Source organism: Hibiscus syriacus, unplaced genomic scaffold, assembly GCF_006381635.1.
Source record: "Hibiscus syriacus cultivar Baekdansim isolate YM2019G1 unplaced genomic scaffold, ASM638163v2 tig00110597_pilon, whole genome shotgun sequence".
In the NCBI taxonomy this organism is placed as follows: Eukaryota; Viridiplantae; Streptophyta; class Magnoliopsida; order Malvales; family Malvaceae; genus Hibiscus; species Hibiscus syriacus.
In genome coordinates this window covers 8,091,497-8,151,980 of record NW_024062795.1, presented here as the reverse complement: position 1 = coordinate 8,151,980, position 60,484 = coordinate 8,091,497, and the positions used below count along the sequence as shown (strand labels likewise).

Genomic DNA, 60,484 nt, shown 5'->3' with positions numbered 1-60,484 from the left:
ATGGTTTTTAGAATCGGACTGGTTAGCGAACCGGTCATGTTACCGGTTAACGAACCGGTTATGCTACCGGTTCATTGGTTCAACCGATCGAACCGGTCCGATCGGTCGAAAGAACCGGACGACGTCATAATTATTTAAAAAATTAAATAAAAATACCAAAAATATTTAATAAAAAATAATTTTTTATATCACAAGTCATATTCAAAGCAAGTCATAACATATATAAGTTAAAAACTATAAAATCAAGTGAAACAAAATGATTCAAATTAACTACAACATAATATTTAAGGTAAAAAATATTAAATAATAAATATAATTATATAAATATAATTAAAAAATAAATTTGGGGTTAAAAAATTATAACAAAATGATATTGTTTGGTTTAATTTTTTTAAAAACAATCACATATGGCTAAGAAACATAGAAGAGCATCTCAAAAGTCTAAAGAATAAAAATATGAGAACAAAACAATCTCACATTGCTAAGAAACATAGAAGCGCATCACAACTAACTTCTATAAATAATAGAGGTAATTTGGCATTCAAAATCATGGAGCCTTTTGGTGAGCATTGAGTTAACTATTCTTTCACTTCAATCAAGCTCGAATTTTATGTTTCAATCGAGCTTCTAATTTTTTTTTGAGTTCAAGTTTCAATATTATATTTCGAGTTTGAGTTGAACTTGATAATTTTTAGCTTGTGAATTTGAGTTGAGTTAAGCTTACTTTTAAAGTTTTCAAGTTCGAGTCGAGCTCAGCAATACTCGAGTTCGACTTGGCTCGTTTAACAAACGACGTTGTTTGGTTTCATTTTTTTTAAAAAAAAACAAAATCCTAATTTTTCTCGGTTTTTAGCCGGTCCGGTTCGAACGGTTCAACAGTTCTGACCGGTTCACTAATAACGGTTCAACCGATTTAAATTAAACCGGACTAAACAACGATTTCCGGTTAAACCGATTGAACCGACCGATCCGGTCCGATTTTCAAAACAGAGCTAAAAGCTTCTAGACACAAAAATAATATGTAGAAGATCTTTGATGGATGTACAACAAAAATAAATAAAATTCTATTAATTAATAACCGATACATCATATGTTTATGGATAATGTCTATACATTATGTTAAAATATTATTTAATCATGATTTTTAAAAATTATAAAATAATAACTAAATTAATTAAGATAATAGTTATTGAGATATTATAATAAATGTAATCATTTTATAATAATTTAATAATATTTTTTAATTTTTAAAAATTATTTTATAATGATTTACATTTTGGCATGTCACGCTGTCACGTGATATTTACATCTGTGAACCTGTCAAACGCCACCAAATCCAATAGGCCCACGGTTCTTGAGTATCTGACCTGTCTTCGATTTCTCCAAAAAGAAAAATATAATTAATTACAAATTAATTGTCTTATTTTTGCGACTTTTACCACAATATCACTCTCACACTCATTAATTACTTGTAAGACACTATCTCTCCTAATATTATCGATTTAGTATATTTTCTGATAAAAAATAAATCACCATCCACTTCTTCGTGGGGTTCTATATGAGCTGACGCTACATAAGAGAAGGTACAGATCGTCATCCGCGTCTTCACTGAACCTCTGACATATACGGAAAGCGCGGATCATGAAGCGCGCATTCCATGAGAAATATTGACATAACACCACGTGAGAATGCGCGTTTAAATGGACATGCCTTTCAAGGTCCACATCATACCTCAAAACATTTAAAAAAAAAATATGTGCTTTAAACAATTAAAAAAATAAAACTATAGGAACTAACATCGTAATTTAATACATATTAGTTTCATGTGTTGAAGACCTTAATGTGGTTAGTTTATATAGACAAGTTATGTTTCTTAACAATGTGACATAAAGTTAAAATATTTATTCATTGACTTTTTTATCTTTATAAACCTTAATAATAAATATTATAAAATAATGTGGTTATTTATAATATTATAAATATTATAAAATAGTGTGACGCAATTATTTATTTATGTGGCGCGCTTATTTATTATATAATAAATACGCATATAATTAACATAACATAAACACTATAATATGTCTATATAAACTAATCCATTAAGGTTTTCAACTCATATAACTAATATGCATTAAATTACGATGTTAGTTCTTATAATTTTATTTTTAAAAAAATTTAAATCATATTTTTTTTTAAAATGCTTTGGGGGATTATGTAGACCTGGAAGACATGTCTTTTTAAACACGTCTTCTCACATGATGTCATGTCAATATTTTTTTATGTCAATATTTTTCATGGAACGTATGTCCTTTTAAATCCACCTTCAGTATATGTCAAAGGTTCAGTGAAGGTACGGATGACGATTCATACCTTCTCTTACGTGGCATCAGCTAGGACAGAATCTCGTGAAGACACGAATGATGATCCATGTCTTATCTTATGTGGCGTCAGTTTAGACAAAAAGAGTGATCCACACTTTATCATAAAGAGTGTTAGATCAATAATATTATGAGAGAGTATGTATGACAGATAATTAATGGGTTTGAGGATTATATATTGGTAAAAACGCCTTATTTTGCGTAATTTTTTTTTAAAAAACGGGGTAATTCAGATATTATTAACAAATATTCACTACTGCAAGCGAAGCACGGTGAAGCTGAGCTCACTATCTCTGTATTTATACTGAGCTTTGTTTTTGCTCTCCACTAAAAGCTCTTCATATCTAACCTTTGTCGGCGATTCTTCGGAGCTTAAAGTCTCTTCTTGCTTTCTCTTGTTTTCTCTTTGCTGTCTTTTTAGTCTTGAATTTATTGTCTGTTTGTTTACCGAGAAAAAATGGAGTAAATAAACTGAATCTGTTTTGTTTATTTCAGTGTTTGAATAGTGTTCTTCTTTGGTATTTGTTTGCTTCGGATTTTCTCTTGTCGTGTCTTTTGATTGTTAGATCTCTAGTTAGTTGGTGAGGAAATGAGAAAAAATGAAGTAAATATTGTTGCTCCTACTTTATAATGCTTTGTTTATTGCTCTTAAATTCGAGATTTTTTTTTCTTCAGTAAGTTTTACTGTCTTCTAGGAAAACAAAACAGTAATTATTATCTTTGATTTTTTGAATCTGATATTGTCGCTTACTTGTTATTTCCAGATATATGTTTAGTACTACTATTTTTTCACACTTGTTGGAACTTTTACTGTAATTTTATGGTCAATGCATTGTCTGTTCTATGTGATTATTAGATTATTGTGCTGATGGTTCTGTTTGTCCATGGAAAGAAATGTGCCTGTTCGGCTTTGAAAGGCAAAAATAATAAAACACGGGAAGATCTGAGGTCTTAAGCTAATTGGATTAATAAGAATACTCTAAATCTATTATTTTATCATGGGAAGCTAATTTGTTACATTTAGAAGTCTGAAATTCCTGAAATGTAAATGGTGTATGCCTCGTTTTGCATTTACTTAAATTTTATCGTCATTGTTGCAGAGGAAGAGGCCTTTTTTCACTTCCACAATGTCGGATCTTCAAGCACCCCTTCGCCCTAAAAGGAAGAAGGGCTTGGTCGATTTCCTAGTCCAGTTCCGCTGGATTCTTGTTATTTTTGTTGTCCTTCCTTTTTCCACACTGTATTACTTTCTCATATACGTTGGAGATGTCAGATCTGAGAGGAAGTCCTACAAGCAGCGTCAGAAGGAACATGACGAAAACGTTAAGGAAATAGTGAAGCGTCTCAAGCAGAGGGATCCAAAAAAGGATGGTCTTGTGTGTACAGCCCGTAAACCATGGGTTGCTGTTGGAATGCGGAATGTAGACTACAAGAGAGCTCGCCATTATGAAGTTGATTTGTCTGCCTTCCGTAACATCCTTGAAATCGATAAGGAGAGAATGATTGCAAGAGTCGAACCACTTGTAAACATGGGGCAGATCACTCGAGTCACTGTTCCAATGAATCTTTCCCTTGCTGTGGTTGCTGAGCTTGATGATCTTACAGTTGGTGGTCTCATCAATGGCTACGGGATTGAAGGAAGCTCCCACATTTATGGCCTGTTTTCTGATACAGTTGTAGCTTATGAGATAGTTTTGGCTGATGGCCGTGTTGTTAGAGCTACCAAGGACAATGAATATTCTGATCTCTTCTATGCTATCCCGTGGTCTCAAGGAACCCTCGGTTTTCTTGTTGCTGCTGAGATCAAACTTATACCCGTTAAAGAATACATGAAGGTGACCTACACTCCCGTAGTGGGGAATTTGAAAGAGCTTGCACAGGGTTATATGGACTCCTTTGCACCCAGAGATGGTGATCAGGATAATCCCGTGAAAGTTCCCGATTTTGTAGAAGGCATGGTCTACACACCAACTGAAGGTGTGTTCATGACCGGGAGATATGCCTCAAAAGAAGAGGCGAAGAAGAAGGGGAATAAGATTAACAACATAGGTTGGTGGTTTAAAACCTGGTTCTACCAACACGCACAGACGGCATTAAAGAAGGGAGAGTTTGTAGAGTACATTCCGACAAGGGAGTATTACCACAGGCACACAAGATGTTTGTATTGGGAGGGGAAACTCATCCTTCCATTCGGAGATCAATTTTGGTTTAGGTTTCTTTTGGGATGGTTGATGCCACCCAAGGTTTCCTTGCTCAAGGCTACTCAAGGCGAAGCTATAAGAAATTATTACCATGAGATGCATGTCATTCAAGACATGCTTGTTCCTCTTTACAAGGTTGGGGATGCCCTTGAGTGGGTCGACCGAGAGATGGAGGTAAATTCTATGTTCTTTCACTCGTTTTTCCATTTAGTACCTCACCATTGTTTTATGTTGCTATCATCCATCTCACTCTTAAAGGTTAATATATTTCTTAAGAGGGAATGATATATAAATTGTTGGTTCTCCAGATCTATCCCATTTGGCTCTGCCCACACCGACTTTTCAAGCTTCCAGTCAAGACAATGGTGTATCCTGAACCAGGCTTCGAGCATCATCACAGACAGGGCGATACACAATATGCTCAGATGTACACAGATGTGGGGGTCTACTATGCACCGGGCCCTGTGCTGAGGGGTGAAGTGTTTGATGGTGCAGAGGCAGTTCGCAAGATGGAGAAATGGATGATTGAAAACCACAGTTTCCAGCCGCAGTATGCTGTCTCCGAGCTGAACGAGAAGGATTTCTGGAAGATGTTCAATGCCGATCTCTACGAGCATGTCCGTAAGAAGTACGGAGCAGTAGGAACATTCATGAGCGTGTACTACAAATGCAAGAAAGGAAGGAAGACCGAAAAGGAAGTGCAAGAAGCCGAACAAGCCCACCTTGAAACCGGGTATGCCGAAGCTGATTAGTCAACTATTTAGGTAATGATCTTCGGTAGAATATATCGCATTCAGTGATGAATCCTTGCATCGCCTTTTTGTCTATTTGTTTTAGTATTTCTCTCATCGAATTTAGTGTGTCGGCATCGGATATGTTTAAAGCATCGATGGATTAGGTTAATGTTATTGAACGGTTTATGGTTATGGTTGGTTATCTTTGGGTATGCAGCGGGTGCTATGACACCAAAATACCTTTCAACAATTAGATTTCTAGAGCAGACTCTCTTCTTAGTTTAGTGTGTTGATTGTTGCACCAGCATGGAGATGCATGCCTTTGAAATAAAGCAAAATTTTCGGTTCCTTAAAAAAAATTAGACCTGTGCAAGTTTTGTCCTAAACCACATTTTGAGTTTGTTAGAACTTTGGTTTTTAATTCATCTGGTTACATTAATCGATTTAATCAGTGTTTTTATAGAGATGGTAACGGCTTTATTATTCTTATTATTTTTGCTTTAACCATTGATATTTGATCTTTTGATCAGATAATTTAAAATGAATATTGTTCTTTGAACTCTTGATCTTGTTTAAGGAATTAATTTTATAATCTTTTATGTTTTTTTTTTATATATTATTCAATTTTATTGTTATAAATGAAAACAAATTATCTTATAACGAGTCTATATAATATTATATTAGAACTAATCAATTAATAAATCAGAAATGATCAATGATAATGAAAAAAAAATATGATTATTATAATTTAATCTGGGCAATGTACTGAATCCATTACAACTATTACCATCTTTTAAGTGAATTTAAAATGAGATGATACTAAATTAGAAAATTAAATTAATTCTTATAATCTACCTTAAAAATGTATATTTAAAAGTTTAGAATTGGAATCTTAACATATAGAATAAGAAAAAAAATCACTTTGTTTCTTAGGTGAATTGCGAAGGCTAGGAAATAAAATATGGGCAGCCAAAGAAGGTGAGAATAATTGAGGACAAAGATTCTTCTAGGTCTCCTTGAGATGAAAGTGCTACATTTCTTGTTGAAATCTTTGAACGGGTCTTAATAATAGTAGAAGTAAAGCTTTTTTTTTGGATAATTATGATTTTATTACCCAACTCAAGGTTTAATTACAACCAATCCACCAATCTACAACGAAAGAATCAAATAAACAGCCTACAAAATGATTGGTTAGACTATACCCCAAACCTTACAAAGCCTTAAGTTCGTATTATCAAGTCTATTAATATTAGTTCTCCTGAGGCGGATTCCGACAACGTCTTTAACATCTTTGAGCAAGCATTCGATCGTTCTACGTCGTCCTTGAAATATTCTCTTATTTCTTTCCTGCCACAAAGAGTAGATAAAAGCAGTCCAAGAGAGTTTAAGAATGGTAGTAAGAAGAGACCTCCCTTTCCATGATGAACATGCCTTCGAAACCATATCTTCCCATGATAAATAAGTAGTCTTCATCCCATTAAGGTTCAAAATTGAGTTCCAGAGATCTGTTGCTAGTGAACAGTGCGAAAAGAGATGGTCCCTTGTCTCGTTTGAGTTGCTGCAATTAACACAAATACCGTCAGTATTAATTCCCATTCGAAGAAGCCTGTCTCTAGTTGGCAATTTGTTCAGTAAAGCCATCCAAGCTATCAAACTAAACTTCGGAATATGCAATGGGAACCAAATTATTTTATGCCATGAAATATTTTGCCCTTTAGATCGAATCAAGTCCCAAATTTCCTTTACTTGCGGAGAACCGACTGAAAGAATTGAAAGAGCTTCAGCCCTTGATTTTAATATTATGCCGATACTCCAACTTACATTTGCAGCAGCTCGGAATTGCCAAAAGTCATGCTCCTTAAAAACGTATGCCTTTAACCATGCAACCCACAGTGATCCATCTCCCGCTAATATTTTCTGAATTAGACTAATGAGACAAGCTCTATTCCAAGATTTAATGTTCTTCAGTCCGAGGCCACCTTCCGATTTGGATAGACAAATAATTTCCCAGCTCACACGAGCACCAGCAGCAGATTTATCTGCTCTTTTCCAGAAGTACCTTGAGCAAAGCTGTTCCACTTTTTTAAGGATTGAAGCTGGCAAAACAAGTTGTCTACACCAGTAGTTTTTGACGTTGAATAAGACTGATCTAATGAGCTCTAATCTGCCTGTATAACTGAGATTTCTCCCAGTCCAATGATGAAGCTTGAGCTTGATGTTATCAATTAAAGCTTGCCAATCCTTTTCGGTAAGCTTACGGGTGACAAGAGGAATACCAAGATAACGGACAGGAAGAATTCCAATATGAAACCCAGTAATCAGTTTTAATTCCTCAATAGTTCTTAATGTAATCCCCGCAGCAAAAATCTCACATTTGGAAGGATTCAGTTTAAGCCCAGATATTTCATAGAAATGATCAAGAATAGTGAGTACGCCAACAACAGATTCAATGTTACCCTTGCAAAAGATCATTAGATCATCATCAAACGATAGATGAGTTAGGCCAATTTTCTTGCATTTAGGATGGAAACCAAACATTCCTCTTTCGCAGATAAATTAAGCATCCGAGATAAAATATTCATTGCTAGAACAAAAAGATAAGGGGATAGAGGGTCTCCCTACCTTAGACCTCTTGCACCTTTAAAGTAACCTGTAACACCCCCAACCCGTATCCTACCCTGATACGAGTCCGAAGTGTCACATTGACTTTTCAAACCTTGACTCTTAAGAAAAATCCCGGGAAATTTAAAACTTTATTTAAAACAAAATACAGACTTTATCAGAGTGCTCGTACTTAATGACTTATTACATGCCAACACTTTATACATAACCAAAAACATACTTTATCAAATATTTCTGATCTGATCTTTTGGTAAGGAAAACTGACCTGTCTTGCTCCGCATCACTCCTTACTCTTCTCGAAACCTACGTGTGAAACAATCACACGCTAAGTCGAAGACTTAGTGAGGCATAACCACTTATAATGCACTTTAAAACATATATTGATACATGCATGTTCTGTTCTATCATGTTATAGCAATTCCAGGCATTTTTCATATCGTATAGAATCATATCAGATTAATCGCAGTAAATTCATACATACACATAATTCATCATTCACATGTTATCATATAATCACATACTTTTTCAATCAAACACTATACACACAACATCATATAATTTCTATAGCATTTATCATACCACTAACTTATATTTGTTCATATCTCTGGATTAGCCCATGTATATATGTGAGAACTATCGATATGTGAGTCTATAGAGGTTGTGCACTATGCTGTCACCACAGCTCGTATAAATGCACCGAAGTGCCCCGTAGAATTGCACCGAAGTGCCCGTAGAATTGCACCGTAGTGCCCGTAGAATGATGTCCATAAGGACCACGTAGAATTCCTTAAGAATCATATACATATACTATGGATCAAGTATGTGTCTTTCAAGACTTCACACAGGTTCCAAAGGATATACATATGCCCTAAAGAACCGAATAAACCCTCGACTCTTGGCATGCCAACTATACCCCTAGCTCTCATGACACATAACATGGGCGTTATCATTTATTTCATTTCAAATATACACATAAACTTGTAATTCACTTTCACATATCACGTATCACATAGCTTCTTTTCATATGATCACATAGTCACGTAGTTCACTTACCCGTAGATCATTTCCATATAATTCACATGTCACATATGTCATGTTTTCATATAATTTTTATCATTTCTCACCCAATCACCTTTATTCATATAAACATACTTATCATATCTTGTTCACATAAGATCATATACTTCATATATATATCGAAACACCTAGAACACTTTCACGTAGCTTATAGTCATCAGTTTTGTCTCGTATCATATACTTGTTTTCACATATATTTCCTATCAATTCTTATACCATCACATAATTCCTTTAACATACATAACATATCATGTAACATTATAATAGAAATACTTATAAGTCATATCACTTAAAGCATATATACTTATAGTCACATTGCTTATATCTTAATCGTATGCCTTCTCTTAAACATATATATTCACATGTTCAGGTAATTCACCATTTCATCACATAATTGGGTATTCATATAACTCATTTCATTTCATTTCATATCTATCTATATATATATATCCTCAAGATTATCCTAATATAAATCATATAGCACTCTTATATTTCGTATTCATCTAGGGCAGACTTATAAACATATCTCACTTCTATTATTTCTATATATAATCTAATCTGTTACTTAATTAAATTTCTTATAGCTCTTATAATCTTCTCATATAACTTCACAAATTTCTATCATTCAACCCATGTGTTATAGTTTTATTTAAACCTATGAATCTTTCCCATCTAGCTTATCTTATACGTTCATCTTATCATTTATGTTCAAATCCCCTAGTTGGTGTACTATTTCACTTCATCCTATAGATCAATATTATCCAGTTTATTTCACTTATCATATAAAAATATAATTATATTTTACTATGATCACATAGTTTATATCTCATACTTTGCTTTCTCATGTTCACCTATATCATGTCATATGGCTCATATCTTTCTCATGCAGTCACATAGTTCAGTTTCACATATGTATATATATATACCTTATATAGCACATACTTCTCATAACATTACATTCAAAAGAATGTCAACACATATATTCATGCATACATACAATTCATGTCATTCATATACGTATAATCATATATTCATGCATTCTAACATAGGAAATAGACTTGTCGCAAGTCTTGTTTCCATTTAGCACCATAAACTAACTAATATGCACTCACCTGGCCTCACTAGCCAAATCCAATCTCTTATCTTTCCCTTGATCGATCTTACTTGCTAAACGTTCCGGAATTGCTTTATGCGTAGAATCTACATAAATGTACATTTCGAGACCATCATTAGATACCTACACCTTGTAATTGGATACTATCAATTTAAACGAACTTATTAAATCTATATCCCCAATTTTCCTTTAGGGGGAATCGGTTCCCCCCCATGGGGGTATCGGTTCCCCTATGACATACTGGAAATTCTTGTTCGTTTGAAGGGGTATCGGTTCCCCTTGAATGGGTACTGATTCCCCTTGCCCAGAAATCATATTTTCAACCCGAAAATTACTTCATTTCCTCTCAAACACTTCATATATCATCCCCTTTTCATCCTTAACTCTAGTACACATACTTAAACCAATCTATATTCATTTATTTCATCTTAAACCTCAAAATTCTATCTTCCATATAAGATTCAAAAATCATACCAAATTTCCAATGTGTTCTAATTCCAATTCTAACACTTCCTACCTCTTAATTTAATCCTTGACAAGTCAAATTCAACTTCACAATCTATTAACTCATTCCATATCAAAAATTCACTTAAAAACTCATTTTTCTTAATTTCTCATAACTTGTTAATCTTTGAGGTTTAAGCCCCCTAAAGCTTTCCTTAATCTTTCTTAATATCCCAAGAATCAAAACAAGCTTTAAAACGAAAGAATTAACCAACTAAAGACTCACTTACCTTATACCAAGCTTCACGGTGGAGAGGAGGAAGAAGAAGACTGAAGAATGCTCTGGACTCTTCTTCATACGTGCTTATTACCCTTAAAAAAAATTATAAAAAAATCTTTCTGGTCAAATGACCATAATACCCTTAATTTCCTTTAATTACCAAATAACCTTCAATATATATTCAAATAATCATTGAATTCTTTCATTCTTCTACTTTAGTCACCAAATTCTGAAACTTTACAATTTGGTCACTAACCCGGTATTGCGGATGTTACAAATCTCCCCTCCTTTAAAAAAAAATTCGTCCTCGAATTTTTCACTAAACAACTTAGTAAGAACATATTTTCTAATGTTCTTATGTTACTTCTTTTACTTAATCCTTCTTTCTCTTAGTTCTTCAACTACCTTTTTCCTTTATACATCCTTATCATGTTACTTATCATATAACCAATAGCATCAGTTCTTATCACTCAAAATCCTTAATCAATCAAATTCTTTATCAATCTTTAATTACCTTATAACCATACCAAACTTGTATTTCGTCATCATTTGACCAAAACTCAACTTTAAATCTTCTTCAATGTGATTAAACATATACTTTAAGGAGTCAAACAATATTTTCACATCACCTTGCACACTGGTCTTATTTCCATATCAAAAATTGTCCTCTGTACTTCCATATTTATCGTATATGATCCTTTAAATCAATCCCTTTCATTTCTTTATTCCTTATTCCTTATACATTAATCATATATTTCCTTTCATGTTCACATACTCTTGTCTTATTACTTATACTCATCTTTATGTACCAATCTTCATTGCATCCTCATTACTTTAATATCCCATTTCTTATACATAACTTCATTCTTTATCATTCTTATACTTGTATTTTTCTTCCTGAAGATTCCATGCAAACACTTATCTCAGTTTCTACATCATAGCTATCTGCTCAGAATATACAACCATATTCAAATTCACATCATAATCAATTAACTCAACTTTATCTTTTCCTTCAATCCTATTATTCTATCCCTTTTACTCTGACAGCTAGTCAATAATATATGTTCAATCTAGGGTACAAACCCTAATCAACCAAACACATACATCCTGTCAAATCGAAATTATCTTAAAAATTCACTTACTCAACTTATCAATTTCACCTCTATTCTCATACATCCTGAAATTTCTTTTGCTCAAACTCAACATTCTGACTTCCTGTGTCTTATAATCTGATCATCGATATACACATTCTCAAACTCTTCTTATCAATTCTCAGCTTTATTTAAAGATACCAATTCTTACTTCCTTTTCCTTTACTATACCTCATTATTATGATCCAAATATGCAACTGTATCCAGATCCATTGCAGATCTAGTTATCATATCCTGACAATATTTTATATCTTATAATTCCAGTACATTTCCATCGCATATTCTTGTTAGCTAACGCTAACTTTTCCGTCTTAACTGCAAATCCTTATCATATAAACGCTCTGGCTTATACACAATGTTATTCCTTCATTTCGAACTCATAAGCTCTGACATATACATCTTATACACTTGTCACTGATGCACTTATCCTTGAGTTCTTCTATACGTAATCATCACGTCATTAGATCTTTTTAACATTCTTATGGTGACACCCGTTCACCATATTCTATCTTATTCACATAATAGCAAAACTACTCTACATCGTTTTTCCGATTCCAAACGATGAAAATTTCTATCATTATTCAGATATGATTTCAGCTTTCTGAAATCAACTTTTGATCTTACTAGGCATTTCCTGAGGTGTCCGCTCTTCATCCTGCCTGGCCAGGGCAAGTGAATAGCTATCACAATCAGGAATATCACCTTTCACTTACTTCGAAATTATCACGATCGGATTTCTACTGTGTTAAACTATTCTTATTTTATTAGCAAGACAACGTATTCCTTACACTATCAGATCAGAAATTTTTCAATCTATGTTGGCATGTACACCTTTTATGACCTTTTGGACTTCGGTTTATGCCGAGAATCGGCTAAACCATAGCTCTGATACCATTAAATGTAACACCCCCAACCCGTATCCGACCCTGATACGAGTCCGAAGTGTCACATTGACTTTTCAAACCTTGACTCTTAAGAAAAATCCCGGGAAATTTAAAACTTTATTTAAAACAAAATACAGACTTTATCAGAGTGCTCGTACTTAATGACTTATTACATGCCAACACTTTATACATAACCAAAAACATACTTTATCAAATATTTCTGATCTGATCTTTTGGTAAGGAAAACTGACCTGTCTTGCTCCGCATCACTCCTTACTCTTCTCGAAACCTACGTGTGAAACAATCACACGCTAAGTCGAAGACTTAGTGAGGCATAACCACTTATAATGCACTTTAAAACATATATTGATACATGCATGTTCTGTTCTATCATGTTATAGCAATTCCAGGCATTTTTCATATCGTATAGAATCATATCAGATTAATCGCAGTAAATTCATACATACACATAATTCATCATTCACATGTTATCATATAATCACATACTTTTTCAATCAAACACTATACACACAACATCATATAATTTCTATAGCATTTATCATACCACTAACTTATATTTGTTCATATCTCTGGATTAGCCCATGTATATATGTGAGAACTATCAATATGTGAGTCTATAGAGGTTGTGCACTATGCTGTCACCACAGCTCGTATAAATGCACCGAAGTGCCCCGTAGAATTGCACCGAAGTGCCCGTAGAATTGCACCGTAGTGCCCGTAGAATGATGTCCATAAGGACCACGTAGAATTCCTTAAGAATCATATACATATACTATGGATCAAGTATGTGTCTTTCAAGACTTCACACAGGTTCCAAAGGATATACATATGTCCTAAAGAACCGAATAAACCCTCGACTCTTGGCATGCCAACTATACCCCTAGCTCTCATGACACATAACATGGGCGTTATCATTTATTTCATTTCAAATATACACATAAACTTGTAATTCACTTTCACATATCACGTATCACATAGCTTCTTTTCATATGATCACATAGTCACGTAGTTCACTTACCCGTAGATCATTTCCATATAATTCACATGTCACATATGTCATGTTTTCATATAATTTTTATCATTTCTCACCCAATCACCTTTTTCATATAAACATACTTATCATATCTTGTTCACATAAGATCATATACTTCATATAATATATCGAAACACCTAGAACACTTTCACGTAGCTTATAGTCATCAGTTTTGTCTCGTATCATATACTTGTTTTCACATATATTTCCTATCAATTCTTATACCATCACATAATTCCTTTAACATACATAACATATCATGTAACATTATAATAGAAATACTTATAAGTCATATCACTTAAAGCATATACTTATAGTCACATTGCTTATATCTTAATCGTATGCCTTCTCTTAAACATATATATTCACATGTTCAGGTAATTCACCATTTCATCACATAATTGGGTATTCATATAACTCATTTCATTTCATTTCATATCTATCTATATATATATCCTCAAGATTATCCTAATATAAATCATATAGCACTCTTATATTTCGTATTCATCTAGGGCAGACTTATAAACATATCTCACTTCTATTATTTCTATATATAATCTAATCTGTTACTTAATTAAATTTCTTATAGCTCTTATAATCTTCTCATATAACTTCACAAATTTCTATCATTCAACCCATGTGTTATAGTTTTATTTAAACCTATGAATCTTTCCCATCTAGCTTATCTTATACGTTCATCTTATCATTTATGTTCAAATCCCCTAGTTGGTGTACTATTTTCACTTCATCCTATAGATCAATATTATCCAGTTTATTTCACTTATCATATAAAAATATAATTATATTTTACTATGATCACATAGTTTATATCTCATACTTTGCTTTCTCATGTTCACCTATATCATGTCATATGGCTCATATCTTTCTCATGCAGTCACATAGTTCAGTTTCACATATGTATATATATACCTTATATAGCACATACTTCTCATAACATTACATTCAAAAGCATGTCAACACATATATTCATGCATACATACAATTCATGTCATTCATATACGTATAATCATATATTCATGCATTCTAACATAGGAAATAGACTTGTCGCAAGTCTTGTTTCCATTTAGCACCATAAACTAACTAATATGCACTCACCTGGCCTCACTAGCCAAATCCAATCTCTTATCTTTCCCTTGATCGATCTTACTTGCTAAACGTTCCGGAATTGCTTTATGCGTAGAATCTACATAAATGTACATTTCGAGACCATCATTAGATACCTACACCTTGTAATTGGATACTATCAATTTAAACGAACTTATTAAATCTATATCCCCAATTTTCCTTTAGGGGGAATCGGTTCCCCCCCATGGGGGTATCGGTTCCCCTTTGACATACTGGAAATTCTTGTTCGTTTGAAGGGGTATCGGTTCCCCTTGAATGGGTACCGATTCCCCTTGCCCAGAAATCATATTTTCAACCCGAAAATTACTTCATTTCCTCTCAAACACTTCATATATCATCCCCTTTTCATCCTTAACTCTAGTACACATACTTAAACCAATCTATATTCATTTATTTCATCTTAAACCTCAAAATTCTATCTTCCATATAAGATTCAAAAATCATACCAAATTTCCAATGTGTTCTAATTCCAATTCTAACACTTCCTACCTCTTAATTTAATCCTTGACAAGTCAAATTCAACTTCACAATCTATTAACTCCTTCCATATCAAAAATTCACTTAAAAACTCATTTTTCTTAATTTCTCATAACTTGTTAATCTTTGAGGTTTAAGCCCCCTAAAGCTTTCCTTAATCTTTCTTAATATCCCAAGAATCAAAACAAGCTTTAAAACGAAAGAATTAACCAACTAAAGACTCACTTACCTTATACCAAGCTTCACGGTGGAGAGGAGGAAGAAGAAGACTGAAGAATGCTCTGGACTCTTCTTCATACGTGCTTATTACCCTTAAAAAAAATTATAAAAAAATCTTTCTGGTCAAATGACCATAATACCCTTAATTTCCTTTAATAATTACCAAATAACCTTCAATATATATTCAAATAATCATTGAATTCTTTCATTCTTCTACTTTAGTCACCAAATTCTGAAACTTTACAATTTGGTCACTAACCCGGTATTGCGGATGTTACATAACCAATTAAGGTCCCATTAAAAGAAATGGAGAACCTAGCTCCTGTGAAACAAGCTTCGATCCAAGCAATGAAAGCCTGAGGAAGTTGGAGAGCTTTAAGAATTTGTGAGATGAATCCCCAATTAATGGAGTCAAAAGCTTTTTGAATATCGATTTTCAAAGCGCATCTTGGGGAGATAGAGTTTCTGCCATAACCTTTAACCAACTCTTGAGCAAGAAGGGTATTATCAATAATGCTCATTCCTTTGATAAATGTCGTTTGATTGAAAGTGATAATCTCATGAAGGAAATCAACTAATCTTCTAACAATGATTTTAGTAAGAGAAAATAACCTCAGTGAAAAAAAATGCCTTATAATATACGATTTTAACCAACTTTTTTTGGATTTGCCAAAATGACCAACTAAATCGTAATGTGATCGATAATTCGCAACGCGATCTCCAGAATCGCAAATCAGTTCCCAGAATCGCAATGCGATAGTACAAATTTGCATTGCGATTTTCCAGAATCGCAACGCGAATATGAAAATCGCAACGCAAACATATAAATCGCAATGCGATTCTGACTATCGCAACGAGTATCCGTAAAATCGCAACGCGTATCTGTAAATCGCAACGACAATACGTAAAATCGCAATGCGTATCCGTAAATTGCAACGAGAATACGTAAATCGCAACGCGTATCTGTAAATCGCAACGAGAATACGTAAATCGTAATGCGTATCCGTAAATCGCAATGACAATACCTAAAATCGCAACGCGTATCCGTAAATCGCAACGCGATTTTTAAAGCGCCATTAGAATCGCTACGCATATTTTATTTTCAAATTCCAAACACGAATATTAATTATCGGAACACTGAACCGTCCACAGTATATCCCGTAATCGCAACTCATAACCTAAAACCTAAAATCACAACTCAGTCCTATCTCCATCTCTCACTCTCTACGGCGAAATCTGTCCCCATCTCCGAAGATTTCCGTCCCCGTCTCCGGCGAAATCCCTCACAACCATTCACGGTCAGAAATCCCTTACAATCATTCACAAATGGAAAATTAACCTCCGAGGGTTAGTTTTTTTAATTATTTTTATTTTGAAATTTTTGCATTGTTTTAGATTTTTCATATTGAAATTGATGATAAGTTTACTGGTAATTTCAATAATAGATTAACCATTTCACTTAGATTTCTTATTAAATTCATTCGATTGCTGCCAATACTGCTAAACTGTTTAGTCTTTAACCATGTGAAGTTAGTATTTGTCTTTGTTTTATCTTTTGGTTGAAGTAATGCAATCCATTAAAGTTTCAATTTGAAGAAGAAGAATAGTTTCTAAACTTAAAATCGCAACATGAAAATGAAAATCGCAACATGAAAATGACTATCGCAACGAGAGAAATGAAAATCGCAACGCGAAATGAAAATTGCAACGAGATAATCGCAACGTGAAACCAAAATCGCATTGCGATTTTCATTTCGCGTTGCGATTTTAATTTCTCGTTGCGATAGTCATTTCCGCGTTGTGATAGTCATTCTCTCGTTGCGATTTTCATTTCAACCAAAAGACAAAACAGTGTTGCAAATTTTAGTTTCAAGAATAAACTATTACTCTTTATGTTTATTGTTTTTGGTATATCTTCACATTGTAGTTTTTGGTATATCTAACTTGGTATGTTTATTGTTTTTGTAGAAATTTTTTTCGGCTTCATTGACATTAAGGAATAAAGTTAGCCTAGCCATTACAATTGCTTTGAAGTTTTCACCTGCACAAAGAAAATTGTTTGAGGAAACCTGCTTCGGGCCATGGCTGAGAGTACATCATCCGGGTGGAGATACTAATTTGACCCATTTGTGGCTTCAGACCATGACTAGCGATCTACCCGACAGTATAAAATGTGGTGAGGAAGAGATATGGTTTCATTTTCCACCGGTGTATACTTGTTTTGGGTGGAAGGAGTTCTGCTTAATCACTGGTCTACGATTCGGACACGATGATGTAGGCCGGTACACTCGTCATATCACCCGCCCATCATGGTTATCCCGAGTTTTTCCTGATGAGTCAATAGAGAAGCCGAACTTACACGCCGACGACCTGAAGAAATTTGTAACATCCTCAATACCGGGTTAGTGATCAAATTGTAAAGTTTCAGAATTTGATGACTAAAGTAGAAGAATGAAATAATTCAATGATTATTTGAATATATATTGAAGGTTATTTAGTAATTATTAAAGGAAATTAAGGGTTAAATGGTCATTTGATCATTCAAGGAATTATATACACGTGAAAAGGGGAGAGAACTCTCCAGAGTGCTCTTCTCCTTTCTTCTTCTTCATACGTGGGAGAGCAAGCCAAAGGTAAGTTTCTTTGTTTGTAAATGAATTGTTGATTTTAAGGTTGGGTTTTGATTATTAGATGATAACTAAGCTTAAGGAAAGCTTAAATCATCTTAAAAAACAAAGGATGGAGGGGTTAAGAGAGATTAAAGATTTGGAGTTTTTATATGAAATTTTGGAAAGGAATTGATAAGTAGAATTTGAAGTTAAATTTGACTTGTCAATAGTTAAATTAAGAGATTTGGAGTGATATAATTGGATTTAGAATATATAGAAAATTTGGTATGATTTTTGAATCTCATATGGAAGATGGGATTTTGAGGTTTAAGATGAAATAAATGAATATAGATTGGTTTAAGTATGTGTACTAGAGTTAAGAATGAAAAAGGGGATGATATATGAAGTGTTTGAGAGAAAATGAAGTAATTTTCGGGTTGAAATATGATTTCTGGGCAAGGGGAATCGGTACCCATTCAAGGGGAACCGATACCCCTTCAAACGACAGAATTCCAGAATGCCAGAGGGGAACCGATTCCCCCCTAAAGGAAAATGTTAATATTGGCTTAATAAGTTCATTTAAGTTGCTAGTATCCAATTAAAAGGTGTAGGTATCTAATAATTGTCTTAAAATGTATAACTATGTAGATTCAGAGCCTAAACGAGTTCCGGAATCATTGACAAGTAAGATCGATAAAAAGGGAAGATAAGAGATTGAAATGGACTAGTGAGGCCAGGTGAGTGCATATTAATTCATTTATGGTGCTAAATGGAAACAAGACTTGTGACAAGTCTATTTCCTATGTTTAATGCATGAATATATGATTATATGTATATGCATGACATAAATTGTATGTATGCATGATTATATGTGTTAACATGCTTTTGAATGAATGATATGAAAAGTGAGATAAACAAAGTATGGTTGATATAGGGTAATATAAGAATAGCTCATAAGGTTATATGCATAGGTAATATAAGTTATAAGATGAGAATATATAGGAATATCAAATAAGTTATGAGATAAGTTATGTGACATGATCTATATATATGAGTTTATGTGATATAAAAGTGTATAAGTGAAATAACATGATAGGTGATAAAACCGTAAGCCTATATGATTATGTGTTATATGTTACATGATATGACATGCAAGTTACATGAACAAATAAGAAATGGTATAAGTCATATGAAACGATCTACGTGAATACATGCACTTGTGATATATGTGATATGAAATATATATGTGAAAACAAGTATATGTTATGAGATAAGACCCATGACTATAAGCTACGTGAAAGTGTTCTAGGTGTTTTTATATGTTATATGAAGTATATGATTTTAGGTGAATAAGATATGATAAGTATGTTTACCTGAATAAATATGATTGGGTGAGAAATGATAGAAATTATCTGAAAACATGATATATGTGACATGTGAATTATATGGAAATGATCTACGTGTAAGTGAACTATGTGACTATGTGATGATATGAAAAGAAGCTATGCGATACGTGATATGTGAAAGTGAATTACAAGTTTATGTGAATATTTGAAATGAAATTAATGATAACGCCCATGTTATGTGTCATGAGAGCTAGGGGTATAGTTGGCATGCCAAGAGTCGAGGGTTTACCTATGTCTTTCGAGACATATGGAAAGTTTACCTAGGTTCTTCGGGACCTATGGACAGTTACCGAGGATCTTTATGACCTCTGGACAGTTACCGAGGATCTTTATGACCTCTGGACAGTTACCGAGGATCTTTATGACCTCTGGACAGTTACTGAGGATCTTTATGACCTCTGGACAGTTACCGAGGATCTTTATGACCTCTGGACAGTTACCGGGGTCTTTGTGACCTCTGGATAGGTCCTTCGGGACATTTATATGAGCTGTGGTGACAGCATAGTGGTGCACAACCTCAATAGACTCACATATCTACAGTTCTCACAGGTGCACATGGGCCAATAAGAGATAACATGGAATGTACTGTATATGATATATGTGTGTTAGTGATTATTGTATATGCTATAAGATATATGATATGAGCTTAATTGATTATATGAACAAGAGAATAGAAATATGAAAGGTGATAATATGATAATGATAGGAAAGAAGATAATTATATGTATGCGTGGATATGTATATATATATATATATATATATATATATATATATATATATGAAAGGTGCATAGTAGGAATCATTACATGTATATGTGGGTATGATGCTTGTATGTGATATGTTAGTAGAAATTGTTCAAGCATGATTACGAGTTAGAGTTTTATTATATGTTTTATGCCTCACTAAGTCAACGACTTAGCGTGTGATTGTTTCACACGTAGGTTGCAGAAGTGAGAAGAGTAAAGAGCTAAGAGGAGCAAGACAGGTCAGTTCTCCTTACCCAATTGTCAGATCAGAAAATATATGTACTGTATATAGAGTGTAGTTGGCATGTAGTCTAAAGACATAAATTGTATGAACTCTGATATATATTTTGTAAACGTTTTGAATAAGTTAAATGTTATCAAAGTTTTTAAATTACTCACTATTTTATACGAATAAATGTTTGAAAAGTCAATGTGACACTTCGGACTCGTATCCGGATCGGATACGGGTTGGGGGTGTTACAAAATTGTTTAATCAGAAAGATGGTTTTACTCGGATGAATGACGTCGATGTTGTCCGAGTATGCCTTCTAGTACTTTTGTATGCCGGCTTTTTTGGCAGAGAGGCCAGACAACCTATTCCTCATGAGCTAATATTATTGGTAGAGGACCTAAATGCATGGAATCTGTTTCCGTGGGGTTCGTATATATGGAAAGCTACCTGGACTAAGTTGTCGTCTGCCTTTGATGACCGCAAAAGTTTGCGTGGCGATGGGTCGAAATACACTTTGTCAGGCTTTGTTTGGGCCTTTAAGGTAAGAATTTCTATATAATGTTTTCAAAATTATAATTAATTATTTAACAATTACTAATGTTTGTTATTATATTGTTTGTAGATTTGGATATTCGAGGTTTTCCCCAGCATGCGGACATATGCATTAAAAACTTCAAATGATATTCCTAGGGCTATTTCCTAGAAGAGAAAACGTATGTTGGATTGGGAAGACTTAATACCATATGCGACAATAAATAATGTAAGTTAAGACAAATACTATCATATATAAACAAGTTATTAATAGTATACGTTTAACTTTGTTTGAGTTTTTATATTTTTAGGAGGCCAACACTCCATTACAGAGACTGACACCCACGGAGGCTGAGCTTGCCACTGATTGGTGGCAAGCTAGTCAGCATTTTTTTGATGGCACGAATGATGAGCAGCCTCCACTTCCTCCACTTCGAGAGCCATCACCTCACCGAGAGCCATCACCTGATCGACCCGACTATACACCTCTACAACGAGAGCCATCACCTATCCCGTCACATCATCGAGCCTCTTCTCCACCATCACCTCATGATAGGCGACCGACAAAGATGCCACGACTTCTATCTCCCTGTTCTCCACCTCCACGGGATGAGTCAAGGGAGTTACATGATGAGGTCAATGTCTTGCGTGAGGAGATCGGTACTCTACGCGATAACGATGGTGCATGTCGTGTGGAGGTCTACTTTACGTGGTGAGGTTGTCGCTCTACGTGAAATGGTAGTATCATTGTAGAATGAGGTTCATACTCTACACAATGAGGTAAGTTTAAGATTTTCCATATTTAACTTGATGATAAATTTACTCGTAATTTCACTTAGATTAACCATTTCACTTAGATTGCTTAGTAAATTTATTCGGTTGCTGCCAATACTGCTAAACTGTTTATTCTTTAACACTGTGAAGTTAGTATTTGTCTTTTGTTTTGTCTTTTGGTTGCTGCCAATTCTGCTAAACTGTGTATTCTTTAACACTGTGAAGTTAGTATTTGTCTTTGTTTTGTCTTTTGGTTGAAAGTAAATTTGTTCGGTTGCTGCCAATTCTGCTAAACTATGTATTCACGTTGCGATTTTAAGTTCCAGAAACTATTCTTCTTCTGCAAATTGAAACTTGAATGAATTGCATTACTTCAACCAATAGACAAAGACAAATACTAACTTGACAGTTTTGCAAGTTTGAAACATATTTGTCTTTGTTATCTGATGCATTTTGTGAACTATGATAGAATAATGACTTGGGTGAATACAATGCAAGTTTGAAACATATTTGTCTTTGTTTTCACTGTTTAAATATCATGTCTGTTTATTTACTGATTTTTGTATTTAATTATTTAGCGTCCCGATAAGGTGGATGCTTTACGTTGGGTTTTTCTTGCATGACAGAGTTTACGCATCAGACGGCGTGCACGTGCTATTAAGTCTCCGTACACCTCAATAGTACGAAGACACCGCAAGAAGAAGCCCGACTCGCCTGTCATCCCTCAAGAGTCCACTCCTATCGTTGAAGAGGCCCCTATCATTCCTCGAGAGTCCCCTCCCACCATTCAAGAGGCCACTGTCATCGTTGAAGAGGTCCCTCCCACCATTCAAGAGCCCGATTCACATGGCGTCATATGTAAGATTCTTGAAAAACCCTCTGATGTGCCAGACATGATGGATGAGAGTTGGCTCTCGTATGAGTTACCGGCCAGTACCATTCTGGTATCTGAAGTGGAGAGGAGACAACTACCGGACACAATTCTGGATAACACCCTTTGGGCTAAGATCGCAGTTGATTTTTATCTACATGAGCAGAGCCAGGGGTGTTTCACTGACATATGCAAGCTCAACGATGATATCTATTTGTTGCTTGATCAGTCTTGGTGGGGCGTATTATTAGGGGTCGAAGATAATGGCTATTTCGATGGAGGGGTAAGTCTTATATTTTTCTTATATTTCAATTTGATTATTTTTTTTAAATTTATGTAAGTCACTAATATATGTCTTTTTTTTGTAAAATAGCATATCGATGCGTGGGTGTCACGTCTTCTAATAATTAGGAAACTTAAGAAAAATAAAAGAAATACACGATATACAATTATGCCGACGTCTTTTAACGCCGTTCACTTGAAAAATCAACGAGATGAATCATTTGCGTTGGGCAATGGACAAGCTAAACTTTATCCTGCATGGTGGGAGGTCGATAAGGTTAGTATTTATTTTAGATTTAGTTTAAAGGTATTCATAAATAAGTGCACAAATGAATGAATTATTACTTATGATTGCAGGGTTTATCCCTGTTTTGGAACGTAAACATTGGCTTCTCGTCGAGCTTCAGCTCCCATCCCTTAAGGCAATAGTATATGACAGCATGATAAATTACATATCATTGGCTGATTTAAGAGATATTATTAAGGGATGGAGCTCTCATTTAGCTAAATTCTTGGTTGGGATAAATTATTGGACTCGTTCTGGAAACAATAAGCCAAAGAAGCTCAATATTACAGTTAGCAGAGACGAGACCGCACCACAACAAACGGAAGGAGCCAGAGGGGATTGTGCTCCTCTCGTATACTTGGCGTTGGAGCGTTTGATCACAGGAAGTATAAAGTATCTACCTCCCACCGATAGAGATAGAGCTGCAGTAGGCTTGTGGTTTCGGCATTATATGGCTAGATCGATATATACGAGACGCTGCCTACCTGCATCCGCGTTATAAAAACGTCCATAAATAATTGGTAAGTTTATAGGCTTTTGGTTTGAAAATGTTTGGTTAAGTACCTAGAATTCAATAATTTGTTGTTTGTAGGTTTTAGATGTGTAGAAAGTGTTGTTTGAGCAAATGTTTGGTTTCTGCAGGTTAATCTCAGAAGTGAGCTGCGTGAAAATGATGTATGACTGCAAAAGTTGATTCAATAGTAGATGAGGAAATAAGAATTATTGCTTATTTTTTTATTGTTTAATTGATTTGTAAAAGATGATTTGTAAAAGTTGATTTGTTTAATTGATGTGAACATAATTCTTATTTGTGATTGTTTAATTGATTGAAATGTAATGGTTGATTTTGTTGATTTCAATCTGCATTATGTTGAAGGCAAAAATGACTATCGCAATGCAAAATGAAAATCGCAACGCGAAACTAAAATCGCAACACGAAACTAAATTCGCGTTGCGATTTTCATTTTACTTTGTGATTCCCTCGTTGCGATTTTCATTTCGCATTGCGATTCTCTCGTTGCGATTTTCATTTCGCATTGCGATAGTCATTTCTGCGTTGCGATATTCATATTCGCGTTGCGATTTTCACGTTGCGATTTTCATTTCGCATTGCGATTCTCTCGTTGCGATAGTAATTTCCGCGTTGCAATAGACATTAAGATGATTGCGAACGTCATAGCAATTTTCAAACTCAAGTTACTAATACATGTCTAACTGAAAATGTTAAAAGTTCACACATAAAATCCACATAATACTACGTTTGCATTTAAAAATCACCTAAGTTAACAGTCCCAAAAGGTGAAGCCGGTTGTGATTGGGATTTTAAAGATGATTGCGATTTTGATTGCCTTTTGCTTGACACCATATGAGCTTTGGATTTTGATGAGGATCCATATTTTGGTAGAGGAAAAGATGATCGTGATGGCACTGGTGATCCACATGTCAACCTTGTATGACCACTTTCCTTGCACCGACTACATGTCGATCTCTTCTTCTCTTCACCCTTAGACGATATACGATCGTGACTTTTTGGTTGGCCAGGTAGCCTTCTGTCCATGGCTGGTGGCAAAACTGTTTGTAAGTCATCTGGTATGTCACACTCAGAAGGATGTAGAATAGGGTAGACAATCTCGCCATAAGTCTGTCGAAATACTTCTGTAGTGTAGCAATCCATAGCGTATGCGCTTGAATCATCTTGGTTTAGATGAAGAGAAACGTTTATAACATGGTCACACGGATAACCAGATGTTTGTCATTTCATACAACTACACGTCTTTTCATTTAGATCGACAAGCCCATTTAAGTTATTATCCAGTACTTCAAACAAAGTGTTTGAACATGGTTTAACTCTCCATGACGTTGACTTCACAACACGTTTCGTTATCTTTTTTTCTGTCTATGGTGTAACATGATGTTCCAATGTTCCTATAAATTTAAACAAATAATACTTAGTAAAATATATGATAAGTTACGAATTTAAAGAAATAATACATGCATGGTTTCTTTTCTTGTAGTACCACTGTTGAATAGAGGCTCGAAAAAACTCCATTAACATAGTAATGGGTAATTTCCGGGAATGACGACTTAGAGCGTTGATTGATTCTGCACTATTAGACGTCATGAAACCATATCTTGCTCCAAGTTGATGTACTCTTGACCATCTTTCAAACCCAACATCTTCTAGTGTTTGAGCACACTGAGGCAAAACACGTCTTAAACAGTTTATATGCTTATTAAAATCCACTTCTCGATAAGCTTTTACAGCCTTCCAGTATGTCCATTTGTGATTTTTTATACCAACAGACCTTGATTTTAGATTTCTATACAAATGAACACCACAAAGTCCATGAAAAGCATCTGTAAAACACCTTCTAACAGCGTTGTCAATTGAGTTTGCCCTATCGGATATGATTGTCAGATTGCTAATAGGACCTATGCAATCCCTAAGATGCCCCATAAACCATGTCCATGAATCAGAGGTTTCAGATTTGCCAACCCCGTAAGCTATTGGCAGTATCCCATTGTTAGCATCCATGGCTACTGCTAATAAGTTTACTCCAAGGTATCGACCTTTTAAATGTGCTCCGTCAACTATAATAATTGGGCGCATGCAATTAATAAACGAACGAATCTGCAAAAATCATATACACAAGAAATATAATCATTTAAATGTGAAATGCGTGTAACTAACAAAAATGAGTCAACAAAATTATATTGATTTACTAACCGCAGCACCAATGGTGATAAACAACAACTCAAAGTGTCCATCTCTATCTGTTTTGGTATGAGTTACCGACCCAGGATTTTTTCAGCTTTAAATTGTGACAATAAGCCGGCAGTTGGGCAAACGATGCTTCTGGCGACCCCCTCAACAATTCCAATGCATAACATTTGGCTCTCCAAGCTTGAGAATATGAGATACTAATCTTGAACCGAGCATTCATGTCAGTCATAATTTCATGTCCCCGATATACCCTACCATACAAAAACATTAACTCAGCCAGAAAACCACCCAACACATTTTTGTTTGCATGTCTATGGTGAGGAAAAACTTGGGTTCTTGAACATGTATGTTTATCAATAAAAGTCCTAACTTGAAACATTTCGCAATCTTTTATCCTCTTTGCAATCATACACCACATACAGTTTTTGTCAATCATACACCTTGTTTCGAAACGATCTTTGCTTGATTTGTTAACTTTTAGTTGATAGCCATCTTCCACACATTTCGTATACAAAGCTATATTCAAGTCTTCATTTGTATCAAAACAATCATCTTTCTTGATACGAATAATATTTGTGTAACAATCAACTGCTATCTTTACCAACTCTTCTTCCGGTATCTGAAGTAATTCTGGCATATTCCAGTTATACTCCCGTGGCATTTTCTTCGGGGACTTTTCTTTGGGGATTTCTTCTTCTTCTTTTTCTTCTTTAGTGTTAAATGAATTACAGAATGGATGTTCAACATGTTCATTTACAGTCGTAACTTCCTCCTCATTATCATCAACAACATCTTCCTCGGCAACAGCTGTTTCATCATCAAAATTCGGGTATTGACCAATATCAAAATCATTACACGCAGGGTCTGTTTCTTCTTCTGAAAAATTATCAAAATCCGAGTATTGACCAAGATCAAAGTCCGGGTATTGACCAAGATCAAATTTTGAATACTGACTAGTACTCACAATTTTTTTTATTGGCTCATCATCGTCTAACTGGTCAATACGAAAACCGAAATTTGGTGCTGAAAGTTGATTGGGATTTGGATTAGGGAAAGGTTATGGGTTTTGAGATTGTGTTTGGTATTGGAAATGTGGTGAGACAATATTTGCTCGGTGATGAAATTTTGGTGGAACCATTAAATTTTAAGCACCATAAACTGGGGTTGAAAAACTTAGTTGATTACTACCCGCTACTGACCCAACTTCACTACTTCTAGGTTTAACAACATACAATGTAACATCATCACTTGAAACACTAATGTAAGCAATGAATCGTTCAACATCTTCATTGTCGGTTAACAAATAAACTTTACCATTTCTCTGATAAGATAGCCTAAATCCACTTAGGGGCTCTAAATTCAATTTATTTGCAACACGTAACATTAGAGTTTCATAAGTTAACTTTTTTAATGACAGTTTTAGTTGAAGATTCATGGGTAAAGGCATATATTGTAAAACACCATGAACATTATCCCATGACCCTCAAAAACACAAATCTATCCAAACATGATCAACATTAGATGATTTCATTATTGTAAATTAATTTACTAAACAAACGAGCTGCGAAACTAAAACCTGTTACCGGATAGGGAAAGATTTCGTTGGATATAGGAACGGATGTCGTCGGAGAGAGTGATAGATGGAGATGGAATGAGTTGCGATTTAGGGATTTAGGTTATGAGTTGCTGCTGCTGCGTAGTTATATACCCAAAACATTTGTGTTACGAAATTAAAACCTGTTGTGAATTCAGAAATCGAGTTACGAAATTGAAATTCAGTATTGCGATAGTCAGAATCTCGTTGCGATTTACTAAATCGCAACGCAAATTTGGGAAATCGCAATGCGATAGTCAGAATCGCGTTGTGAATCTGGAAACTGATTTGCGATACCGGAGATCGCGTTGCGAATTATCGATCGCATTACGATTTAGTTGGTCATTTTGGCAAATCCAAAAAAAGTTGGTTAAAATCGTATATTATAAGGCATTTTTGGTCACTGAGGTTATTTTCTCTTTTAGTAATGATCTTGTAGATTACAGAACAACAGGAGATCGGCCGAAATTCTTTTACAACACTCGGATTTGGTTTTTTAGGAACAAGAGCAATAATAGTTGAATTAAATGCAGGATGAATTGAAGCATTAAGAAAGAAAAATTTGACTACAGTAACAACATCCTCACCCACTATATTCTATGATTTCTTGAAGAAATAGGGAGTGAATCTGTCGGGACCCGGAGCTTTATCATTGTCTTGACAAAAAATAACTTTTTTGAATTTGGAGCCAGGATTGACTTACTTCATTCAAGAAACAAGGATGAGCAGTCCAAAAATTGAAGAATTTAAATGGCTTTGGTCTGTTAGCTGGAGCTTCGTTGGAAAGCCAAGTAAGTGACATGCAATGATCCGAGACTCCTGGAGCAATAAACTCAACAAAAGAATTCTGAAAGATCAAAGCCCAGTTAGAATTTATCATGACCCTGTCTAGTTTCCTTGCAAGAAAAAATTCTTTTTGCTTGTTACTCCAAGTGAAAGTAGGACCAAAATAAGGATGGTCTTGGAGTTGAAGCTCATAAGTGAGATCCTTGAAATCTTTCATTTCAGAAGTGAGATAGTGGCCATGACTTCGTGGTCGGAACTTTCATGGGAATGCATGATAATATTAAAGTCCCCTCCTAGGACCCAAGGTGAGTTGTTAACAGTAGAATCAACTTCTCTTAAGCTATTCCAAAGCTGCCTTTGAGCAATCCCATCATTACTACCATAAATTGCCGAGATAAACAAAGGAAACCCAAGGTGAGTTCCTCTAACAGTAATGCATTGATCGGTAATGTGAATGATATAGAGATTAATACCCTTCCTCCAAAGAACCCAAATTCTACCGTTGTAAGCAAAATCATAGTTGGAACAATAATTACAGTTCTGGAATTTATAATTGAAAATAGCTTCTGTTTTATCCACCTTAACTCTAGTCTCCAAAAGGCAGAGAACGTCGACATTATTCTGAGTGGCTCGATGTACCACTTTATTCTGCTTTAGAGGACTGTTAAGTCCTCTAATATTCCAGAAGCTAACTTTCATTGGGAAGGTGATCCCAAAGAACCCCCTTGACCTCCAGCTTTAAGACCTTTAGCACTATCAAGATGTTCCTTCTTTTTTGATTTAAGTTCTTTCACCAAGTTTGCAACACCCAATGATGCAGCTCTCGGTTTCCTTTGCAAGGTTTCTGAACAGTTAGGAGTCTCTTTAGCAGAATTGAGTATATCAAATCTGTAAGTTGAACATGATAATTGAGATTTAACATTTTTAGGTCTGCCTCGAAACTTTTTAAGCGCAGTATGTTGAGGTTTTTCAATTTCAGTAGCCTCTAGCATAATTAGGTCACTTGCAGCAACATCAACTTGGTGTGAATCTGCATCTGTACCGTCAACTTTCTGCTTACTAGCAACATCATTAGAAGAATTCAGCTTCTCTATTCTTACTGGAAGATTAATTTCGCTGCTATCTCCAGTAATAGAGGTAGCTTGAATATCTGGATTTTCATGTTCTTGTAAGTCAACATTTGATTCATCAACTTGCTGCTTCTTAGCAGCATCTTTAGAAGAATTTAGCTTCTCCATTCTGATCGGGGAATTAACATCGCATCCAACAACATTTTTTTCTCTAGCTGTAGTAAATGAGTCAGTGATTTTCTGGTTGTTAGTTTCAGTAGAAGGAGTTGCATGATTCTCTGGTTTTTCGTGTTCTTGTAAAGCTTCTATCCCACCAACATGAATGACTGTAGTATTGGGAATTAATTCTCCCTTCTTCTTCCAAACTTGTGAAGCAATAGGATTTGTGTTGACTTTAAGCAAGCATCCTGTTTCATTGTGACCAAATACGTTACAGCTCCTGCAAGATTGGGGTAGCCAAGGAACCTCTACTCTGATAGAGGTTGTTTGCCCATCTTTCAGAGCTACCTCAATGTGGTTAGGAATTGTGTCTTTAACACCTATTTCTACGCAGACTTTTGCAAACTCGAGTCTGGATTTTGTAGCAGTAATGGAGTCGATAGAGATTGGAACTCCAATTGCAATTGCTATATAGCTTAAGCCTGCTCTAGAGAATAGTTCAAGGGGAACGTTGTACAATTGTACCCAAACAGAAAGTTTAGACAAGTTGAAGCTAAGGCTTTTCAGGTTAGGTTCCCATTTCCTAAGGATTAAGGGCTTATTATGCACATGCCATGGACCTTGTTCAAGTACCCAATCTCTAGCAGATTCATTACTGAAAGAGAAAATGAAAATGTTATTTCCAGCAATACTAACCTGGATTCGAGATCCCAGCTGCGCTTTACTCCATAATTTTTCAATTGTCCTATGAATAGAAGTGAAACTTGGAGCAACCCCCAGAAATTGGCCCACTAATGAAAGTTTTAACTCGGAAATTCCATCATCGAGGATCTCCGAAGGAGGGAGGACAGTCGGGATTCCATCGCGAAATTTGGGAGGGAAGTATTCTAGGTTCTGGTTTGCCGAGCCTCCAAACAATTTTCGCCAATCCATCTTTCTAGTAAATAGCCGCAATGAATCGCAAGAACCACAACGAACGAGAAGTAACAGTAGAGATGATCTGGGAGGGAATCGGAAATAAACGCCGGCGAATCAACGAAAGACTCAGGTTCTATTAGACCTGCTAATGTGCACCCAGGGAGTTCTGTTATCGTGCGCCATTTAAGCTTTTAGTGTTGTAGAAGTAAAGCTTCCTCGATAATCATTATTAGATTTTGAAATGTAATAGAATATGGTATGGGCATTTTTCTAAGTATAATTTTAATATTTTTTTTGGAGTATCGTACTCCATATTCTTGTGTGGATATGTGTTTGAAGCTTGTTGAAGAAATGAAGGAGTGGCGTGTTACATAAATGGTCATCGATGAACATCATAAAAAGATACGTCCCTTACAGCTTCAAGTATTAAATGCAGCACACAGGAATCAGAACACCTCAAACAAAGGAATCAGAACACACAATCTATGAGAAAGATTTAAAATACGAAAACAAGAATTTCAAAATGACTGGCAAAACAAATAAGCATGTATATGAAGTATCACAATGGACGGGAAAAGAATCATACCCGAGATAGCCGAGAAAGAAGAAAGGTCTCGACGGCAGCATAAGCCCACTTCCCGGCTTATATACTGATCGGATAGCAAAGCCAGGGAGCTATCGCTTCGCTGGCTGGTGCCTGGTGGTTGTTAGCGGAGGAGGAAGGGTGGTTTGATATGGGCTGGATTGGGGATGGCATAGTTTTTTTATATGCTACTTTTTAACGTAATCTATACAATTTTTTTAAATATAATATAATATAATTAAGATTACGTTAATAAAACAAATAGGGTAAACTACACATTTAGTCATCCAATTATCACTTTGGTTATGTTTTAATCATCAAACTGGTTTTTTTAAAATCTTCACTAACATTACATTTTGGTCACTCACAGTAAAAACATAAAAATTGTCATATTAATTATTTTGTTTTCTAAACGATAGGTGATCAAAACGTAACGTTAATAATGATTTTGAATAAAAAATAATTAGATTGTCAAAGTGATAATTGAGTGATTAAATACGGAACTTACCTAAAAATATATAGTAGTGATTTTAACTTTACATGAAATTTTTATAAAAAAATGGTAATTTTCTTGCTACCGCCTACCAGTGCTCTTTATAAATAATTATTATAAAGAAATTTTTTAAAATATAAATTTTAAATTAATCTTATAATATTAAATATTTTTTTTATAAATTCTGAATTAAACTGATATCTGATTAATTTATAATAACAATTTAATCAAAGATTTTATTTTAGATATAGATTAAAACTTGTAAAACTATAGAGTGGCCCAAATATTTTAGGAACATTTAGAAGGTGATTATGGAGTTTGTAGTGTAATTTAATAATCCTGAATCTTGACAAGTGTAACCATTTTCTCTCATCAATGTGCCTTGAACAAAATATGACAATCTTCCAATGTTACATGACCATCGAAATACTGGAGTCAGTATGTAATGATAACTGATGAGCAATGCGAAGAAGGGAGCAATATTCTCTGTTAATTGGTCTTATTCATATCTATTTTTATTAAAATTTCAATTTATTAATTACACAAATGAAACAATATTCTCTGTTATGAAATAGAGAGATTCAAACAAAATGTATGACAAGCAATTGCAAAGTAATCACATCCACCCCCCATTTTGTAGATTCCTAGCCTGTTATAGCCATCAAAATGACGGTGGTCAATCCTGTCCATGCCCACCAAAACTTTGTTCCTGCCACCAACAATGAATCTCCTCCATTCTGTACGTCAGAAATGATAAAATTAAACTTGTATGAATGTTGTGTTCATCCTCAAACCATCCATTAATTTTATTTATAGATAGAAATAGAATGCATTACCAAATTGAGACTCGGTGATGGTGCTGGTGTTGTGTCATCTGTAGTTGGCACTGTAGGAGGTGCCGGGGGACTTGGAACTGTGGGTGCTGGAGCTGGTGCATGGTGCCTCCTGTGTCTGCGTCTGTGCCTGTGCTTGTGCTTGTGGGGAACCGGTGCAGGAGCCGGTGGCAGAATAAGTGCAGGTACTGGTGCTGGTGGCAACTTTGCTGGTGCAGGAGCCGGTGGTGTTTGGGCTGGTGCAGGAGATGATACTGATGGGGGTGGCGAGACTACCGGTGGTTGAGCTGGAGCTGTGGTTGGAGGAGCCTGTGGCGGTTGTGGGGGTGGAGTTTGAGGAGGTGGGACAATTGGACTTGTAGCTGGTGCAACTTTTGGAGGGGGGTTGGTTACAGGTGGCTGCGCTGGTGCGATTGGAGTGGTGGTAGGCGGAGGCGTCGCTGTTGAAGGTGCGATTGGAGTGGTGGTAGGTGGAGGCGTTGCTGTTGAAGGTGCGATTGGAGTGGTGGTAGGCGGAGGCGTTGCTGTTGAAGGAGGAGGTGCTGAAGTTGAAGGTGGGGGTAAGGTGGTTATGGTTGGCGAGGCAGCCGGTGATTGTGCATTTGTAATGGCTAATTGGAAGGCGAGAATAGTTACGATGAGAGCCCAAAACCTAAAAGCCATTTTTGTTTGAGATGAGAAATGCATTTGCAGGGGAGAATATATACAAACAATAAACAAAGAAATATTGGGAGTGTTTTGGAAGTAAGATGAAAAATAAATGTTTGGTAAAGTGTCGGAGGAAGAGGGTGATGTTCATTCCAACGTAACGTCCCTTCTACGAATAGTGTGGCTTTAGGTAAATAATAATAATATGATGGAAAGCCATGGTAATTTAAAATGAAAGGGAAAGTCCCACCAAAAAGAAGAAATGACAGGTATAAAGGCCAATCTCAAGAAACCTACGCTACACCCACCAATGGAGGACTGGGAACCTAAACTCTGCTGAGTAGTCCCCATCAAGTTTTGGTTTGCATGCAACCACATCTTTCAAATATTTCTCTATTTCAATCCCCCACTTTGTTTCCTCTTTCAGACCCTACGTTGTTGTTGTAATTAAATAGTACGGTCGATATATGCCTTTAAACTACTTTTTAAAACTATTTTTTCTTCATCGTGATCGCCTCCACTTCCCTCTGAACTCAAATGGCTGAGGTAAGTCTTGCCTCCTCATTTGTAACTGAGCTGCTGCCACAGAAGGACGCCTAAACCGATCTGCAGCGAAACGTGAATGAGCCCCCTGGCCGATAGTTGAACTGCCGAGCTCGTGAAAGCACAAACAACTTCCTTGAATGCTTGCATTGCTGTACTGCTACCGGAACTGTTCAAATGCCTGAGAGATCTGTATTTTTCCGGTGGCCAGATATGTAACTCTACATATGTGGACATGATCGAAACGTAGATTGTACTGAATACACCCGAAAAAAGGAAGGTGATGAAGTGCCGATGATTCGCTGCACCGACACAGTTATCTGCATGCAACAAAAGGAAAAGGAAATCAATCCCGATTTCGAAACATAATATCAATAGTTCCAGCGACATTCTTATTTACAGGACGTCTTGCAACAACGATTTAGAACATAGCTTAATACTTACAAAAGGACAGTGATGACCCATGTCCAAAACAAATGATCCGCAGGAACTGCAATGATGTGTTCTTGGTGGTTTCGGCTTTGAACAATAGTGGCAAAAGGTATAGTTTTCGAGGTTTTCCTAAGACTGAGTAGGTACCCCACACTATGCTTGGAGGTGTGCCGGCACATCGAAATGCTGATAAACACAAGGTCGGAACAGTAGTTGCAGCCAAGATCAATGTTAAGACGGAATGAACAATACCAAGTGTATAGCTGATAGAGAAAACAACAGGATACACCGCCCATACACCCCCACCTGCATTTTCATGTCAACATATGATTAGAAATATTAAAATTCCTAACACATAATACCAGGGATTCAAATAGCGGTCACAGCCGCATTTTCGGTTGTATTGCGTTTATCGCGGTCGCGAACTTAACGGATGCTATCGCAGTCACTGCGTGTATCGCGGACGTGATTTTTTTTAAATTCGTACAACTTTTTATAAAATATAGTAATTATAATTATAGAAAATTATTTTTAATGATTTTTAGAGTATTTTGTAACACTTATAAACTTTAATTGAAAATCACTTTTTTTAATCATAATTATGTTGTTTTACTTTACACATGCTTGGACCAATCCAATCCCTATTTGCATTTAATTGAGCTTGGAGATTGCCCGTCGTTCCTGGACTGTGCTCCTTTTCTGATGACTTTGATGGAGGGGTCTCCTCAGAGGAATTTTTAGAAGGCTCCAGATCCGAATCATAAACCACAGCCCTGGTAACCCGTCCAGAGGATTAAATGAATTATCCGAGAATCCCTACTCCGTTACTCCAACTTCGAAACTAATATCCCCTACCAAGACCCGACCACCTCATTGATCTTTCCCCTTAGTGAGTTCAAGACCAGAATAGAAATTTTTTTACACTGACTCTAATTCAAGTTTTCGCCATACGCCTCAAAACTTCACCATAGCTCTGCAAGATTCTTCAATGTAACATCATTACAACACTGTAACGCAACCCAGAGAACTCTAGCCATGTTGATCTTTGCATCTGACTCAAAGTTTCTGACCAATGAGTTACCTCCACAAAGATCTCTTTAAGATACAACCACTGCAACTCTTCAAGAGTCAGATACAGATCCTCGTTTGCAATAGTTAGTAAGAATGTCTTCCCTCCCATTCTTTGAATCTTTATATATGAATTGTTATTTTTTTTTGAAGCAACTGTGTTATTGGTGATGTTTGGTGTTGTAACGAGAATTAACGGAAAAAACGGTCCGTTATAGCCGCGATCGATCGTTACCCGTTAAATTGCGGCCGTTATCGGCCATTATGGGTGTGATTCCGTTTCACACCGAGATTTCGGCTGATATCAGTCTCGGGGGCCGCCGATACCGCGATATAACGGCCGTTATACCGTTATACGGCCGTTTTTTGAAACCTTACATAGTACAGCAACAGTAAGCGAACCAAATACGCTGCGATATGTAATACAAGATTTCTTAAACATCTGAGATCTAGCTACGCAAATGCAGAGCTTCAGGGTATGAAGTGTAATTTCCTAAATACTACTTCCAACTTCAAGTTCCACTGAAGATGCATTTTTAAGTGAAGGAGAGTTTCAACTCTAGTATAAACCACAAGGGGACCCAGAGAGAGCATACATATCACAAAGAGAATAAACATGAAGAGAATAGTAACAAAGCACCGATCTCGCAAGTGCCTCCCCCAAAGCCACTTGCTTTTGGGTATTTTTTCATTTTGATTCGTAATGGCTCCTCACCAGCCGCACTTGAAAACAGGTGCATAAGATGGAAGGAGGAGGCGCAATCCACAACCCCAGCATGTAATATCATGATCCTCATTGACAGTTCTTACAAAATAATCCTACAAGTGAAAACAGTTCAAACCACAAACAGTGTTCAGTTTGCTTCAGTCAGACATTAAGGAACTCCTTTTTCATTATACAACTGCTCAATCGTCATGAAAAACAAGATCATACAGGTTATCAAAGTGATATTTACATTTCATGTTGCGTTTCAATCATTCACCTAGTCTTCTTCGTTGAAACTTCACACTTTCTTCCCTAATCGAATTCTGACTTCTTATATCTTTACATCTTTTAGTTATTTACTTCCTTCAAGCATTTTACTCTGTTCATTACTTTTAGTTTATGTCTGATAAAACAATTCAACAGAAGGGACTTGTTTGATGTTCTTCAAATAAGTGAAAAATGTACCAGCAAGAGCAAGACTATAGTTCTCTACTTAGAACAACATCGAACATTCGATAAAACCCTTCATTTCGGAATGTCAGACAAAGTCCTAGAGATTACCTACCTAGAATGCAGATAAATTTAAACTGTCGAAGAGGAATTAGAACATAAAAATACCATAGCATCAAGAGGGAAGGGTGATAATTTTGTTTTCCTTTAATTAAAATGGATTCATTAACGATTCTTAGCTCTCTTGGTAGAAATCCAGTAGTCGTTTATGCTAAAGGTTATGCAGTTGAACCACGAGCTTTGAATTTCTACGAATAATATCTACCCTCTTTTTTTCAATTTTTCTCATTTTTTTGATCAGATTGGATTGTTTGTTCCTTGTAGATTGCAATAAACACACAATCTGCATTCTACAATTCAAACTTAATTTTAGTAACCAAGTTTTTTTTCCAAAAAATTAATTTGAGTAACTCAATAATTAAATTAGCTTTCTAACAAATTTTCCTGGAAAATTACTACGCCAGAAAATCAATAGCCGACAACTAACGAAATATGCTGAAGAACAATTAACCATAACTAAAATTCCTTCATCAAAAAAGACAAAAGAAAACATTCCATATATCCCTTATTTACCTAAACGCAAAATCAATTCTAATAATGAAAAAGGTGTTATGAACCGAGCAAGAAGTAATAAGAAAAAGAAGAATAGTTGAGTTGAATTAATTATTTAATTTCCGAACCAACCTAGGAACATTACAACAATAAAAAGGTAAAGGAAAAGAAATAGATTCACAGAGTTTAAGCTCCTCACTTTAACTTAACCACCATGTCCGCCGGAGTTCTAGTGTCGGAGGTGGTGCATTACCATTCAAAAGGGGCGGGTACCAACTATCAGAGCAGTAAGAACGAACAACGAAATCTTCGTTGGACGAATGATGTCATTAACGAGCAGAACACTCGAATCCTACTAGGGCTGTAAATGAGACAGACAGATCGTGAACTACTCGAGATCGACTCGATCAAGGCTTGATAAATACTCGGATCGAATGGACTCGACTCGAGTTCTTAACGAGCCAAAACAAGTTACTTGATATTCGACTCGAAAATCTCGTGAACATTTCGAGCCTTTTCGAGCTGCTCACGAGCTTCAGTTCAGGATTTCGAGTTCGAGTCGAGCTTGAAAATTCTAAACTCGCGAGTTTTCGAGTCGAGCTCAGAAATCCTCGAGCTCGACTAGTTTACACCCCTAAATCCCACAACTCTAAAGGCTGTCTGTGTCCTGACCAAAGCTACCGGTGACGAAGGCAGCAGAATGAGATAAGAGATGATGCAATGACGGTCTTGAAAAAGAAAACGTTATAATTACAATTAAAACATTTGTCTTGCAACGACCGAAATATATATCAAACAAGTATAATAAACCAATATTTCGAAACAAGAAAATAAAAGATCCCGTTGCTTCGATTTCAATTCTTATTTAATTCAAAATAGATGAGCAAAATTCTACAGATTTAATTCAATTATGATCCAAACTATCTCTATACAATCACTATATGGTATACCTATCTACCGAGAAGAAATTCAGAGGTCAAATACCACATCGAGGACATAATATAAAAAGAAAAAGAGTAAATTACATTATTCCTCACTAAACTATATCCTCTTTTCTCCTATTTTACTCACTGTACTTTTAATTTTTCTAGTTTACTCACAAAACTTTCGAATTGGTCCTATTTTGATCACTTTGAATTATTTTATTATTATTTTTGTATGATGTGACATTTATTATTATTATTTAATTTAAAATAATTGAAAAATATAAAATAAAAATAGAAGGTGGCCAGACGCCACGCCGGCCACCGTCGACCGCCTTAGATGGTGGCCATTCAGTCCCAAATTTCATGAGTCTTGTTTGTTCGACACCCTGAGTCCGAAAAATGGCATTGGATGCAGCCCCAGAAAACAATCACCCGAGTCCCAGAATATAATTCAAGACTGAACCCGATAAGTCCCATTTTACACTCCAGTTGCTGGGAACCGTTTGCTGAAGTTATGTAACCCAGTAAACAAGTTCAAGAAAGAATGAACACAACAGTCTGAGGGTAGCAATCAAATAATGTCAAACGTGACTGATGGGAAATGCTGATATTTTAGCTTTTCTTCGTAAAAATAATGAGAAGCATAAGCGTATTTGTACGCCTGTCACTGTGAATTTGTCCAAGGAATTCACTGGTGGCATCAACCATTCTAATAGATATACGAAGCCCTTCCGATGCTCATCATTAACCAAATCATCATCAATAACATAGCAAAGACAACTTAGATGCATATTCTATACTAAGAAATAAAGCAACCGCATGTGTAATGATGGTCAACAAATTAGTGACATTGAAAGACAAATCGGAACCTGTAGCTTGTACGAGAATCCTGTGAGTCACAAAAGACTGCAACAAGCAGAAAGAATAATCAAGTAAAAATCCTACAGCTAGTCATATTTAAGAAGCCTCTGAAGTCAATTTAACAAACAAAAGATGGTGACTCCATTATGTCTTAATGCATTTTACAGATATCACAAGATGCAATGCCTCAGGATGATCTATAAAAGAGATACAACTAAGTGATGTTGTTTCTCTGCTCAAGAAGCACGAGTTGGACGAACATGATCCTAATATTTCCATAATTTCTAAAACATCAGACAAGGAGGATGCAACTTGTAAACAAATGCACAGTTAACATCCTATAATAATCCTTCTACATAGGGAAAATTTTAGATAATTGTATAATTTCAATGTTTAACCACAGGGAATAATCTTGAATCATATACTTTTAAAATGTTTAGGTAATCTAGAGTTCATAAATTTTGAAATGACGTAAATGAAAGAACAGGAACTACTAGCAAACTTGAATTGCCAAACAACAGTCAAGCTTATAACAAGATTCTTGCACGTGTCCTCAAAAATATTCCCATGAAACATAAAACAACCTAGTCATACGGCATTACCTGCCATACAGAAGGCATATTCTCACGATATGGAAGTTGCCGATCACTACTTGTTACATTTCTTGAATATGGGTTATCCACTACATTCCATTTTCCGTAATTCCTGACAAAAAGATTAATCATTACCTTTAAAGTTTACTAGGAATAAGACTTCCATAGGAGAAAAGAAATAATAATATATGCATTAACATTATAGGTTCTGGAATGCACCTTTCTATTCACTACAGTGACTACATTTTCTTAACAAAGATATTTGCTCTTAATAAAAATGGGAACATGAAAAGGACACACCGTACCATAAAAAGGGTAAATAAAATGAAACGGGAACTAAAATCCAAATAGACATCATAAATACTCAGAATTATAAAGCATCCCATCTTTATAATGTAAACCTGTAGAGCCATTCAACCCTATAGGGAAAATGTCATTAGTTGAAGTAATTTGCAGTAGCTGAAGTACGTATAAAGAACACTATAATTGCATGATATTCTGCCAGAAGCTAGACAGTAATGTGAAGATACCAACTGCATAAACTCCGTTTCTACAAGTATAATGGAACCTACCTTGTTAACTCATTCGTTGAATACTTGTTGCCTAAGACAACTGCTTTTGTAGCCATCACAAGCATGGGATGCAATGATAGGAGCCTTCTAATCTCCTGAACCACTGCTTCAGACACATTTTGGATATTCCAGCTTTTCCTACATGTCAACCAAAAATTTCCTTATTGCATATTTACAACTCATGGGAGGATATGATTAAAGTTGACCAGAGAGAGTTTCAAAAGATTGCTAGAGATCTGTCCAACAGATATTGAAATTGTACCTGTTTTCACCCTTTAGTGAAAAAGATGCTGAGCCACGATCTAGCCAATGAAATGCTCCAATGCTGGTGACGATTCATACATGTCAGATGCTATGAAATTAGGTAATCCTATCTGTTATTAATTCGCAAGGATTTTACAATGGATACTTTCCATATACCTCTCAAAACTAACTCAGATTTCTGTCCATTAGCTTTGTTAAATTTTGGTATTTACACCAACATTTCAATGGACTTCAGGTACCCTTGATCACATATCACATTGGTTATTCTTTTCAGGGAACGCTATTGAGTATAATTCTTCAACGACAAGCTGATAGTATAAAAATCTAGATATGCTTGAGCTTTTATGGGAAAGGGTTTTTCCCCCTTTCCGTTTCAAAAAACTATTAGCCAAAGTATTTTAGTTCATTCTTTCTAATGAGATATTTTTCACTCAAATATATGGATAAATATTACAACTGAATGTTCTCCCCTGAAACCATCCCCGATGAGTTCAACATCTATAACAATCCATAAACAAACTATATGCTTTAACCAAAATGTTCCAACTGTTATATCAATAATATAAAGCGATTCAAAGAAAATAAAAGGTAACCAGCATAAAGGATTGAATTCGAGGGCTCAAAGCCAAACCTATCAATCAACAGCAAATTAACATTAAGACCATGCGTGTCTCTTTCCTTTTGAAGACGATAGTGTAATGTCTGTCATCCAGAAAAATATTACACTAATGTCAAAAGAAATCGTTGCATTGCTTAAGTTCCATTAAGGCAAACCTTTGTCCCTCACCTTGAGAGTGGCAAGAAACTCAGAACTATCATAACAACGGATGTACAAAAATCGTTTCATGCATAATGCAAACAATTCCTCGTTGTAATGTTTCATTCTTGCAAATTGAGCTCCAGAGTCCATTTTTTTACAATCTACATTACAGCTTGATCCTAAACAGAGATGACCACAAGCTTCATTAAAAAAAACAAAACATGGGCCATGAAACATCTAACAATTTTCATCAAAAAAGAAGGAATTACGGTTACCTGCTTCCATGATTCTATGGTTTAGCAATTCCGAGAAACGTAAAATATCAAAACGACAATCCAAGTCAATGAACATTGCCGACTGCCCCAATCCGCCGTAGATGACCCCATTCCACTCTTTGGGGAGTATACAAGTGATGGCAGCCTGGATTAGGATGTGGGTTTTGGAAGAAGAAGACGGGCCTAAGAGCTCGACAACGTTACCGACACGTAGAAGAACCCGGTGAAGTGGTGGAAGAAGCAAAAAAGGTCGATCCGATAGGACCCTTTGTAGCATTTCTCTCGCAGTCTCGTCTTCAACGAGCCAAGCTTTGGCATGTGAACCCATTTTCTCGGATAAAAATTGCCGGTTTCTTCGGGAATTACTAAAGCTGTTGTTGTTCTCATGCATAATACTTGTCGACATATAGCTAATGTACACCGTGCTTTTACAGTTTCCAAGCAGGAGAGAAAATGTACAGCTCCTCCAAGCCTCCAAGGGGAGAGTGAGTAAAGTTTAAAACTTATAAGGCTAAACTACATTCCAGGTCAATTCTTATGTAGGTTAGAAATAGGTCATATTCATTAGAAGTTAAAAGAAATAATACTCAAAACATATAAATACTACCAATTTAGTCCTAATTAAAATAATTCAACAAATATAACCATTAATATTTAAAATTGTCAGTTTAGTACTTATTCTTCTCCCAAATTATTTATTTGTTTATCGTTCATCATCATTCTATTTGTTACCCTCAATAAACACTATTGTATTTCATTTAAAATCATTAATCTAATATTGATGTTTATTAATGTAAATGTATATATAGTTATTTTAATGTTATATCTTTGATTACTAACTACAATAGGAGTATAGGACCAATGTCATTTTAGTATATTACATTAAAAAATTGTTGACAACAATCCTAAAACTAAGATTTAACCTATTAAACAACAATGTTTTTCATTAATGAGTTGTGTTCATTTTATAAACCAATAAATATAAACAAATATATGTTCAATTAATATGTTCATAAAATAACATTTTTAATATTCATTTTATAAATCAACAAAATATATATATGTGTGTTCAAAACCAAATTCATTTATTTTAAATATTAATAAAATAAGAATTAAATTAAACACAACATAAACTATAAAATTCAAATTTAGAAGCTTAGAAGTCTAACCAGTTAGATATTCCTACCATTGCTATTTGGTTGGCAAATCAAATTAATAGTAATGTTGCCAAACATTGAACAAATACTAATTAAATGCATTCAAAAACATTAAATAAACAGAATACAAATCTCTTTGAAAACAAATAAACAATTGAACATGAATATAGCATTATTCATTTATATTTGATCCATTTACACCTCTAATATCAATCAACTAATGTCACATTCCCCTTGATTTCTCTTGTTTGTCCCTTTCAGGTTCGATCGGAGGTAAATATGATTTCTCTAATAAAATTATGACCAATGTCTCCTATCGTTTCAATGTTTTCTGAAGACGAAGGAAATTTCTTGCAGAAATCTTACCACCAAGATCCAATTACAACTCTTCTTGTTTAATTCAAATTGAGCAAAAGTACGTTTCAATTTAGATTAAAAAAGAGCAATACCATGTTCGGGTTATAATGTACTTGTTTTGGTCCCGATGTATACAGATTAAATTACATGTTCAACCTCAAGCTGTTGTGATTCAGTAGTCCTATCATGGGGAAACAAAATATTTGTGGCGTTTCCAGGATCAAATGGCACGAAACAAAAGCCAAAAATCAGGATGACCACACATCTCAACATAGCGTCTGAGCCATTATTCCAAGAGGTACTAATCATCCCCCAGAATTGGTAATAGACGCATTTGCTAAATAAACAAAACTTAACAACAAATGTTTTCCAGAAATTAATCAAAGAGTATTAGGGGATTCAAAGCTCAGTGGAAGGAGAAGTCGTTAAAAAGAGAGGGCTCACGGCAGATCTTCCAGAAAGAAAGATCCAAATCCACTGCCCATCAACACTCATGTGTTCTTATCTCATCATAGCGTAAATCAAATCCCCTTTAGTCTCTAAAATACGAAACAAAACCATATTGTTCAAATACAAGATAAGGCCTCAGTGTGTGTAACAATCAGATCATTGATTAGAAAATCTCACTGAAATCCGCTAAGATAATTTTAAATTATCATCATTAGCCTCATATTTGAGAATTAAAAATATATATATATATACATATAAAAACAAGTTTGGTATAAAGAAGATTACTCAGACAGCCAAGGGTTAGTCTTCAATTTCTGGGAGAAGAGCCCAGATCAGAAACTCTAGTCCACAAATATATTGTTCATCACGGCAATCTTCTTTAATTTAAAATTTTCATGAATAAATAAATGAAACAAATTTGAAGTTAGAACTCGAAATTTTTGATTGAATAAACAGCGCCAAATAGAAAGAGAACAGAGTTGAGACTACTGATGAGAAGGGAGGTTCGAGGGAGAGAATATATAGTGTGAATGGGGGCTGAAATTAGGGTTTTTCAAAGTGATCGTTACGTTTGGGCTAGGGTTAAGGGGTTTTGACTGAGTCGAGGCACTGGTTGGCGGTTGAAACCTTGACGGTGAAACCTAACCAGGTTCAAAGTTTTGGATCACAACTATTATTGCTTAATTGGGCTGGATTGAATGCATTGGGCTTCCTTCTGAAACCTGTGTTCAATTTATAGTCGGTTTTAGTCGAGTCTTCAAAATACAAGTTTTCAAAATCTCAGATGAATTTTGATATATTTACGTTTGGATAAAACTTTTTGGCGAAGATTGATTTTGATTTACGATTTTATTTCTGTAAGTTAATCTTCTGTTGTGGTTCATTTGCCAATTAGGTCAGATCTATTTACATTTTTATTTGTTCTAATTTTTTGGATGAATTTTTAACTTTTTCTTTGTATGGATGGTCTTTATATGATCTTAAGTGTCTAGTTATATCAATTATGAACTCAGTTTATTAATGATATGAACTCAAGGAATTAAATTGTATTCCATTGAAGAACAAGAAATTACAGCAAGTAGAGAAGATAGAACGAGAAAAGGGAGGGAAGAATAGAGAGAAAACTAGAAAGGGAGAGAGTAACAGATTATAACAATGTTTCACGCCCTTCCTTCATTGACTCTACTATATTTTATACTTTATAGCTAGTTACCGTAACTAACAAAGCCATGGAATGTTGACCTGTCAATAATTGATAGGATTGCTGATTGGCATAGCTGCTTGGGTCATAACAAAATAATTAATATTTTAATTATGTGTCTAGTTTATTGTAATTATCATTTTAATTTTAATTTTTCTAATAAAACTAACGCTTTTATTTGCATAAAAAATATTAAATGTCAATTTAGATATGATTTAAATTAATTTGTAAATCTATACATGTTTATTATATGAATATAATTAAATTAGCGAATTAAAAAGAGATAGAAATGAACACATTAGATTGCTTTAATGGTAAAAGTAAATGTTATTTTTTAGAGGATAACTGCTCATAACATGTACATTGTCAATAACACAAAAAATTCTGAACATGTAATATCTTATAACCACTTCATACTATTTCAAAAAAAAAGACAAATCATCTTAAATTTTGTTAAGATATATGCTAAAATATAACAAATGTAATGATAACTCCTATCAATTTCTTGTTAAATATTTAATGGTGTTATGATTAAATATTTTTCCTTTAAAAATTATTAAATGACATTAGAAAAAGAGGAAGTAAATTGTATGTCTTCGTTCTAAGTTGATCATATGATAGACAATATAGTTCAGAGTGTTTTGAAGTTTCACAAGTTTTGAATTTAGAGTTGAGTTTTATAAGTTTTAAAGTGATTTAGGAAAAATCTAAACTGATAGAATGGTAGGAGACGATAAAACGAGTTTGTCAATATCTTAAATGGTTAGATAAGATGTGACGTAGCACATGAATTAAACAGTAAAACTTTCATCTTTTAAGAAAGAAAACAAAAAATATATGTGGATGATACATGAATTTTAATTTAACACTTGAATAATCAAAATACAAATAAATAAAAAATTAATCAATAAATTAAAAGAATTTAAACTTTATTAACTAAAATAAAAAAAAAAGTTGTATGATCAAATTTATAATTTCCCACTTATTAAGTAACACTGAGCTCAATTGTTCATAACATCACACTGAAACAACAAACATTCCCATACCCCATTTTGTATTCCAGTTTTGAAGAAACAACAAAGTTCTCCTTCCCCTGTTTTATTCCCTTAACCCCATTCCTCCAAATAAATAAAATCCGAAATTGGTGTTATGAAAGCTTAAAGACGAAATCTTTTATCACTCTACTCGTGATTCGATTAACCAAAAACATTTTTATGGCTTAACTGTTGACAAGTGCGCAATGCTTTCGGATCTCGCCTTCGGTTCCGGTCTTAACATTAATCCTGCCCGTTTTCTCCATAGATCTAGCGAACTGATCAAAGAAGAACTGTGGTGGACTCGAAAGGAGTTGTCGGATAAGAGCCAAGCTAGTTGAATCCGTAATTAAAGCATCATCGGATTGGAAAAGACCCCTTCTCTTGAGTAACAAAGTGTAGTAGCTTAGATCAAAGGTTTTTCTGCTCCCGGGGTCCATCTCAAGTCTTGTAGTGTTATCATTAGGTGTCCTACACTTGTTCGCCTTTAGGTTCTCGGCGTACTCGCTGTCCATCGTCGGGTCGATCCCGCCCGGGCCACTAGAGTTGTACAATCGGCGAGAAACTGTTGGACAATGCGATATGCCGATGGTGTGAGCACCTGAAAAAAGAAACAATTCATCAACCAAATGAATCGAAACCGTAAAATAACGATCGGTTTATCATATCACACCGGAGAGGAGGACCAAGTCGGTTGCGTTGAGTCCTTGGTTAGTGAAATGTGTAAGGAGGGTGGTGAAGTTGTCGAATGGTCCTGGGATATGGTTATTTGCTTCGGTGACATTAGTGATCACAAGAGAGGATATCGGCACAAGACACGACACCGGGGCATTCGGCTTCGAGGAGGCTCTTCACGGTATCGATGAAAGCAAAGCCCCTTAGTGTTCGGTTCGGGATCGCATTCTTCTCCCCGGTTGTTGAGTTTAGAAGGACAGATCCATCACATCCCTGCTTACATATTCATGTCTAAATATTCATTCGAATATAAAATACTTCAAGAAAAATGAAGAGTCCGAGCAAAATAATTACCCGGACAAAGCAATCATGAAAGTGCATTCTCAAGAAAGCAGCAGCGAGAGATGGTGCATTAGGGATATGCTTTTTCACATAGTTTAGCACAATCTGCTCAGCTTTAGGACAGCTCTTGGCATAAAAATCATCTGCAACTGAGCATGAGTTGAGCCGATGAATGCTAAAAGACCAAAGACAACAACAATCCCCAGAAAGCTTGTCGATCGTGTCATCTTCACTTACTGTTCTTTTGAAGACAGCAAAGTTTTATGTTAAGGTTTGGAAAACCAAGGAAGCTTTTTATGGTCGTTGATTTCAACTACTATATGGTTAAAAAAAATACAATAAATAAGATAATGAAGCCTGTTGTCCACGTACCTGTCTTAAAATATACTAAACCATAATGTGATTTGATGAATAGTGTAAATGAGATATAATGTTATTAGGTAATTCAAATTCGGCTATAATAAATCGAATCAATTTAATAAAATAAATAAAAATCAAATTCAAACTACTAAATGAGTAATACCTCTAACTATCTTATTTTCTTATTATAATTACTCGTCATTGCTAACGTGATTATTTTATAATAGTATTTTCTTTTGTAAATCTAATTTAAAAAATTATAGTGATAAATTATAATTATAATTCAAATTTATTTCGGATCGAACATAAAATTACTCAAAATCAAAATAATCTAAATCTAAAATTAACAGAAAATTAATTAGTCCCACTTAAATTAATTAGATCTAAGTACGGATTTGATCGATCAATTGATAAGTCAAATTGATAATAGTATAAAAGTGGCAGCTAAGCTAAGCATGTTAATGAGAGAGATTTGATGGAGTTTGATTCGTGGATTTGATAACGTTCACTAAAAACCAAGTGAGATAAGAACAAGATGATATACTTGAATAAAATCAATTGGTTCACCTGCTCGATGGCTAACATTTATTATATACATATTCTCTTCCTGTTATGATGTATTTATCTACTTTTCAATTTCAATAATTTGGTACCAATGCTCACGTTCCTTTTATAGTCCACAATGGGTAAATTTTAATAAGTATTATTCTTTTTTTTCTTATTTTAATTTTGTAAACATGACATTTGGATTATCTTTAATGGTTGGAATCTGGTATGTGTATTATGGATGTAATTATTTTGATTTTATTTTAAGTTACATTTAAATAAAATAATATTATCAACAATAATAAATACTGAATTTAGTAATAAATTTCAAAATAAATTAAATTCAATTTAGGATAGAACTATTTTTGAAAGGATTTTAATTATTAGATTAACGTTTTAATAAAATAAAATAAATAAATACTCTAAACCATGTGTTTGTCGGAATTGCTCACTCTGGATGGGCCAAATCCATGGAGAGTTTGTTTAATCATTGTTATTACAGAGATGATTAATATAAACAATAATACAAATGTGCTGACAAGTTATATATATAATGAAATAAAGCATATATTCTGCATGAACATTCTTTTAGATCCTCCAATTATTGACCTAAGCAGCATGAGTGTTACGTCCACATGCTGCTAATTATAATATTCCATTCCAACAACGCGACCGAACAGCTGTTAACAAGTTGCTGTTTGCAGTCTGGTTTTAATTTAGGGCTTCCTTTGTAGTATTATTTGTCGAATTATTGAACAATTAATTTCTATGGGTATGGAACACTATACGTAATACCATTGAGGTTGGCTTGTCCTTTCCGGTCCTACTGCTGGTTTCTGTCAGCCATGGCCAACACCAGCCTAACACCAATGAAGTTTCTGTTGAAAATGCATGCACCACCTAAATTGCCAAGCAAGTTGGCAACATTATTTTCAAGAATTAATTCACCGAAAGGTGCATGGAAATTTTTTATTTAAATATTAAATGGGATAAATTTAATTTAGTCATTGTACTTTAGGGTATTTATAAGATTAGACCTTAAAGCTTCAACTATAAATACCCTAGCTCATTTAGCTTCAAAATCATCCCAAAGCATTCTAGCTTTCTTCCAATACTAGAGAGAATTTAGAGAGTTTCTTGAGAGTTGTTTTCTCCTTTTTTATCAAGAGAGAATTATCATTGTTTTCTCCTTGTTAGATCGAGAGAGGTTGTAATTCCTATTTTCTCATAGTGAAATTCTTCTACCGTTGCCCGTGGTTTTTACCCTATATTATTTAGGGGTTTTCCACGTAAATTTTGTGTCTTCTTTATCTTCATTTTTATTTTCTCAAATTATCAGTTGCGATTTTGCTCTATCCGATAGCTGTCTTCCGCAGCAATTGGTATCCGAGCCAGATTTGAGTGTGTAATATTTGTTTATTGTCTTTGTGGTTGCCACCAAAAGGTGGATCCTCCAACATAAGAAAGTAAGAAGTTATTACCCACTCTTTGAAGGTTCCAGAGAACTATTCACGATAGTGAAATAGTGAGAGCTATCTGTAAAAGAAGCTATGGCGACGAAATTTGATATTGAAAAATTAAATGGGAGAAATTTCTCATTGTGGAAATTGAAGATGAAGGCCATCATGAGGAAAGACGGTTGTCTAGCAGCAATCAATGAAAGGCAGGTAGATTTCACAGATGACAACACAAATGGAACGAGATGGACGAGAATGCTATGGCAAACTTTCATCTAGCATTAGCAGATGAAGTATTGTCAAGCATCGAGGAGAAGAAGACAGCTAAGGAGATATGGGATTATCTCACCAAATTGTACGAGGCCACATCGTTGCACAATAAAATTTTTCTTAAGAGGAAATTGTATACTCTCCGGATATCAGAATCTACTTCAGTGACGGAGCACTTAAATACACTGAACACTTTATTTTCTTAGCTTACATCCTTAAGCTGTAAAATAGGAGAACAATAGCGTGCTGATAAACAGTAATGTCACCAGTCTAGTCTTCGATGACGTTGCAGCTGCTGTTCTACAAGAAGAAAATCGGCGCAAGAACAAGGAAGACAGACAAGTAAATCTGCAACAAGCAGAAGCATTGACAACGATGAGAGGGAGATCAACAGAACGTGGCCAAAGCAGCAATCACAAACATAGTAGATCGAAGTCGAGGAGCAAGAAGAATTTAAAGTGTTACAACTGTGGAAAGAAGGGTCACTTGAAGAAGGATTGTTGGAGTCTAAATAAAAAATCCAATCCACAAGGCAATACCGCAAACACTTTAGATGATAGAGATGCTCTATGATGTGAAGCGTCAACCACCGTGGAAGGTAGAAAGAGATATGCAGACATATGGCTCATTGATTCGGGAGCAACATATCACATGACCTCAAGAAGAGAATGGTTCCATCATTATGAACCTGTCTCAGGAGGATCTGTGTATAGTTGCAATAATCATGCCTTAGAGATCATCGGCGTGAGAACCATCAAATTGAAGATGTATAATGGAACGATTAAAGTTGTTCGAGATGTGCGGCACGTGAAAGGCCTGAAGAAAAATTTATTATCCTACGGATTGTTGGATAATAATGCAAGCAAGATTGAAACACGAAAAAGAATCATGAAGGTGTTCTGTGGAGCGCTTGTTGTGCTGAAAGGCGAAAAGATAACAACAAACTTGTACACGCTGAAGGGAGAGACTTTGTTACAAGCAGAAGCCTCTGTTGCCTCATGTAGTTCAGATTCTGCAATGTTATGACATCAAAAACTTGGACACATGTCAGAACAAGGAATGGAAGTTCTTGTGGAACAAAAGTTACTTACACGCTTAACAAAGGTATCACTTCCTTTGTGTGAGCATTGCATAACAAGTAAGCAACACCGGTTGAAATTCAACACATCAAATTCTAGAGGCAAAAGTGTTCTAGAATTAGTTCACTTTGACGTATGGCAAGCACCAGTTATATCTCTAGGCGGAGTAAAATACTTTGTCTCATTTATTGATGACTACTCCAGGAGATATTAGGTGTACCCTATTAAGAAGAAGTCAGATGTGTTTTCAACTTTTAAAAACTTCAAAGTATGGGTGGAACTTGATTCTGGAAATAAGATCAAGTGTTTCAGAACAGATAATGGAGGAGAATACACAAGCGAAGAATTTGATGACTTTTGCAGGAAAGAAGGCATCAAAAGACAGTTCACAGTGGCGAACACTCCTCAACAAAATGGAGTGGCAGAGCGGATGAACAGAACCTTGTTAGAAAGAACAAGAGCAATGTTGAGGGATGCATGCCTAGAAAAATCATTCTGGGCAGAAGCAGTCAATACCGCCTGTTATTTGGTGAATCGAGCTCCATCATCTGCAATAGAGCTGAAGACACCAATGGAGATGTGGACTGGTAAACCAACTGATTATTCAAACCACCATGTATTTGGAAGTACTGTGTACGTGATGTACAACTCCCAATAAATTTCAAAGCTGGATCCAAAATCCAGGAAATGCAAATTCTTGGGGTATGCTGATGGAGTCAAGGAGTATCGCTTGTGGGATCCCACTGCCCGCAAAGTGATCATCAGCAGGGATGTTATCTTTGTAGAAGATAAGCTACAAAGAAAAGAAGATGATGATAGTGCTGAAAAGTTAGAGACTACTCAGATACATGTGGAAAAGGAGGTTGAACAAGGAGATTCTTCTGAAGCAGAACCAGCACATGATGAACAAGAACCAGAGAGTTCTGATGCTCCAACAACTCGTCAATCAGATCGTGTGAGAAGACGTCCCAATTGGCACTCAGATTATGTTATAGAAGGAAATGTTGCATACTGCCTTTTAACAGAGGACATTGAGCCATCAACATACCAGGAGGCAATAAACAGCTCATATGTTTCACTATGGATGATGGCGATGCAAGAAGAAATTGAAGCCCTTCATAAAAATAATAGATGGGACCTTGTGCCACTACCACAAGGAAGGAAGCCAATTGGTAACAAATGGGTCTTCAAAATCAAGCGAAATGGTGACGATCAAGTTGAGAGGTTTCGTGCAAGACTGGTGGTCAAAGGTATGCTCAAAAGAAGGTATGATTTCAATGAAATATTTTTCTTGTGGTTCGACTAACAACAGTTCGAGTAGTTTTGGCAATGTGTGCTACATTGAACTTACATCTAGAGCAGAGATGTTAAAACATCTTTTCTTCATGGAAATCTTGAAGAAGAGATTTACATGCTCCAGCCTGAAGGTTTTGAAGAAAAAGAAAAGAAGAACTTGGTTTGCAGGTTGAAAAAATCTCTGTACGGTCTAAAGTAGGCGCCGAGGTGTTGGTATAAGAGATTTGATTCCTTCATTATGTGCCTTGGACACAACAGACTTAATGCAGACCCTTGTGCTTATTTCAAGAGGTCTGGTGATAACGATTTTGTTATATTACTGTTGTATGTGGATGACATGTTGGTTGCAGGACCCAACAAAGATCATATTGAATAATTGAAGGCACAATTGGCTAGGGAATTTGAAATGAAGGACTTGAGATTAGCAAACAAGATTCTAGGGATGTAAATTCACCGAGACAGAAGTAATAGGAAAATTTGGCTTTCACAAAAGAATTACTTGAAAAAGATCGTCACGATTCAACATGCAAGATTGTAAGCCAATTTATACCCCTCTTCCTATTAACTTCAAATTATCCTCTAGTATGAGTCCTAGCAGTGAAGAAGAGAGGATGGAGATGTCTCGAGTACCGTATGCATCAGTAGTGGGAAGTTTAATGTTCGCTATGATATGCACAAGACCAGACATGCACAAGCAGTGGGAGTGGTTAGTCGTACATGGCGAATCCAGGCAAGCATTGGAATGCAGTAAGAGGATCCTGAGATACATCAAAGGGACCTCAAATGTTGCATTTGTTTACAGATGATCAACTTACTAATCAATGGATATGTAGATTCTGACTATGCAGGGGATTTGGATAAAAGCAAATCTACGACAGGATATGTGTTCAAAATTGCTAATGGAGCTGTAAGCTGAGTTTCAAAATTGCAGTCAGTTGTGGCTACATCCACAACAGAAGCAGAATATGTAGCAGCTACACAAGCCAGTAAAGAAGCAATTTGGTTGAAGATACTATTGGAGGAACTTGGGCCCAATCAAGAGTATGTATCTCTGTTTTGTGACAGTCAAAGTGCCTTGCATCTAGCAAGGAATCCAGCATTTCATTCAAGGAAAAAGCACATACGAGTTCAATACCATTTTATTCGTGAAAAGGTGGAAGAAGGGACGGTAGATATGCAGAAGATCCATACCAAAGACAATATAGCAGATTTCATGACGAAGGCGATCAATGCTGATAAATTTACCTGGTGTCGATCCTCTTGTGGCCTGTCAAAGACGTAAGCAACATGATGGTACAAGGTAGAAAGAATGGTGTGAATATATGATTGTTCCAATCAAATCTTCAAGTGAGAGATTGTTGAAAATGCATGCACCACCGAAAGTGCCAAGCAAGTTGGCAACATTATTTTCAAGAATTAATGCACCGAAAGGTGCATGGAAATTTTTTATTTAAATATTAAATGGGATAATTTAATTTAGTCATTGTACTTTAGGGTATTTATAAGATTAGTCCTTAAAGCTTCAACTATAAATACTCTAGCTCATTTAGCTTCAAAATCATCCCAAAACATTCTAGCTTTCTTCCAATACTAGAGAGAATTTAGATAGTTTCTTGAGAGTTGTTTTCTCCTTTTTTATCAAGAGAGAATTATCATTGTTTTCTCATTGGTAGATCGAGAGAGGTTGTAATTCCTATTTTCTCATAGTGAAATTCTTCTACCGTTTCCCGTGGTTTTTACCCTATATTATTTAGGGGTTTTCCACGTAAATTTTGTGTCTTCTTTATCTTCATTTTTATTTTCTCAAATTATCAGTTGCGATTTTGCTCTATCCGATAGCTGTCTTCCGCAACAGTTTCGTATCTGTGTACCCGTAAAGAGATAGAAATAGGCAAAGGTATTTGACACCACTATTACGTTTTCAATTAGATTTCGGTCTCGTTTTTCTTTCTTGTTTTTTTTAAAGTTGAGTTAAGTTTAAGGTGAAAAATATATGGTCCAAGAATAATAATGTATTTAACTTTTATATATTTTAGGATTCTATCTTACCTAATAAAATGAAGGCTTAAATATACAAAAAGTGTTCAATTTATGCCCTTTTTTCAGTTTAGTATCTAACGTTTATTTCGTTTCAATTTGGTACCTAATGTTTCATTCCGTTACTCAAAATGGGTCAAGCCGTGATGGATCGTTAATTTTCTCCGTTAAGTGACATGTGTCACAATATGATAATTATAAAAATTTATATAAAATTTTTTAAAAAAATTATATATTTTTTTAAAAAATAAAACACTTAAATTTTGAAATAACCCCAAAACTTTTAAAACCTTCATTTTAACCCCTAAACCCACGCCGACCATTGCCCTTTGTCGTCGCCGAAACTCCACCCGACCTCACTTCCCCCAGACGACCAAAACCCCTATGAAATCGTGATTGATCGACGACTAATCGATGTTTTATACCCCGCGAACCCTAGGATGAAAATCGCAATCCCAAGTGATTTCGATGACCAATTGACGACAACTACAACAACTTATAACTAGGATGATGACAAGGACTACGTTGGCGGCGGCGGCAGTGGCCGAAAAGGGCGGTGGGGGGTTAGTGTTAGGATTTGGGAATTTTCAGGATTTTGAGGTTTTTTTGTAATTTAAAAAATAAGGGTTTTTAAATATAATAATATTTTTCATATTTAAAAAAATCAAAATTATGAGATTGTGACATATGTCACTTAACGGAGAAAACTAACAGTCTGTCACTGCTTGACCTATTTTGAGTAACAGTATGAAACGTTAAGCACCAAACTGAAACTAAATAAATGTTAGGTACTAAACTAGAAAACGAACATAAGTTGGATACCTTTTGTATATTTAAGCCTAAAATGAAAATTATATATGTTATTGGATGTGAGATTTTACTTTAAAAATCGGGTCAATTTTTTTTGTCAAGTGTTACTTCCTTAAACCCTAATTGAGTGAAGGGTAATTCTTGAGTTTAGTTTAATGAACCAAAAACTTGATCTGATCTATAATCATCCCTATATCAAAATCACAACGAATCAAATATTTATATCTTTTACGTAATTTGAATTTATAAAATTCTTTGTAATGAATTTAAATTTGCAAAATATCTAAATATTATTATCTGAATCTAAATTTTAATTAAATAATATTATTCATCACATATTAGATACTTGAATTAAAAAGAAAAAAGAATCAAATCGCACCCATCAAAGTTTTTACGCTCTCTAATTCACATTTATTTGGCAAGTAGTAGAATAGTATAAAGATAGCAACTTCATCCGAAAATTATAACCCTCATTTTAAATCGATCCTTAAACTTTTAAATATTTCAATTTCATCTCAAACTACCAATATATGTTAATCACATCTCATGTTAATAAAACCGTTAGGCCAATGTTATTATATTTTTGAAAATATTTTTAAAATTTTGGTTAAACTATGATTAAACCTAATTACATTTTTAGATGAATTTGATGATGAAATTAAAAGATTCATAAGTTTGGTGACCAATTTAAAATGAGTTATAATCTAAGGATGAACTTGGAGCATTTGAAATTTATAAAGATTAACTTAGAATGAGAATCTCAATTCAATAATATCATTGAAATATTTAAAATTTAAAAACTAATTTAAGATGAGATCCATAATTTAAATATGTGTGATACAATTAATCCTAAAAAAATGAAAAACCCTATGGATATTTCCAAAATAGGCCGAGCAGTGAGGCCAATAAATCCGGTAAGAAAAGATGAGAAATATAACGGAAGTGTCCACCCAACCAAATATCGTTACCTTAATTTAGGGTCAAGGCATATCACGCACTTGGATTATTTATGGCAGCTAGGCCTAATGGGCCTAAATCGGATATGGACTATGATTCTCTGCCCATAGACCAGATTTAATCCAAATATAATTTAATTAGTTTTAAAATATATATTTTATTTAATTTTAATTACATATATAAATATTATTATAAAATTATATTTTATTATTTTATAATTAAAAAATAGATAATTTGGACTAAACAAAAGCATTTTCTCATCATCATTAAAGGAAACAAAGTTCCATCTCCAACAAAAGCAATAGAAAGCTTAGATAAAAGGCACAATACGGCCCAACAAAGAAAGAAAAAAAAATACCCAGAACGGTCCATTCTCAAAAGATTTTATTACTACATTTTTATTATTTCCAAAGTCCAAAACAAACCATCCTTGAGCTCACTTTTGCTTTAGTCTCACATTCTAGCCTTAGCCACAATCGTATTGCCTTCGGTTCCAATGTCCCCTGCTCCTGGTCTGGTCCATGTTTCCTTGAATTGCTCCTCAGTCACACCTGCACAAATTTTTAGCCATCAAAGAGATGATAATTGTAATACATTAGGAGGGAAAATTTGTTTGACTTGCCTTTGCCCATGGCTGCTGTCGATGCTATGCCTCCTTGGACCGTCTTGAGATATCGATCGTAAAAGTTTGCACCGGACCATTTCTGGTGAGCCAATGTGTCCACTCCATTGTTCCTTTCTTCCCTTTGGATCCTCTCCACATATGCAAGCATCCCCCTCGTTGCGAAATCTCTCGCGAACGTGTCGGTCACCAATGCATCCGCGTGGAAACCGGCTAACGTTATGAACTGCCAACAGAAACCGAGCTTGGCAATTCTTGGAATGAAGTCCTTCATCTGTTCGTCGGTCATCCCCGATGCATCCCAATTGAAAGATGGGGACAGATTGTAGGCCAACATGAGTTCTGGGTGCATTGACTTCACTCCTCCGGCGAATTTGGTGCACTCGATGAGGTCGGGGCTCGATGTCTCCATCCAAATAAGGTCTGCATGAGGCGCAAAAGCGCGACCACGAACAACGGCTGCCATTACGGATCCTTTGAACCTGTAGAACCCTTCTCTGGTCCTTGGCAAGTCCCAGTCCCAGAAAAGATTTTTGAGACCCAATCTTTCGGCAATCTCCCTGGCTTGTTCATTTGATAGGCAATTATCGTAACTCGAATGGTTCATCCATTCGTTCATCCGCCTCCTCTTCTCGTCTTCGGTGATGTTCATGTTCTTGATGGTGTCCACAACAAATTCTGAGAATGTCTTAAGTTGTGCCATGGCTAACCAGTTGTCTTCAATGGCCTGAAGTTCAGGGCCATTTCTACCAGCAGCCATTCCTTCAGCCAGCATAGTGGCCAGACTTTTCCCCTTAAGGTTCGGATTCGTCACACCGAGAATGAACTGATGATCCCTGGTGTCCACATTGGTTTGGATCAAAGTAGCCGCGACGGCGTCGGTTCGAGCCACCAGCACCGTCTCGACTCCCATAACATCAAACTGCAACCTCGCGGCGACGAGCCTGTTAATGTGTTCACTAACAGCAACAAGCACTTTACCAGCCATGTGACCACATTTTTTGGTCACAGACGACTGGTCCTCAATATGTACACCCGCAGCACCGCGCTCGACGAAAAGCTTGCAAAGCTTAACAGTCGCTGTGGTGCCACCGAAGCCGGTATCACCATCGGCAATGATCGGCTTCAGGTAATCAACATAAGGGGTTCGAGCCCGTTCCTCCCGGCTCATACTCATTCGTGCCTCTCTTTGTTTACGGTCATGGTACTGTTGTGCAAAGAAAAGGTGTTCGACTTTGTTTGGGACGGTATCGTAAGGGTAGTCGGCGAGGTCCGGACCTGGCTCGTTGGTGGTGGTGTGAGTGGAGGAGCATTGCCAACCGGAGACATAAATAGAGTCCAAATGCTTAGCCATCATGGTTACTTGGACAGGGTCAAGTGCACCAAAAGTCCTGGACGCAGTGCCGTTGGCTTGGTGTGTCTTGAGCGTTCTCCATAACTTCTTCGCCATCTCGTTCGAGCCATAGCTCTGCTTGAGGTTGCCTCGTAAAGCCACAACATCTCGAGCTGAGTACGGTCGTCGAGTTAGCTTGAACCTCTCCGAGTTCCACCATGCTTGCACCTCTGCAACTTCAGCTTCGAATCTCCCTTCTTCTTCCATTATCTGTCCAACAAGCTTCACTTATTATAATCTTACCATTTGAAGTAAATTACACGAACATGGTCAGAAAAGAACTTACCATTGAAGGCACCGAGAAAGATGCAGCCATGGCTAGAACTTTGAGTTTTGGAATATAAAAAAGAAGAAAAACTTTGTGAAAACAACTAGGAGAAGATCATGCTGTGCTCTTTTCCCCTCCAAATCTCTAAATTTATAGGAGAAAACTGGGCATCAGTTACCACCTTCCCCTCTACGAAACGATAACAACCGATAAATAGAAAAGAAATTAAAATTATGAAAAACGAAGTATATAAAAAAGAAATTGCATGGTTCTGAATATTTATCTGCAGAAAGTGAGTGAAAAGTGTCCCAGGGGACCTGCATTTACAGGCACGTAGAATAAATCATTTTGTCCTGCTTCATTTCGCCTCACGTCACTCCTTTTCTCCTCAACTGATTCCTGTTTCCTTTTCCTAGAGGCTTTACAATGTTAGGTAGACATACAAGTTTCGATTAACTCTTTAATTGAAATTTAATATTATTAATTAAATTAAAAGATGTTAATTTATCTACTATTTAGTCGATAATTTAAGATTTAGAATGAATTTAATTCGACTCGATATTGCATTTAATCAAAACCGTTACAATTATCTAACCTTGGAAGTTTCGGACAAATTGCTGTTCATTTGAGGGATATTGTTCACTGAGGATCGCTGGCTTGGAAAATTGGGGTTCCCGAGGAAGACAATCAAGATAACCCTATCTTCGTTTCTCCATTCCCATTTCCATAATTATCACTTAGCCAACTTGTCAATTCTATCCTTTTTGCTAAATGGATAACATATAGATTAGTTTGTATTTATATATTTATGTTGTATTCGTTTTAAGCATGTTTATGAATATCATATAGACACATAAAACTAAATCAAATTTTGTAATTTTAATTGAATAAATTAAAAGAAAGTAGAATGCTTCTTTTCTCAATTTTATTAATTTAATTAATCTAACCCTTAATCGTTTTTATCAGATTGATTTAAATGTGATGAAATGTAACAAGCTCTTTAAACTGACCTCAAATGTTTTGTTGTCTTATGTTGTGTCCTCAAATGCTCTTTGAAACGTTAATTAATCTTTATTAAAATATTGATATAAGTTCCCTTTTATAATTTATAATTTTTTAAATTTTAATATGAGAAAAGGAAAAAAAATAAACATTATTAATATTTTAATAAAGATAAAATATCATCGTTACTAAATAAAAGTTTAAAGAAATAATTACTAAATAAATTATCACTAACCCTTGTCCCCGTACCCAATCCCAAATCATAACTAACTTTTAATGCCTACCGCTAAAGTCTAAACCCAATAGATTTATTCAACCCAATCCTTAATGTAAACCATTTCTTTCTCCATTGTTCACTTGGAAATTGGGGTTCCCGAGGAAGACAGTCAACATGGTACATCCTAATTTCTCCATTCCCGTTTTAATAAGGTTAAATTATATCCGTGATTAAACATAGTATTTTTTTTCTTTAAATGTATTATATTTAAGTATTTGTGTTGGTAGATATGTGTATTGTTAATGACTAATAAGTATTTTAAAATAAATATTATTTTGTAATCATCCTAAACTATTAAAAAAACCTGTAATATAAATCATTTCCAAAACCCTACCCAATACAAAGTTAATATTTTATAATTTTTCATTTTTAAATAATATGATATAATTATAATAAAGTATTTGTTCAATTTTTTAAAATTATTGACAATGGACACACTTGTAGATATAATCATCCGAATTCAATTTTTTTATAATTAAAAACATTTGATGAGTTCTATTATTTTATAATTAATTAAGCTTAAAAATAAATTTTAACTTAACTGTCGGTTAGGTTAATTATAAATGTTGGTCGGTTTTTGAATATATCCAGTGGGTAAGATTTGTTGAAGGATTGATGTAACACGTCATGGACAAAGCAACGAGGTGCTGTATTATTCTCACAAGTTATTAAAAAGCTTCAGAAATATTCTTTTTTATGAGATTTTCAGAAGGGTCGCAAGTTGTTGTGGCCCAATACATCACTTTGGGTAAAAGGAGTTCTTTTAACTTGCGATTTTGGGACATTAAACGTCGTCGCCTTCTCCGAGACTTATGACTCTGGTCCTAAAATGAGGCTGCTGATTGCCTGATAGGGTGGCGAAAAGAGTGACAATATTCCCAAACTTATTTTTTTAGTACACCAAATATGAATATTGTTTGTATTTATTATTTAATTTTATATAAAATGTTAATTTGATTTCTAAATGCTATATAAAATATAAATTAAACTCATTAGTTCAGTCAAAGTCTTCATCCTCAGTCCTTGTTCACCGTTATATTAGATGTCACTTATCACCATCGTTGATGTCTGTTGGACAACAAAATTTGTAGTTCAATCAGGTTTGGTCTCTTGGAGACAAATTTGATATCTTTTTATAGAAAAAAACGCCTCAAAACTCCATAAATCTAACTTTATAACTTTTTTTAATAAAAAAACTTTATAACCTTTTGAATTCCTTTAAAAATAAATCATATTTTTTTAAAAATATATATATAAAAAATCTAAACCTATATCATTTATATGTAGGGTTTTAGAGCATTTTTATGGTAAAATCAACAACATTTTCGTGTTTATGAGACCAAAATTTTTTTAAAAAATTTTTAGGTCTAAAGGTTGGTGATGAGGGATGAACATCAGTCGGAGGAGGAGGACTTTGGCCAGAGGTCAAACTGATAAATTTCGTAGAGTTTAGGGGTCAAATTGATAATTTATCTAAAATTCATGGGTAGAATTAGTATTTTATT

At 35.1% G+C, this 60,484-nt stretch overlaps 6 protein-coding genes, 4 non-coding genes and 2 pseudogenes across 10 annotated transcripts; 1 reads left to right on the top strand and 11 right to left on the bottom strand.

Annotated features, from left to right (window-relative positions):
- Window positions 1-2,725: 2,725 nt before the first annotated feature.
- On the top strand, window positions 2,726-5,587 carry LOC120133839 (delta(24)-sterol reductase-like). Its single transcript, XM_039150346.1, has 3 exons — window positions 2,726-2,754; window positions 3,478-4,753; window positions 4,888-5,587. The coding sequence occupies exons 2-3, from the start codon at window positions 3,506-3,508 to the stop codon at window positions 5,329-5,331; spliced, it is 1,692 nt and encodes a 563-aa protein (XP_039006277.1). The 5' UTR covers window positions 2,726-2,754; window positions 3,478-3,505; the 3' UTR covers window positions 5,332-5,587.
- Window positions 5,588-6,504: 917 nt separating this feature from the next.
- LOC120134321 lies at window positions 6,505-7,851 on the bottom strand. The gene has a single exon (XM_039150759.1). The coding sequence runs from the start codon at window positions 7,849-7,851 to the stop codon at window positions 6,505-6,507; it is 1,347 nt and encodes a 448-aa protein (XP_039006690.1).
- A 24,484-nt stretch (window positions 7,852-32,335) lies between these two features.
- On the bottom strand, window positions 32,336-33,370 carry LOC120134380 (lysine-rich arabinogalactan protein 19-like). The gene is made up of 2 exons (XM_039150814.1): window positions 32,683-33,370; window positions 32,336-32,583 (listed from the first exon to the last, which is right to left on the bottom strand). The coding sequence occupies exons 1-2, from the start codon at window positions 33,364-33,366 to the stop codon at window positions 32,491-32,493; spliced, it is 777 nt and encodes a 258-aa protein (XP_039006745.1). The 5' UTR covers window positions 33,367-33,370; the 3' UTR covers window positions 32,336-32,490.
- A 404-nt stretch (window positions 33,371-33,774) lies between these two features.
- Window positions 33,775-36,265, bottom strand: LOC120134320 (annotated as a pseudogene).
- Window positions 36,266-38,493: 2,228 nt separating this feature from the next.
- LOC120133987 (DNA repair protein XRCC2 homolog) lies at window positions 38,494-40,329 on the bottom strand. Its single transcript, XM_039150472.1, has 5 exons — window positions 40,091-40,329; window positions 39,528-39,630; window positions 38,934-38,970; window positions 38,724-38,824; window positions 38,494-38,622 (listed from the first exon to the last, which is right to left on the bottom strand). Exons 1-5 carry the CDS (start codon window positions 40,153-40,155, stop codon window positions 38,599-38,601), a joined length of 330 nt encoding a protein of 109 aa, XP_039006403.1. The 5' UTR covers window positions 40,156-40,329; the 3' UTR covers window positions 38,494-38,598.
- Window positions 40,330-40,903: 574 nt separating this feature from the next.
- Window positions 40,904-41,849, bottom strand: LOC120134319 (DNA repair protein XRCC2 homolog). The gene is made up of 3 exons (XM_039150757.1): window positions 41,390-41,849; window positions 41,142-41,293; window positions 40,904-41,056 (listed from the first exon to the last, which is right to left on the bottom strand). Exons 1-3 carry the CDS (start codon window positions 41,793-41,795, stop codon window positions 40,904-40,906), a joined length of 711 nt encoding a protein of 236 aa, XP_039006688.1. The 5' UTR covers window positions 41,796-41,849.
- A 1,251-nt stretch (window positions 41,850-43,100) lies between these two features.
- On the bottom strand, window positions 43,101-43,226 carry LOC120134784. Its single transcript, XR_005517188.1, has one exon. It is a non-coding gene; the product is annotated as a small nucleolar RNA snoR80 (small nucleolar RNA).
- A 78-nt stretch (window positions 43,227-43,304) lies between these two features.
- On the bottom strand, window positions 43,305-43,422 carry LOC120134783. The gene has a single exon (XR_005517187.1). It is a non-coding gene; the product is annotated as a small nucleolar RNA Z152/R70/R12 (small nucleolar RNA).
- A 61-nt stretch (window positions 43,423-43,483) lies between these two features.
- LOC120134781 lies at window positions 43,484-43,571 on the bottom strand. Its single transcript, XR_005517186.1, has one exon. It is a non-coding gene; the product is annotated as a small nucleolar RNA R11/Z151 (small nucleolar RNA).
- A 59-nt stretch (window positions 43,572-43,630) lies between these two features.
- Window positions 43,631-43,730, bottom strand: LOC120134780. The gene has a single exon (XR_005517185.1). It is a non-coding gene; the product is annotated as a small nucleolar RNA Z157/R69/R10 (small nucleolar RNA).
- Window positions 43,731-45,764: 2,034 nt separating this feature from the next.
- LOC120134056 lies at window positions 45,765-46,861 on the bottom strand (annotated as a pseudogene).
- An 8,982-nt stretch (window positions 46,862-55,843) lies between these two features.
- On the bottom strand, window positions 55,844-57,837 carry LOC120134586 (isocitrate lyase). Its single transcript, XM_039151025.1, has 3 exons — window positions 57,719-57,837; window positions 56,040-57,642; window positions 55,844-55,968 (listed from the first exon to the last, which is right to left on the bottom strand). The coding sequence occupies exons 1-3, from the start codon at window positions 57,746-57,748 to the stop codon at window positions 55,871-55,873; spliced, it is 1,731 nt and encodes a 576-aa protein (XP_039006956.1). The 5' UTR covers window positions 57,749-57,837; the 3' UTR covers window positions 55,844-55,870.
- Window positions 57,838-60,484: the final 2,647 nt, after the last annotated feature.

Excerpts from the sequence above, each read along its gene's own strand:
- LOC120133839 (XM_039150346.1), top strand. The coding sequence starts at position 3,506 with ATGTCGGATCTTCAAGCACCCCTTCGCCCTAAAAGGAAGAAGGGCTTG. Across the intron at positions 4,754-4,887 it reads GGGTCGACCGAGAGATGGAG|ATCTATCCCATTTGGCTCTG; the intron begins GTAAATTCTATG and ends TTGGTTCTCCAG.
- LOC120134321 (XM_039150759.1), bottom strand. The coding sequence starts at position 7,851 with ATGTTTGGTTTCCATCCTAAATGCAAGAAAATTGGCCTAACTCATCTA.
- LOC120134380 (XM_039150814.1), bottom strand. The coding sequence starts at position 33,366 with ATGCATTTCTCATCTCAAACAAAAATGGCTTTTAGGTTTTGGGCTCTC. Across the intron at positions 32,584-32,682 it reads CATCACCGAGTCTCAATTTG|AATGGAGGAGATTCATTGTT; the intron begins GTAATGCATTCT and ends TCTGACGTACAG.
- LOC120133987 (XM_039150472.1), bottom strand. The coding sequence starts at position 40,155 with ATGCTTGTGATGGCTACAAAAGCAGTTGTCTTAGGCAACAAGTATTCA. Across the intron at positions 38,971-39,527 it reads ATATGCCTTCTGTATGGCAG|TCTTTTGTGACTCACAGGAT; the intron begins GTAATGCCGTAT and ends TGCTTGTTGCAG. Across the intron at positions 38,825-38,933 it reads GATTCTCGTACAAGCTACAG|ATGATGATTTGGTTAATGAT; the intron begins GTTCCGATTTGT and ends GCTATGTTATTG.
- LOC120134319 (XM_039150757.1), bottom strand. The coding sequence starts at position 41,795 with ATGTCGACAAGTATTATGCATGAGAACAACAACAGCTTTAGTAATTCC. Across the intron at positions 41,294-41,389 it reads CCATAGAATCATGGAAGCAG|GATCAAGCTGTAATGTAGAT; the intron begins GTAACCGTAATT and ends ATCTCTGTTTAG. Across the intron at positions 41,057-41,141 it reads AGTTTCTTGCCACTCTCAAG|ACATTACACTATCGTCTTCA; the intron begins GTGAGGGACAAA and ends TCTGGATGACAG.
- LOC120134586 (XM_039151025.1), bottom strand. The coding sequence starts at position 57,748 with ATGGCTGCATCTTTCTCGGTGCCTTCAATG. Across the intron at positions 57,643-57,718 it reads CTTTCTCGGTGCCTTCAATG|ATAATGGAAGAAGAAGGGAG; the intron begins GTAAGTTCTTTT and ends CTTGTTGGACAG. Across the intron at positions 55,969-56,039 it reads GACAGCAGCCATGGGCAAAG|GTGTGACTGAGGAGCAATTC; the intron begins GCAAGTCAAACA and ends AAATTTGTGCAG.